The sequence below is a fragment of the Zea mays genome, chromosome 2 (genome assembly GCF_902167145.1).
Source record: "Zea mays cultivar B73 chromosome 2, Zm-B73-REFERENCE-NAM-5.0, whole genome shotgun sequence".
NCBI lineage: Eukaryota > Viridiplantae > Streptophyta > Magnoliopsida > Poales > Poaceae > Zea > Zea mays.
Genome location: NC_050097.1, coordinates 184,975,380 through 185,047,122, shown reverse-complemented (window position 1 = coordinate 185,047,122; position 71,743 = coordinate 184,975,380). Strand labels below are relative to the sequence as shown.

The window sequence follows — 71,743 nt, the reverse complement described above, 5'->3', positions numbered from 1 at the left end:
TGCATGTATTCTCACTCGAGCTCGCAGCTGGCTTAGTATGACACACGTTCTCACGAAACTGTCATCTGCTCTATATGTTCCTATAGTCAAAACATCAAGGATAGGGAAACTGTCATCTGCTCATTATTATGGGTTCTTCTAAACATTGTGTAAAACATGGACAATTATATGATATCATCTTGATAACAAGGCTACCAGACTTCTACAACCAACTGAGCTATAACTCCTATCAGTTTCTGCTAACCGAACAAAACAACTATCACACCACATAGGCACCTGCGCACTGGTCAGCACGTCCAACATCAAGGTTCATTGGTTCACAACCCACTTCACTCATGAGAGATTTTGGAATACCCAATACATAGTACACGTTCAAATATCCTAGAGTACACACGAGGGTGCTAACAAAAATAATCTGAAACATATATGGTTCAGCATAACAGCGACAAGATAGTCACACAGAGCCCTACGAGGAGACCTGCTAACAATGGGGCTTGCACTCCTTGATCTGTTGACAACTGGGGAACGCGACAAAGATCTCTCCCGAGGTCGAGGAGCTGGGGACCTGTCAAGATGGTATGTGAGCCAATCAATTGGATTGGGACACTGCGAGCGCATGGAGTTTTCATCAGCATATAAGAGGATGGCAGCAACTCGTACCTTGAATAGTGCTTTCGCATAAGTGCTGGCGAGTAGCTTCGGCTTTGGGCCTAGGAGAATCGTTCAACCCAGGTGACCTTGAGCGCAACCTCCCATCATAAGAACGACCTCTGCCACTACATAAGTAAAAAATTGCACGAGTAAATTAGCTTTTGCCTCTTAAAATGCTATGGCAGAATGATAGTGTACACGGTTATAGAATGGGTATCACAAAGGGAAAACAACTGTTACCTTATTTTTTTCCCTGGCCCTTATGTCAGCAGGCTTCTTCCTGTTTTCCTCTGCAAAAACAACAGCAATTTCCCTTCCAAGCAGCATCTTCCCATCCATATGGTACTTTGCATCAGAAGCATCCTCAGGATCAAAGTATTGGATGAACCCAAATCCTCTAGGTTCCCTGAAACATAAAGCAAATTAGTATTTCAATAAAAGCAACAATGCTTCAGAACCATTAAGGAGAAGACCCCTGCAGAGACAATCAAATCAAGATGTTGCGAACTCTTCCTTCCAAGAATGGTGATACAACCAAATCAATTTCAGTCGATACACCAATCAATCTCAAAGGTAAAGCAGGCACTAAGTTGCTGACCTTGCAGTCATCAGTGTTTAGAGATACACTTGAAACTCTTCATAACTTGCATATCTCTTTAAACCTCTATTTCTGATATGATACATCCAGTCTGTGTGTTTATATACAGGCAACTCCACACTGAATCAGCAACAAAGCACATCACTTTAAACAAACTTGTATGACTAAGCGCAATGAATTAATTGAATCAGAGATCAGATATTTAGAGATCAGACCAACAGAATCCAAAGTGCACATCCAGTTACCTTATGTTCCCAAAAATGGGCATAAAGGAGTGCAATGCAGGTGAAGTACTTGCACAGTAGAACTATGTTCAATACTAATGGCAAACGTCAAACTTAAAATAAGATCAAATCCATCGGATTCTGATATGATACAGTCAACTAATTCATCTTGTGTACTACAACCTACCACATAAACACCACTTAGTAGACACCGTTTTTTCTTTAATCTAGGGAACTGAACAACCAACTTATAAGCAAAAGATCAAAGCAATGCCATTTCATGGTATTAAAAATGGGGTTAAGATGAAAAAACATGTTATACGGTGATGTAATAAATGGGTAGAGTTTATTAGGTGTAACAATTTTCAGAACATCAAGTAGGATGGATGCAATCTGATTGTTGACAGGTGGGGAACGCGACAAAGATCTCTCCTGAGGTCGAGGAGCCAGGAACATGTCAAGATGGTATGTGAGCCAATCAATTGGATTGGGACACTACGAGCGCTGGAGTTTTCATCAGCATATAAGAGGATGGCAGCAACTCGTACCTTGAATAGTGCTTTCGCTTAAGTGCTGGTGAGTAGCTTCGGCTTTGGGACCATGATCTACCCCAGGAGAATCGTTCAACCCAAGTGACCTTGAGCACAACCTCCCATCATAAGAACGGCATCTAACACTACATAAGTAAAAAATTGCACGAGTAAATTAGCTTTTGCCTCTTAAAATGCTATGGCAGAATGATAGTGTACACGGTTATAGAATGGGTATCACAAAGGGAAAACAACTGATACCTTATTTTTTCCCTGGCCCTCATGTCAGCAGGCTTCTTCCTGTTTTCCTATGCAAAAACAACAACAATTTCCCTTCCAAGCAGCATCTTCCCATCCATATGGTACTTTGCATCAGAAGCATCCTCAGGATCAAAGTATTGGATGAACCCAAATCCTCTAGGTTCCCTGAAACAGAAAGCAAATTAGTATTTCACTAAAAGCAACAATGCTTTATAACCATTAAGGAGAAGACCCCTGCATAGACAATCAAATCAAGATGTTGCGAACTCTTCCTTCCAAGAATGGTGATACAAACAAATCAATTTCAGTCGATACACAAATCAATCTCAAAGGTAAAGCAGGCACTAAGCTGCTGACCTTGCAGTCATCAGTGTTTAGAGATACACTTGAAACTCTTCATAACTTGCATATCTCTTTAAACCTCTATTTCTGATATGATACATCCAGTCTGTGTGTTTATATACAGGCAGCTCCACACTAAATCAGCAACAAAGCACATCACTTTAAACAAACTTGTATGACTAAGCGCATTGAATTAATTGAATCAGATATCAGATATTTAGAGATCAGACCAACAGAATCCAAAGTGCACATCCAGTTACCTTATGTTCCCGAAAATGGACATAAAGGAGTGCAATGCAGGTGAAGTACTTGCACAGTAGAACTATGTTCAATACTAATGGAAAACGTCAAACCTAAAATAAGATCAAATCCATCGGATTCTAATATGATACAGTCAACTAATTCATCTTGTGTACTACAACCTACCACATAAACACCACTTAGTAGACACCCTTTTTTCTTTAATCTAGGGAACTGAACAACCAACTTATAAGCAAAAGATCAAAGCAATGCCATTTCATGGTATTAAAAATGGGGTTAAGATGAAAAAACATGTTATACGGTGATGTAATAAATGGGTAGAGTTTATCAGGTGTAACAATTTTCAGAACATCAAGTAGGACAGATGCAATCTGGAAGTGTCTACCCATTTCCTCCCTTCATCACTCAACAAAAAGTAAGTCAATGTAGTATAGTATGATAATTTGTAAGATTGCTAATACAGCTAAACAATAACCATTCTTACAGTTTCCTTTTTCATCATCTTTGTGTAGATATTTTCTATAGTATTGGTAATAGAAATTTTGTATCTCCATTGCATTAGTTCTAGCAAGCTTGCTCTTTGTCTCTTGTTCATCCTACCAGACAAAAGGGGGCAAACATCAATAAACCAACTATAGTTTATTTTTGGTTGGATGGCATAAAGAGTATTTGACAATTGACATAACAATGCAGTTAAGTTTTTAGTAATGGACGGTGAACATTGATTGTCAAACATATCCTGTAAAATCACTTATTTGGTGCAAGCGTGCAACCAAACTATTAAGAGCATCCAATCTAGATCCAACCATTAAGCATACCTTTTCCAATATATGCAATAGGTATGTTTTGAATTGTCGAACACCACGTCCACTTGAGTTTGTGTCCATAGCATGAACGTTCTCCAGGGAGTAGCGACCAACAAATAAAAACAACATAAGGTGTCGGCGTTTTGGACCCGCGAGGACCCTCAACCGACTAGTGAATTTGTCGCTGCGTGTCCCTGCCCAGATGGGTTGATGCAAGATGAAACACAAGAGGGAGGATCAGGCTTATATTATCTTGCACCGGGGTGCTCGTAGTAGGGGTTACAAGCGTCGCGAGAGAGAGAGAGAGAGGGTCTGGCCCTGAGGTGAGCTGTCTGAGTTAGCCTCCTCTGCGTTTCTCCCACTCTGCCTGCCTCTGCTCGCCCCTCTCCTTTCGCCCCCTTAGGAAGGCCCTGAACATCCCCTTTTATAGATATAAGGAGATGGTCTAGATGTACAATGGGGGTGTAGCTATGTGCTAACGTGGCCGGCGGAGAAGCGCTTGAGCCCTGTGTATGTGCTAACGTGGCCGTCGGAGAAGTGCTTGAGCCTTGTAGAAGCGCAGCTGGCGGTGCGGCATGGATCCTGCTGACGTTTCCTTGCTTCCGTAGGGAGCTAAGAACCATCGACGTCATGGGCGCACGTGGGGAACCATCATTACCTGTTACCGGAGTGATCTAGATGGGACACCGGTCTTGTTCCTTCGTAGCCTGAGGCAGCTAGCTAGGGGTAGGGTAATGATGTATCCCCTGTGGCGTAGTCGATCCGAGCCCGAGGTCGGGCGAGGCAGAGACTTCTCCTGAGGCCGAGGCCGAGGTCGGGCGAGGATGTGACTCCTCCCAAGGTCGAGGCTGAGGCCGAGGCCCAAGGTCGGGCGAGGCGGAGACCTTCTCCCGAGGCCGAGGCCTGAGGTCGGGCAAGGCAGAGACCTTCTCCTGAAGCCGAGGCCTGAGGTCGGGCGAGGCGGAGCTCCCTGTTGCGCCCGAGGCTGAACTCGGGGGAGGTCATGACTTACTGTCGTTAGTTTTACCCTGGTGGTTGGCACAGTAGTCGGAACGGGGTGAATAGTGCTGTTTTCCTGTCAGAATGATCAGTAAAGGGGCGAAGTGACTGCGGTCACTTCGACCTTGCCGATTGAGGCGCGTGTGTCAGGATAAGGTGTCAGGCAATCCCCGCATTAAATGCGCATGCGATACGGTCAATTGGTAAGGCGATTTGGGCGAGGTCGCTGCACGACAAAGCTTGCCTAAGCTGGACTTCGGGCGAGCCGAGGGTGCACCCACTGCCTGAGGAGGCCCTCGGGCGAGGCGTGAATCCATCCGGGACTACTGTTCTCGCCCGAAGCCGGTCTCGGGCGAGGCGAGATCGCGTCCCTTGGTAGTCGAGGCCTTGACTTGAACCGTGCTTATTAGTCTTTACGATTTGTTCTGAAGATGTTTTCCAGCCAGGTTAAGGAGCATTGGGGGTACCCCTAATTACAGTCCCCGACAGTAGTCCCCGAGCCTCGAAGGGAGTGTAGGTACTCGCTTGGAGGTTATGCCGGATTTTTTGCAAGGGGACCAGCCCTTCTCGGTCATATTTTGTTCCAATGGGTGCGCGTGAGCGCACCCGTCGGGTGTAGCCCCTGAGGCCTTGGAGGAGTGGTTTGACTCCTCTGAGGTCTTAATTCTTTTTGTGATGCCTCGGTCGACCTTGTTGTTCACTCATGCGGCCTGGTCGTAGCCCGGGTGCACGGTCAGGCTCCGAGTTTTTAAGCTGGTTTGTTGACGTGGTCAACAGTTTGGCCGTAGCCTGGTGCGAGAGCAGCCCCCGAACCTCTGCACGGAGCGAGAGGACGATCAAGGACCATATCGACTTTTATTATACGCCCCTTCGTCGCCTTTCCGCAAGGAGGAAGGGGGGAAAGCGCCATGTTACCCTTGGGGGGCACCAAACACGGTGTTTCCAGTGAGTTGCTATCGGGTGATACGAGTGGACGCCTGAGCCCCGTTCGATAAGGGCCGGCTAGTGGCCCAGAGGCACATTCCAAAAGTACCTGCAGGTGATTTGCTGGACCTGGACCCATTTGATAGGGTCTGAGGGCTCGGTGCCTCCCTCCGGTGGGATTCCATTACAAATTGTTCCCGCTGGTCTCGGAAATGTCCTAGGGTACCTCGGGAGCGTAGCCCGAGCCTCGGCCATGTAACGGATGTACCCAGGGTCATCCCTGACTCTGCATGCTCTGGGGCGGCTGTCGAACCCTTCCGAGGGGCCAGCCTTCGATCCCCTGATCAGTAAAGGGCTCGGAGCCCAAGTGCTCTGGGGCGGTTGCCGAACCCCGCAGGGCGCAACCTTCGAACCCCTGATCAGTAGGAGGGCTCGGGGCCCGTTTCCTTCGCTGAGAAGGATCCTTTTCGAAATATCCCCTTTCCCAGTCCCTGTGGCAAGAGAGAGAGAGAGAGAGGAAAAGGATATAAATTTAAATAATGTGGCGCACCTTTTTTGACGCGGTCATCATGACAGAGGTGAAACGGCGCCCGCTTCGCCTGCCAGAGGTGTCGCTTGCCCTGCCAAGGAGTTAATCTGACAGGACAGGCGATTCACGGGGCATCTGTTGCGCGTGCGCGAGTCGTTCGAGGAACAAAAAAACCATTTCACCTTCGAGTTTGAATTTCGCGACGGGTTCGGGCGAAGTTTTGGGTGGATCTCGCCCGGGCCTTTATATACCTGGAAGAGGGGCCGGTGGTGGTTCTTTACCCTGCCATTTGCGCTTGCCTTCTACTTTTGTTTCTGCAACCTAAGAGAGTAGATAGAGAAAACCACGCACCTCATCCCCTCCGCCTCCACCACCTCCGTTCGGTGATGGCTGACAAGGTGACCATCGTTCCACCGCGCGACCCGTGGCCTTTCTCCACCGTTACTATGGAGGATCTGGAGGCCCTTGTTACCGATGGTTTGCTCCATCCTCTCTCCGGCGGGCCGCAGCCGGAGTGGATGGCCCCGGGAGCGAGGCCGACCCGACTCCGCCGCTGGGGTACGTGGTCAGTTTCATCCCATTCCATGAGCGGGGGTTTGGAGTGCCAGCGAGCCGCTTCATGCGGGCGCTCCTGCACTACTACGGGGTGGAGCTGCATAACTTCAACCCCAACTATATTGTGCAAGCGGCCATATTCACGGCGGTTTGCGAGGGTTTTTGGGGATTGACCCTCACTGAGACCTTTGGACCCATCTCTTCTCCGCGGAGTTCTTTGCCTCGTCGACGGACGTGAAGAAGGTCCGTATGGCGGTGCGGGCCGGTGGCTGCACCCTCCAGCTGAGGTCGGGGCGCACGCAGCAGTACATCCCTGCCTCCCTTGTGTCTTCAAACAAGGGGTGGCAGAACCGGTGGTTTTATCTCCAGAACGACAACGGGATGCTTCCGCCGTTTTCTCAACGAGTGGTGACTGTCGCCGGCAATAACTGGCGCTGGGGGCCCACGCGCGAGAACTAGGAGAAGCTCCAACCTATTCTGCATGCCTTGCAGAAGTTACGAGATGAGGGCCTTACCGCTGCGGGGGTCGTCACAGCTATCCATCGTCAGAGGGTGCTCCCTTTGGCAGAGCGGCGGTTGCGACTCTCGGAGATGAAGCCAGGGGTCGATTTGGAGGGCTCGCGGATGTCCTCGACCTCCCTCTCCGCTGACAACCTCGTCAGGTGGGTAGCGGGTACGGTAGGGAGGCTGGATGCTGGCGTCCTTAGCCAACCCTCGATGCGCCCCGACCATGGGTACGTGTCCCTGGTAAGTGTCCGATCCTCCTTCTGTTTTGCGCTGAGTTTTTTTACGTCTTTGATTCCTATCGCCGGGATTTTTGTTCGTCCCCAGGGGCTGAGGGGTTTTAAACTCTCCCGGCCACTGGTCCCGGAGGACGCGGTGGACCAGGCCGCGCGGAGGCTCACCGCGGAGAAGGAAAAAGGGAAGAAGGACGCGGAAAAGGCCTGAGCTCGCGAGAGGATGCGAGCTCGGGAAGCCTTGGAGAAGCGTCGTCGGAGGCAGGTAAGGGATGGGCTCCCGTTGGAGCCGTCGCCGGAGACGCCTGACGACGACGATGATGATGATGATGATGATGACAAAGACGACGACATGGCGGCCTGACTTGGCCTTAGTCTGGACCCGAGGCTGGGCCAGGGGTCGCCGAGCCAGCCTCCAGGTGGGTTGGTACCATTAGTGCCTGGGGCCGGGACACCAAGGTCCCGGTCCGAGGAGCGGAGGCAGGCCGAGGGGGTACTTGACCCCTTGGCCGAGGTAATTGGGGTGACTCCGGGGAGTCAGGCCGATCCGTCTGTCCCCCAAGAGCAAGCGCCCGTGCCGGCTGTACAAGAGGTTGGTCCCCCTGCCGTCGTGATGACGCCTGGGCGGGCCGCCCCTTCAGCGCCTCGGGCGCCCGAGGTGGAAGCGACGCCGAAGCCGGCAGCGGGGCAACCCTCGGCAGCGCCTGTGGAGACCGGGGCCCGAGGGGCCTCCCCGCAAGCACGATTGGCCTTGCCCCGGAGCGGGTAAGTATCTGAGGATACCTCTGTTTTGGTTTTTTCACTGTGTGTCTTGAACTTGCTCTCTCTCTTTCTTTCAGCAAGCGGAGGTAGGGCTTGGCTGGTCTGGCCCCCATGAAGGCCCTTAAGACGGGGCCGGCCTCTGCAGCCGGTGCTGCGGCGCGCCATGCCGGTTGGTTGGCCTCCGCACAAGGCACCCTCCGGCGGGGGGCCCAGGCGGCACGAGCTGCCATGGGGCAAGCCTCCTAGGCTGACCCCCCTGTTGGAGCGGCCATCATGCCGGGGGAGGCCGCTGACGCGGCCACGGCCTCGAGCCCGTCTGACTTGTTGCCGGCGTCGGCATCAACTTCTGTCGGGGTCGTCGCTGATTCGCCCGTGGAGCTGCCCGTCGCCGCCGACGTCGGGATGGTTGAGGCGCCGCCGCCCGTGGTCATCCCTGACCTCCCCGTTCTTGGCCATGAGGAGAGGGCGACCGTCGTTGCCAAGGTCGGTGATCGGAGGCCCGCCACCTTAGCCGAGGGGAGGCCCAGTACGTCGACTGCGGCGGTACCCGATGCGTCGGCTGCAGGGGGACCCGATGCCTTGGTCGAGGGGCGCGTAGAACCGTGGCCCGTCTTGGGGAGCAGTGGCCTTATCCCTGCGCAGCTCAACCCCAATGAGTGCTGTGGGAAGCCGCTCCTGTTCTGGAGCCGCGATTCCTCGGACTCGGAGCCCCTCCTCTCCCTCAACGATGAGCTGGAGGAGAGGTCTCGGGATAATTTCCGTGAGTATACCGAGGCGACGATGAGGTCGCTTTGGTCGACCATGGAGATCCTTTCCAGGGACGTTCCCAGGGTCTTCCAGGTAAGGATTTAGACGTACACCTTGCGTGACCAGCGCATTCTTTGTAATATCATGTTTTCCTTCCTCAGGAACTTGCGGACGTGAGCACCGCCAAGTCGCTGTTCATCCGCCACGAGAACGACGTTTGGGATTCGCTGCGGTCCCAGTGGGCCACGATTACCAAGGCCAATGAGCGCCTCGCCCAACGGAGCACCGAGGTGGCGGACCTTCGGCTGCTCTGTGATGCGTTGAAGTCGGAGGCAGCGGCGGCGCGGGCAGAGGCGGCGTCAGCACGGACGGAGGCTTCATCGGCCCGGGAGCAGGTGGCTTTCCAGGCCGAGGAGATGCAGTAGCGGGATCTGGAGCTTGGCCAGGTCATCGGCGAGCGGGACCAATCTCGGAGCCAAGTCGCCGAGGCCGTGAGTCGGGCTGAGGCCCTTAGGGGTCAACTGGCTGAGGCTACTGAGCGGCTAGCCGAGGCGTCCGCTCGGGCCGGGACCCTTGCGGAGGGCCTAGTTGTGGCCGTCGGGTCTGCCCAGTCCGCCCAAGCCGTGGCCTCGCAGCAGCGTGCCCGGGCCGAAGGTATGTTTTGCCCGCTTTGTGACTTTGATTTAGCTTCATTCTTCACCTTGTGTCTGAAGAATTTTGTTCGGCTATCTGCAGGGTTCGAGACGGCTCTTAACGAGTCCGTCAAGAACTGCAAGGCACTTGCCCAGGCGGATGAGCAGAAGGAGGCCGACCGAGTGGCCATGTCCGAGGCTATCTCGGCTTTCTGTCGGGCCTTTGGTCTCGACGACGTCCCCTTAGGTAGCTCCCCCTAGAGTCATCTACGGGCCTTGGGCGGCCACGTGCGCAACAGACTCCGCGGGGCGCTGCACCTCGGCGTTAGGCGGGCCTTCGCCGTTCTCGCTTCCCACTACGACGTGGATCTGGAGCGGATCAGCGAGGGGTACTGCTTACCCGACGAAGAGGAGGCCACCTTAGTCGAGGTCTAGAGGCTTGACTCGGCTGTCGAGGGCCCAAGCACGGCGTTGGCTTCCTCCTTTGAGGTGGAGATCCTTCCGCTTGTGTCGCCGTCTAAGGTCGGGCCAGATTCTGCCGAGGGTGGAAACGACGCCGAGGTTGCTGCTCCTCCCCCTGCTGATGTCTGAGCCTGCAGGAACAATTTGTTTTAAGTATGCGTATGTTTTTTGTGGCCGCTGAGGCCTAAACATTTTTAGTGTTGGATTATAAAGCTGCGTTTTCTTTCCTCTTGTTTCGTGCGTTAGGACTTGTTCGGTAGCAGAATCGCTTATCCGAGCGCGAGTTACTTTTCGCGGAAGGTGATGAGTGAGGTATTCGTATCCCGGAGGCGTAGGAGTCCCTCGGCTCGGTCGGCCTTGCCGTTTAAGTGTTCCTTTCGTCATTTTTAGGATTCCGTTATCGATATAGTCGAAAAGCACGAAAGTCGTTTTGGTAGAAAACTTTTTCGAGGAAAATTTTGACGCAGAGGGGGTTCCCCCCTTCTAGCCCCCAAGGGAGGGTCGGGCTTTGCTGAGGCAAGGCTGATCCTTCCTTGATGGTTAGACTTTATTTATGCATGTAAATAAAGCGAGATACATGAACGACTTGAAACATTTTAAGGATAGAAGCGACGTAGCTGTTGGATGTTCCAAGCGTTGTTGTAGACTTCGCCTCGATCGTTGGCCAGCTTGTATGTCCCGGGCTTCAAAATCTTGGCAATGATGAACGGCCCTTCCCAGGGAGGAGTAAGCTTGTGGCACCCTCGGGCGTCTTGTCGCAACCGAAGTACCAAGGCTCCCACTTGGAAGCCTCGGGGCCAAACCCTTCGGGCGTGGTAGCATCGCAGAGACTGCTGATACCGCCCCGAGTGTAGTAAGGCTACGTCCCGAGCCTCTTCCAGCTGGTCCAATGAATCTTCTCGGCTAGTCTGGTTGCTTCGGTCTTCGTATGCCTTTGTCCTCGGGGACCGTATTCTAAGTCCGTGGGTAGGACGGCCTTGGCCCCATAGACTAGAAAGAACGACGAGAAACCCGTGGCCTGGCTCGGCGTCGTCCTCAGACTCCAAACCACCGAGGGTAGTTCTTTTATCCATTGTTTGCCAAACTTGTTGAGGTCTTTGTAGATCCTCGGTTTTAGTCCCTGCAAAATCATGCCATTGGCGCGCTCCACCTACCCATTTGTCATTGGGTGAGCTACGGCGGCCCAGCCCACACGGATGTGGTGGCCTTCGCAAAAGTCCAGGAACTTTTCCCAGTGAACTGTGTGCCATTGTCAGTGATGATGGAGTTTGGGACCCCAAAGCGATGGATGATATTTGTGAAGAACGCCACTGCCTGCTCGGACCTGATGCTGGTTAAGGGTCGGACTTCGATCCACTTGGAGAATTTGTCGATGGCGACCAGCAGGTGCATGAGGCCCCCGGGTGCCTTCTACAAGGGACCGACGAGGTCCAGACCCCACACGGTGAATGACCAAGTGATAGGTATCATCTTGAGGGCCTGAGCGGGCAGGTGCGTCTGTCTTGCGTAGAATTGACACCCTCGACAGGAGCGTACAATCCTAGTGGCGTCGGCCACTGCGGTCGGCCAGTAGAAACCTTGTCGGAAAGCATTTCCCACGAGGGCCCGAGGCACTGCATGGTGACCGCAAGCCCCCGAGTGTATTTCTTGTAATAGCTCTTGTCCTTGGGCGATGGATATGCATCGTTGGAGAATGCCCGAGGAGCTGCGGTGATACAACTCCTTTTCATCACCCAGTAAAACAAACGACTTGGCGCGCCGAGCCAGTCGCCGAGCTTCGGTCTTGTCGAGGGGCAGTTCTCCTCGGAGGAGATATTCCAGGTACGGGGGTCTGCCAGTTCAGGTTTGGTGTAACCCCATTCTGCTCTCCCTCGACGCGCAGGGCCTCACCCTCGGCGGCCGAGGGTACCTCGGGCTGGGCCGAGGTTACCTCGGGTTCGGGCGCGTCGTCGAGTTTGACAGATGGTTGATATATGTCCTTGGAGAAGACGTCCGAGGGAACCGTCGTTCGTCCCGAGGCTATTTTAGCCAGCTCATCCGTGGTCTCGTTGTACCGTCGAGCAACATGGTTGAGCTCTAGCCCATATAACTTATCTTCCTAGCACCGAACTTCGTCGCAGTAGGCCTCCATTTTCCGATCGTGGCAGTGAGAGTTCTTCATGACTTGGTCAATAACGAGCTGCGAGTCGCCACGAGCGTCGAGGCGCCGAACCCCTAGCTCGACGGTGATGCGCAGTCCATTAACCAAGGCCTCGTACTCGGCCACGTTGTTTGACGCCGGAAAATGGAGGCGCAGTATGTAGCGCACATGTTTCCCGAGGGGTGAGATGAAGAGCAGGCCAGCACCTGCTCCTGTTTTCATAAGCGACCCATCAAAGTACATGGTCCAAAGTTCGGGCTGTATTGGAGCTGTCGGCAATTGGGTGTCGACCCATTCAGCCAGGAAGTCTGCCAAGACTTGGGATTTTATGGCCTTCCGAGGAGCGAATGAAAGTGTTTCGCCCATGAGTTCCACTGCCCATTTTGCTATCCTACCCGAGGCCTCTCGGCACTGGATGATCTCTCCCAGGGGGAAGGATGACACCACAGTCACCGGATGAGACTCGAAGCAGTGTCGCAACTTTCGCCGTGTTACAATTACTGCGTACAGTAGCTTCTGGATTTGTGGGTAGCGGATCTTGGTCTCGGATAGCACCTCGCTGATGAAGTAGACCGGCCTCTGGATGAGCAGTGCATGCCCTTCTTCTCATCTCTCGACTACGACTGCGCCGCTGACCACCTAAGTGGTTGCGGCTACGTAAATCAAGAGGGCTTCTCCCGCAGCGGGGGCACCAAGATGGGCGCATTAGTAAGGAGTGCTTTAAGGTTTCCGAGGGCTTTTTCGGCCTCGGGAGTCCAAGTGAAGCGCTCGGCCTTCCTTAAGAGGCGGTACAAGGGCAATCCTTTCTCGCCAAGGCGCGAGATGAAGCGGCTTAGAGCCGCAAGGCATCCCACGACCCATTGTACTCCTTTTAAATCTTTGATGGGTCCCATGTTGGTGATGGCCGCGATTTTCTCCGGGTTGGCCTTGATGCCTCGTTCGGCGACGATGAACCCTAGGAGCATGCCTCGGGGGACTCCGAAGACACATTTCTCGGGATTGAGTTTTACGCCCTTCGCTCTTAGACACCTGAATGTTATCTCAAGGTCAGAGAGGAGGTCGGAGGCTTTCCTTGTTTTGACAATGATGTCATCGACATAAGCCTCGACCGTTCGACCGATGTGTTCCCCGAACACATGGTTCATGCACCTTTTGTATGTTGCACCTGCATTCCTCAAGCCAAATGGCATAGTAGTATAACAATACATGCCAAAAGGTGTGATAAAAGAAGTCGCGAGCTGGTCGGACTCTTTCATCTTGATTTGGTGATAGCCTGAATAGGCATCGAGGAATGATAGGGTTTCGCACCCAACAGTGGAGTCCACAATTTGATCGATGCGAGGCAGAGGGTAGGGAACCTTTGGACATGCTTTGTTTAACCCAGTGTAGTCTACGCACATCCTCCATTTCCCACCTTTTTTTGTTGCTGGGGTCGAGGGAGACAGACTTAACCGCCTCAGCTGGTTTGAAGTTGCCGCCGTGCCGCTTCGCTTCGGGCGCCTCTTTGGAGAGGCAATCTAGGTCGGCGATGAGGGCCTCGGACTCGGCGATGGCCTCAGCGTACTCCACGCATTCCACGTCGCACTCGTAAGCGTGGCGGTACGTGGATCCGACGGTGATGGTTCCGTTGGGGCCCGACATCTTGAGCTTGAGGTACGTGTAGTTGGAGTCAGCCATGAACTTGGTGTAGCACTGTAACGCCCTGAATTTGGGGGTAGAATTTTTTCTTCTTTTCTCTCACCAAATTCGGGCGTTACTCTCTTTTCTCTTTCCCCGTTTGCTCCTTCTTCCCAATTTCAAACCAGTATAGCGGCAGATGTCCGTGTCATGTATAAACCAAAACCTAAGTGTCATGGGTGTTGCATCATGCCGAAGCGCATTTCTTTGTCTGATGATGAGTGTTCGTCTTGTTCCGTTCCGGATTTCGGTTCGCGATTTAATTCCATTTAGTGGTCCGCGCTCGTCGTGGGTTTTCGATCCGCGAAGTGGCCCGGCCCAGCCCAACCTAGTCCAGCCCAGCCCAACCGGCCCGGCCCGCCCCGGCCTGCGCGCCCCTGGCGCCCAAACCCCCCATGCGCCCCCTCCCCTCTCTCTCTCTCATTTGGATCTCCCGCGCAAACAACCTCTCCTCTCCCTCTTCCACCTCTCTCTCCCCGTGGTGCCCTAGCATTTGGAGACGGCGATCACCGGATTTTGGACCCCGAGGTGAGCTCCCCTCCCCTCCCCTTCTCCTCTCTCTCTCCCTCTCCCTCCTCTTCTTCCCCCCGCGCGCGCCCTCCCTCTCCCCCTGCCCGCGCGCGACCCCGCCTGTCCCCGCCCCTGCCCGGCGCGGCGGCGCCCGTCCCCGCCCCTGCCCGGCGCGGCGGCGCCCGACCCCGTCCCCGCCCCCGGCCCCGGCGGCGCTCGGCCCCGCCCGGCTGCCCTCCCCGGCGGCGCTCGCCCGCCCGGCCTCCCTCCCCGGTGGCGCTCGGCCCCCGCTCGCCCCCCCCCCCCCCCCCCCCCGCTTGGCCCCCTGCCCGCCCCTCCCCGGCCCCGCGCGGCGCTCCCCGCCCGTCCCGGCAACGTGGCGGCGCCCGCCCGCCCCCGCTCCTCCCCTGCTCGCGCGCAGCGCGGCCCCGGCGCGGCCCCGGTGGCCCCTGCTCCCCGGCGCGGCCTCCGGCCCCCGGCGTGTCCCCGGCGCGGCCCCGGCCGACTCGGCCGCCCCTGGCCGGTTCAACCGCCCCCCTGGCCGGTTCAACCGCCCCGGCCCCGGCTCGGCCGCCCGTTCCCCCGTCCCGGCCTCGCCCGACCGTATCTTCGCTCGCCCGCGCTCGCGGTGATTATTCGTTAATTAGCGTGTTGCGTCGCGCGCTTCGCCGCGCGACGGATTTGTCTAAATTCAGATTCTATCTTGTGTTGCGTCGTGCGCTTCGTCGCGCGACGATCCATTTTTGTTTCAGGTTGTTTAAGGTGTAACGCCGCGTGTGTATTCACGCGACGTTCCACTTTGGACTCAGTTTAGTCGACGTATGCCGTCGTGCACTTCGTCGCGCGACGCTTAACGTCTCCTCGTAACTAAGGCGAAGTGTCTCGTTGCGTGCTCGGTCGCGCGACGAGTCGTTAACTTCTTAATTTGTTTTAGAGAGCTTTGTCGCGCGTCTCGCCGCGCGACCATCTTTTTATTTATCTCCACCTGCTGATAATAATTAGACATGAAACATGACTTTACTTTACGCTAAACATAGTGTCTACATTAAATTTCCTTCCATTAAGCGAGTGGTTAATTTATAATCATGTAACGTGATCGTTTCTCGACTGTCTTTTCCTCTTTCTCTCTTAACCGTACTCGCGAACCCGCGTGGAACGTCTGTTTACTTATTGCATTCTATTGTATGGTGTACTGTTCTTTTGTATTAAATGTGTGGATGTATGTATGTTTGCGCTCGCATAGAGAACGATCCGGTTGAAGAGCCCGAGGAACTCGCAGGAGAAGCCCCTGAGCAGCAGTCGGTTGGTGGAGGCAAGTGTCCCTTGACCTATCTCTGTCCTATTCATTCTTTAATTCACCTCCCGCTTTACACACTTATGCCTAAGGATTGACTAGCTTTTTGTTATCCATGTCCTTGTTTACCTATTTGGGTTGGATTATTATTATTTAGCTTTATGCTATTGCTCAACTCTAACTAATGAACATGATGAGATTATCTATGATACACTGTTTTCCCCTTTCTTATGTTGATGTTATACTTGTGGTCTTTAAGGGGGCTCGAGTGGTTTCTCGAGTGCCTCTCCGTAAGGACCTGTTCTATGGATGACCGCCCGGGAAAACAGTGCAACCATGAAGGTGGAATGGGGTGCCCTTAGCTGAATAATTAGAGGATCCGGGGTGTAGTTCGCTTCGCCGTCGTGCCGTCAATGGGGCTCGGTGTATGCGGCTCGCTCTGCCAAGGTTGATTCGTCCCTTGGGGAGGAGTGCGGTACATTTAGGAAACCTAACGGGCGGCTACAGCCCCGGGGAATCTTTGTAAAGGCTACGTAGTGAAACCCTGCCTATTCACCTTGGTAGTGTTTAAGGGTTTGATCGGCCTGAGGCAAGAGGGAATCACGGCTTATGGGTAAAGTGCACAACCTCTGCAGAGTGTTTGAAAACTGATATATCAGTCGTGCTCACGGTTATGAGCGGCCAAGGGAGCTCTAGTGATTAGTGGTACTTGATCAGAGACATTGTGGTACAGGTGGCTATGAGATCGATGGTTTTGGTTATGACTATGATGCTGGTAAGTGGTACTCTTTCCGTTTGGAAAGGAGTACGTTTGGGTTAATAACTTGGGTTAATGCTAAAACTTGGCTTTCTATTAGTAAATAATAATCTGACCAACTAAAAGCAACTGCTTGACTTATCCCCACATAAAGCTAGTCCACTACAGCCAAACAGGATACTTGCTGAGTATGTTGATGTGTACTCACCCTTGCTCTACACACCAAACCCCCCCCCATCCCCAGGTTGTCAGCATTGCAACCACTGCTCAGGCGAAGATGAAGCTGTGGAAGGAGACTTCCAGGAGTTCCAAGACTACGACGAGTTCTAGGTGTGGGTTAGCGGCAACCCCCAGTTGGCTGCCTGTGAAGGCCGCAGTTATCTACGTTTCTTTTCTGCACTTTGATTTATTGTAAGAACTATATGGACGTCTCAGACGTATGATGCAATCTACTATTATTCCCTTTTAATACTATTTTGAGCACTGTGTGATGATGTCCATGTTATGTAACTGCTGTGTACGTGAATAACTGATCCTGGCACGTACATGGTTCGCATTCGGTTTGCCTTCTAAAACCGGGTGTGACATAAGTGGTATCAAAGCCAGGCTGACTGTAGGACCGCTAACCTAGAATAGAATGGTCGTTCTAAGGACTATAGACCTCTGTCTCTGCCTTGACTTTGATATCTCTTCAAAAGTTGGTCATACCGATCAAACCTATGTTCTACTATATACTATACCTTGCTGAAAATCATGTTTTATCCTAATCCTTCATTCATTTATGGTTCATTACTTGCTGGTCATATTGATTCTGTTCTAACCCTTTTGCTTGCGATGTCTTTTGTAGATGGCTCGTCTTAGACACACTGCACGAAAGTCCGTCATCCCCTTCTTACCCTCCCGCCTTGCTGAGCGTCCGCTTTGCCGTCCTGTGGCCGGACAGTCCAGCCACTTGGAGAGACTGCACCACCGCCTGCATGAGGAGCAGGAACGTCGACGACAGGAGCAGGAGCAGCAGGGCTCTTCCTTCTCGCTCCAGCAGGAGATAGAGTCTGTGAGGAGCTGCTCCCCTGTGCTTCCCCTGGAGGCGCCCCCTGCACCACCACTGGGCGCCCCAGCTTCTGGAGTAGCTGCTGGAGGAGACCCAGACGACGGAGATGGCGACGACAGCTCGAGCCACGACACCGACTTCTCTGCTAACCATGAGCTGGAAGGATGGTTTGCTCGATCCATCACTCGCGACGCTGCTCGCGGGTGTCACTTCCACGATGCGCTCGATACCCTGCTACGTCGGGCACTTAACCGGCATACTTGGTCCATCGAGTATCGCTGTGTGGTCTACCAGCACTGTCGCGGGGTCTACCCGGACCGCTGGGAGGCAACCTGCTTGGTGCGCCGTCCGGAGAACAGTCTCCAGGGTGCAGAGGCCTGCTCAGAGCACTATTCTATCTCTGAGCGGGACTCAGCTGAGGCAGCCATGCAAGATGCTGCACGGCGTGCGCTTTCGCACTACTGCTCGGTTTTCGGTGGGGTAGCTGACGGTCTTGACCTGAAGTATTACCCCCGCCGTCCATCTGGCAGCACAGGAGGCGTGATTGTCTCACCTGTCGATGAGAGCAATCCTAGGTTGAGCAGCACAGTCAACCTAGCCGCCGTGCTAAACACGGAGCTGGACCATGCATTAGACGAGCTGAGTAGGGCTCGTGCTGAGATCGCCCTGCTGCGGGCTGAGCGCGCGGAACGTCGTCACCTGGAGGATGGTTCCCCCGCTCCCGTCGGGACTCAGCACCTGTACCGCTCACCTCGGCGTGGACACCAGTCTTATGGCAACCCCGACTGCAAGACCAAGATAACTCTAGAACCATAGATCGTTAGAGTTGGATCTTGTAATTAATACAAAATATATATACATAGAAGCTTCAGTCTTAGCGTTAGTCTCACTCTTAGTTAAGTCTTAGTTAGACAGGGTAGTTTGCTATATCCTGTGCATTTATGTTTGTCATGATGAACTATGTTTGGTTTGGATCTTTGTAATGATTGTCACCAGAGTGTGGGTATCCCCTGCATTTTGGTTTACCTATTATGTTAATAAAGTTAGTTATATAGTTGGGAAACCTTTTATTCCACTTTCCTCTTTATCTGAGAAGCTGTGTGGTCTGTGTTGGAGATCAGTGAAGATGCTCATCTGTTCAGTGCTGTTGAAGAATTATATCCTCTTTTCTTATGCTGCAAGATTTGCCAGATCAGTTCTGATGTGTGGTTGCATTCTGCAGATGTCAGAGAATAGGCGCAGAGGAGGAAGGCGTGCTCAGCAGGAGCGAGCCGCTCAACAGGATGAGGTGCCCCAGCAGCAGCACCTGCCGCCCCCGCCCCCAATGTCCATCGAGCAGATGTTTCTGATGCAGACTCAGGCAGTTCAAGCCATCGGTCAGACTTTGGCCGCCATTCAGCAGTAGCAGCAGCAGCAACACCAGCAGGCCCCACCTCAGCCTCAGCCTCAGATGCCCAGAGACAAGCGTGCTGAATTCATGAGAGGTCATCCACCAACGTTTGCTCATTCTTCTGACCCCATGGATGCTGAAGACTGGCTGCGCACTGTGGAGCGGGAGTTGCATACCGCTCAGTGCGATGATAGGGAGAAGGTTCTGTATGGTCCCCGTCTGTTGAGAGGAGCAGCCCAATCATGGTGGGAGTCTTACCTCGCCACCCATGCCCACCCTGACGCCATCACCTGGGAAGAGTTCAGAGGTAGTTTTTGTCAGTACCATGTTCCAGCAGGTCTGATGACAGTGAAGAAAGAGGAGTTCCTGGCTCTCAAGCAAGGGCCATTGTCTGTCAGTGAGTACCGAGACAGGTTCCTGCAATTGTCTCGCTATGCTCCTGAAGATGTCAACACTGACGCCAAGCGACAGTACCGTTTCCTGAGAGGCTTGGTTGACCCTCTGCAGTACCAACTGATGAATCACACCTTTCCGACATTCCAGCACCTGATTGACAGAGCAATCATGACAGAGAGGAAGCGTAAGGAGATGGAGGATCGTAAGCGCAAGATCAGTGGACCCCAGCCTGGAAGCAGCAATCGTCCTCGTTTCTCAGGCAATCAACCTCAGCAGTTCAGGTAGAACCAGCGTCCACCTCAGCATCAGCAGTTTCAAAGGCAGTATCCTCAGCATCAGTACCAGAACCGTCAGAGCAATCAGTCAGGAGGTCAGTTTCAGAGGCAGAATCAGCAGGCACCTCGTCTTCCTGCCCCAGCAACCCAGCAGAACAATCAGGCAGCACCAGCTTAGGTTGGAAACAGGGCATGTTTCCACTGTGGAGAGCAAGGCCACTGGGTGATGCAATGTCCGAAGAAGGCAGCCCAGCAGCAGTCAGGCCCCAATGCCCCAGCAAAGCAGAATGTGCCTCAGCCTGGAGCAGGCAATCGCTCTCAGCCGCGCTATAATCATGGAAGGCTGAATCATTTGGAGGCCGAAGCAGTTCAGGAGACCCCCGGCATGATAGTAGGTATGTTCCCAGTCAACTCCCATATTGCAGAAGTGTTATTTGATACTGGAGCAACGCATTCTTTCATTACTGCATCATGGGTAGAAGCACATAATCTTCCAATTACTACCATGTCAACCCCCATTCAAATTGACTCAGCCGGTGGTAGAATTCGAGCCGATAGCATTTGTTTGAATATAAGTGTGGAAATAAGGGGGATAGCGTTTCCCGCCAACCTTATAGTAATGGGTACTCAGGGAATAGATGTCATCCTAGGGATGAATTGGCTAGATAAGTATCAGGCAGTTATCAGTTGTGATAAGAGGACAATCAAGTTGGTGTCCCCACTAGGAGAGGAAGTGGTGACCGAGTTAGTCCCGCCTGAGCCAAAGAAAGGAAGTTGTTATCAGATGACCGTCGATAGCAGTGAAGCAGACCCAATTGAGAGTATCAAGGTTGTGTCTGAGTTCCCGGATGTGTTTCCAAAGGACTTACCGGGTATGCCACCAGAGCGCAAAGTTGAGTTTGCCATAGAGCTTCTTCCTGGAACCACCCCTATCTTTAAGAGAGCTTACAGAATATCTGGACCAGAGTTGGATGAACTTAAGAAGCAAATTGATGAGCTGTCAGAGAAAGATTACATTCGGCCAAGCACCTCGCCCTGGGCCGCCCCTGTCCTATTTGTGGAGAAGAAAGATGGCACCAAGAGGATGTGCATCGATTACCGAGCTTTGAATGAAGTCACGATCAAGAACAAGTATCCCTTGCCCAGAATAGAAGATTTGTTCGACCAGTTGAGAGGAGCCAGTGTGTTCTCCAAGATTGATCTGAGGTCAGGTTATCATCAGCTCAGGATCCGACCTTCGGACATTCCGAAGATGGCATTCATTTCCAAGTATGGGTTGTATGAGTTCACCGTGATGTCTTTTGGTTTGACCAATGCGCCAGCGTTCTTTATGAACTTGATGAATAGTGTATTCATGGATTATCTTGATAAGTTTGTGGTGGTATTCATTGATGATATTCTGGTTTATTCTCAAAGCGAAGAAGAGCACGCAGAACATTTGAGGATGGTATTGCAGAGATTGCGAGAGCACCAGTTGTATGCAAAGTTGAGCAAGTGTGAGTTCTGGATCAGTGAAGTCCTGTTCTTGGGTCATATAATCAACAAAGAAGGATTGGCTGTGGATCCGAAGAAAGTGGCAGACATTCTGAACTGGAAAGCGCCAATGGATGCTCGAGGAATCAAGAGTTTCATTGGAATGGCCGGATATTATCGGTGATTCATTGAAGGGTTTTCGAAGATTGCGAAACCGATGACAGCGTTGCTAGGCAACAAAGTTGAGTTCAAGTGGACCCAGAAATGCCAAGAGGCCTTTGAAGCGCTGAAAGAGAAGTTGACTACAGCGCCTGTCCTAGTCTTGCCTGATGTGCACAAGCCCTTCTCGGTGTATTGTGATGCTTGTTACACAGGTTTGGGATGCGTGTTGATGCAAGAGGGAAGAGTGGTGGCTTACTCGTCCCGACAGTTGAAGGTTCATGAGCAGAACTACCCAATCCATGATCTAGAGTTGGCAGCAGTGGTTCACGCACTGAAGACATGGAGGCACTATCTGTATGGACAGAGATGTGATGTTTACACAGACCACAAGAGTCTGAAGTACATATTCACTCAGTCAGAGTTGAACATGAGGCAATGAAGATGGTTAGAGTTGATCAAAGATTATGAGTTGGAGATTCATTACCATCCAGGCAAAGCAAACGTAGTGGCAGATGCTTTGAGCAGAAAGAGTCAAGTCAATCTGATGGTCGCTCGTCCAATGCCTTATGAGTTGGCCAAGGAGTTTGACAGGTTGAGTCTCGGATTTCTGAACAATTCGCGAGGAGTCACAGTCGAGTTGGAACCTACCTTAGAGCGCGAAATCAAAGAAGCGCAGAAGAATGATGAGAAGATCGGTGAGATCCGGCGACTGATTCTAGAAGGCAAAGGCAAAGATTTTCGAGAAGATGCAGAAGGAGTGATATGGTTCAAAGACCGCTTGTGTGTTCCCAATGTCCAGTCCATTCGGGAGTTGATTCTCAAGGAAGCTCATGAGACAGCCTATTCGATTCACCCTGGCAGTGAGAAGATGTATCAGGATCTGAAGAAGAAATTCTGGTGGTACGGAATGAAGAGGGAAATCGCAGAGCATGTGGCTATGTGCGATAGTTGCCGAAGAATTAAGGCAGAGCACCAGAGACCAGCTGGATTGTTACAACCGTTGCAGATCCCTCAGTGGAAATGGGATGAAACCGGTATGGATTTCATAGTCGGATTGCCTTGCACTCGAGCCGGCTACGATTCCATTTGGGTAGTAGTGGACCGCTTGACCAAGTCAGCCCACTTCATACCTGTCAAGACCAACTATAGCAGTGCCGTATTGGCAGAATTGTATATGTCTCGGATCGTTTGTCTTCATGGTGTGCCAAAGAAGATAGTGTCAGACAGAGGAACACAGTTCACCTCTCATTTCTGGCAGCAGTTGCATGAGGCCTTGGGCACGCATCTGAATTTCAGTTCAGCTTATCATCCGCAGACAGATGGCCAGACCGAAAGGACCAATCAAATTCTTGAAGACATGTTGAGAGCCTGTGCGTTGCAAGATCAGTCCGGATGGGACAAGAGATTGCCTTATGCGGAGTTTTCCTATAACAACAGTTACCAGGCCAGTTTGAAGATGTCACCATTTCAGGCGCTCTATGGAAGGAGTTGTAGAACTCCGTTGCAATGGGATCAGCCCGGAGAAAAGCAAGTGTTTGGGCCAGACATTTTGCTTGAAGCCGAAGAGAACATCAAGATGGTCCGAGAGAATCTGAAGATAGCGCAATCAAGACAGCGAAGCTATGCAGACACAAGAAGAAGAGAGCTGAGTTTTGAAGTCGGAGACTTTGTTTACCTGAAAGTGTCACCGATTAGAGGAGTCAGAAGGTTCGGAGTGAAAGGCAAACTAGCACCCCGCTACGTTGGTCCGTATCAGATTCTTGCAAGACGTGGAGAAGTGGCCTATCAGCTCAGTTTGCCCGAGAATTTGTCTGCTGTGCATGATGTCTTTCATGTGTCTCAGTTGAAGAAGTGCTTGCGTGTGCCAGAAGAGCAGTTGCTAGTGGAAGGTCTTGAAGTCCAGGAGGACTTGAACTACGTTGAGAAGCCAGTGCAAATCCTTGAGGTTGCAGACAGAGTCACCCGAAGGAAGACCATCAGAATGTGCAAAGTCAAATGGAATCATCACTCTGAGGAAGAAGCAACCTGGGAGCGTGAAGATGATCTGATGGCTAAATACCCTGAGCTTTTTGCTAGCCGACCCTGAATCTCGAGGGCGAGATTCTTTTAAGGGGGATAGGTTTGTAACGCCCTGAATTTGGGGGTAGAATTTTTTCTTCTTTTCTCTCACCAAATTCGGGCGTTACTCTCTTTTCTCTTTCCCTGTTTGCTCCTTCTTCCCAATTTCAAACCAGTATAGCGGCAGGTGTCCGTGTCATGTATAAACCAAAACCTAAGTGTCATGGGTGTTGCATCATGCCGAAGCGCATTTCTTTGTCTGATGATGAGTGTTCATCTTGTTCCGTTCCGGATTTCGGTTCGCGATTTAATTCCATTTAGTGGTCCGCGCTCGTCGTGGGTTTTCGATCCGCGAAGTGGCCCGGCCCAGCCCAACCTAGTCCAGCCCAGCCCAACCGGCCCGGCCCGCCCCGGCCTGCGCGCCCCTGGCGCCCAAACCCCCCATGCGCCCCCCTCCCCTCTCTCTCTCTCATTTGGATCTCCCGCGCAAACAACCTCTCCTCTCCCTCTTCCACCTCTCTCTCCCCGTGGTGCCCTAGGATTTGGAGACGGCGATCACCGGATTTTGGACCCCGAGGTGAGCTCCCCTCCCCTCCCCTTCTCCTCTCTCTCTCCCTCTCCCTCCTCTTCTTCCCCCCGCGCGCGCCCTCCCTCTCCCCCTGCCCGCGCGCGACCCCGCCCGTCCCCGCCCCTGCCCGGCGCGGCGGCGCCCGTCCCCGCCCCTGCCCGGCGCGGCCCCGGCCAAAAGGTACACGTTGCTACTTGCTACCTGAGATGAGATGAGATGAGATCAGAGAGCCTGGACCTTGGAGGTGGGAGAGCACAGGAGCAAGAAACCAATCGGGGACGCACTCGGCACTTCCATATTACGGGAGCGGAGCCCAGCCCAACGAAGCGGTCCTCATGGGCTTTCGCTCTCGCGTTACGGGCATGTTGATTGCACGAGGCCCACAGCGCTCGAGCATGGGCCCTCCAAACCACCAGCCAGCTCTCCCAGTGACCTGAATTCGATTGACGCCGACCATCGCCATCCTTCCCAGGTACGTACTCGTACACCGCCACATCCATCGCTGTTCTCCCCCGTCGTCCCACGGCATCCGCAGCGACGCGTGGCCTCCGTCCAGATCACAAGACCCATTCAGATCCTTCAGGTGAGGTGAGAGGTTAGACAGACAGGTAGCGTGTCCGGTACGGTACGGTACTGTACGTACACGGTATACAATGACAACAACAAACGCCAATAATGACCTTCCTGTTCCTTACTGGCGGCGAACAAGACGACGGTGCGGTGACACGATGGTTGCCGGAGTTCCGGTTTGTCCCAAACTCCAGATGTCCATGCCACGACAATTGACTGACAAGTCAGCAACCTCCGGACGCCCTGAGTCTATAATTTGTCCCGCCCCCGCTCCTCCCCTGCTCGCGCGCAGCGCGGCCCCGGCGCGCCCCCGGCGTGGCCCCGGTGGCCCCTGCTCCCCGGCGCGGCCCCGGCGCGGCCTCCGGCCCCCGGCGTGTCCCCGGCCGACTCGGCCGCCCCTGGCCGGTTCAACCGCCCCCCTGGCCGGTTCAACCGCCCCGGCCCCGGCTCGGCCGCCCGTTCCCCTGTCCCGGCCTCGCCCGACCGTATCTTCGCTCGCCCGCGCTCGCGGTGATTATTCATTAATTAGCGTGTTGCGTCGCGCGCTTCGCCGCGCGACGGATTTGTCTAAATTCAGATTCTATCTTGTGTTGCGTCATGCGCTTCGTCGCGCGACGATCCATTTTTGTTTCAGGTTGTTTAAGGTGTAACACCGCGTGTGTATTCACGCGACGTTCCACTTTGGACTCAGTTTAGTCGACGTATGCCGTCGTGCACTTCGTCGCGCGACGCTTAACGTCTCCTCGTAACTAAGGCGAAGTGTCTCGTTGCGTGCTCGGTCGCGCGATGAGTCGTTAACTTCTTAATTTGTTTTAGAGAGCTTTGTCGCGCGTCTCGCCGCGCGACCATCTTTTTATTTATCTCCACCTGCTGATAATAATTAGACATGAAACATGACTTTACTTTACGCTAAACATAGTGTCTACATTAAATTTCCTTCCATTAAGCGAGTGGTTAATTTATAATCATGTAACGTGATCGTTTCTCGACTGTCTTTTCCTCTTTCTCTCTTAACCGTACTCGCGAACCCGCGTGGAACGTCTGTTTACTTATTGCATTCTATTGTATGGTGTACTGTTCTTTTGTATTAAATGTGTGGATGTATGTATGTTTGCGCTCGCATAGAGAACGATCCGGTTGAAGAGCCCGAGGAACTCGCAGGAGAAGCCCCTGAGCAGCAGTCGGTTGGTGGAGGCAAGTGTCCCTTGACCTATCTCTGTCCTATTCATTCTTTAATTCACCTCCCGCTTTACACACTTATGCCTAAGGATTGACTAGCTTTTTGTTATCCATGTCCTTGTTTACCTATTTGGGTTGGATTATTATTATTTAGCTTTATGCTATTGCTCAACTCTAAGTAATGAACATGATGAGATTATCTATGATACGCTGTTTTCCCCTTTCTTATGTTGATGTTATACTTGCGGTCTTTAAGGGGGCTCGAGCGGTTTCTCGAGTGCCTCTCCGTAAGGACCTGTTCTATGGATGACCGCCCGGGAAAACAGTGCAACCATGAGGGTGGAATGGGGTGCCCTTAGCTGAATAATTAGAGGATCCGGGGTGTAGTTCGCTTCGCCGTCGTGCCGTCAATGGGGCTCGGTGTATGCGGCTCGCTCTGCCAAGGTTGATTCGTCCCTTGGGGAGGAGTGCGGTACATTTAGGAAACCTAACGGGCGGCTACAGCCCCGGGGAATCTTTGTTAAGGCTACGTAGTGAAACCCTGCCTATTCACCTTGGTAGTGTTTAAGGGTTTGATCGGCCTGAGGCAAGAGGGAATCACGGCTTATGGGTAAAGTGCACAACCTCTGTAGAGTGTTTGAAAACTGATATATCAGCCATGCTCACGGTTATGAGCGGCCAAGGGAGCTCCAGTGATTAGTGGTACTTGATCAGAGACATTATGGTACAGGTGGCTATGAGATCGATGGTTTTGGTTATGACTATGATGCTGGTAAGTGGTACTCTTTCCGTTTGGAAAGGAGTACGTTTGGGTTAATAACTTGGGTTAATGCTAAAACTTGGCTTTCTATTAGTAAATAATAATCTGACCAACTAAAAGCAACTGCTTGACTTATCCCCACATAAAGCTAGTCCACTACAGCCAAACAGGATACTTGCTGAGTATGTTGATGTGTACTCACCCTTGCTCTACACACCAAACCCCCCCCCCATCCCCAGGTTGTCAGCATTGCAACCACTGCTCAGGCGAAGATGAAGCTGTGGAAGGAGACTTCCAGGAGTTCCAAGACTACGACGAGTTCTAGGTGTGGGTTAGCGGCAACCCCCAGTTGGCTGCCTGTGAAGGCCGCAGTTATCTACGTTTCTTTTCCGCACTTTGATTTATTGTAAGAACTATATGGACGTCTCAGACGTATGATGCAATCTACTATTATTCCCTTTTAATACTATTTTGAGCACTATGTGATGATGTCCATGTTATGTAACTGCTGTGTACGTGAATAACTGATCCTGGCACGTACATGGTTCGCATTCGGTTTGCCTTCTAAAACCGGGTGTGACAAGCACGGTCTTCCCAGCACCGCATGATAGGTCCCTTGGAACCTAACCACCTCGAAAGTGAGGGTTTCCTTTCGGAAGTTGGAGGGAGTTCCGAAGCAGACGGGCAAATCAAGTTGCCCAAGGGGCAGGACGCGCTTACCAAGGACGATCCCGTGAAAAGGTGCTGCACCGCCCCGGATCGTGGACAGATCGACCCCCAAGAGCCCTAGGGTCTCGGCGTAGATGATGTTGAGGTTGCTGCCTCCGTCCATGAGGACCTTGGTGAGCCTAGCATTGCCGATGACAGGGTCGACGACGAGCGGGTCCCTTCCTGGGCTCAGTACGCTGTCGGGGTGGTCGCCTTGGTCGAAGGTGATGGGCTTGTCGGACCAGTCTAGGTAGACCGGCGCCGCTACCTTCACCGAGCAGACCTCCCGGCGCTCCTGCTTGCGGTGCCGAGCCGAGGCATTCGCCACTTGCCCACCGTAGATCATGAAGCAGTTGTGGACCTCCGGGAACTCCTCTTCCTTGTCGCCCCCCTTCTTGTTGTTGCCTTGGTCTTTGCCACCTTCTGTCGAGGGTCCGGCCTTGTTGAAGTAACGCCGGAGCATGTCGCACTCTTCAAGGGTGTGCTTGACGGGACCCCTGTGATAGGGGCACGACTCCTTGAGCATCTTGTCGAACATGTTGGCCCCTCCAGGAGGCTTCTGAGGATTCCTGTGCTCGGCAGCAGCGACGAGATCCGCGTCAACAACGTCGTGTTTTGCCTGCGCCTTCTTCCTGGTCTTCTTCTTCGTGCCACGCTGGACGGATGCCTCGGGGGCGTCTTCCTTCTGTCTTCCCTGTGGCTGCTTGTCCTTTCGGAAGATGGCTTCGATCGCCTCCTGACCAGAGGCGAACTTGGTGGCTATGTCCATCAATTCGCTCGCCTTGGTGGGAGTCTTGCGCCCCAGTTTGCTCACTAGGTCCCGGCAAGTGGTGCCGGCGAGGAATGCCCCGATGACGTCCGAGTCGGTGATGTTGGGCAACTCGGTACGCTGCTTCGAAAACCGTCGGATGTACTCTCGTAGGGATTCCCCTAGCTTCTGGCGACAGCTCCTGAGATCCCACGAGTTCCCAGGGCGCACATACGTACCTTGGAAGTTTCCAGCGAAGGCCTTGACTAGGTCGTCCCAGTCGGAGATCTGCGCAGGAGGCAGATGCTCCAGCCAGGCCCGGGCAGCGTCAGAGAGGAAAAGGGTAAGGTTGCGGATGATGAAGTTGTCGTCGTCCGTTCCTCCCAACTGGCATGTTAGCCGGTAATCCGCGAGCCATAACTCCGGCCTCGTCTCCCCTGAGTACTTGGTGATGGTAGTCGGGGCTCAGAACCGGGCCGGGAACGGCTCCCGTCGTATGGCCCGGCTGAAGACTCGCGGACCTGGTGGTTCGGGCGAGGGGCTCTGATCCTCCTCACTGTCGTAGCGTCCTCCACGCCTGGGGTGGTAGCCTCGATGCACCCTTTCCTCGAGGCGGGCTCGACGGTCGCGGCGGTGCTGTTCGCTACCGAGGCGGTCCGGGGCTGCAGGCGTTCCGTCTCGTGTGCGCTCGGTGCGGACCGAGGCCTCGCACATGCGTCGGGAGGATGCTGCGTGATGCTCCGAGGGGTCTCCTCACCTCCGGGAGGCAGAGCTCTCGGCTCGTCGGACAGCGGCGTCTTCTAGGAGGCCCTTGAGCTCGCCCTGGATACGTCGCCCCTCAGTGGTGGATGGCTCCGGCATTGTCCGAAGTAACATCGCCGCTGCAGCTAGGTTCTGGCTGGCTCCGCTGAAGGCCGGGGGCAGCCCTACCCTGGCATCGCCGATGATACGGCGCTGGACATCTCGGGCCCGATGACGCGCTCCTCCGGTGAGTGCTCGGCCTGCCCACTCCTGCTCGATGTTTTGTCGGAGCTGCACAAGCCGCCCCGCTTCTTCGTCGAGCTTGGCCTGCATCTCGCGGAGTTGCTCGAGCTGTGTGTCCTGACCCCCCGCAGGGACTTGGACCACATCTAGCTCCCGCGGGATCTCAACGCGAGACGCAGGCACAGGGGCGTCGTCATCTTCTGGCATGCCGAGGTGGTTGTCTTCATCATGATCCCCCTGACCGATGTGGAAACACTCGCGACTTGGTCCATAACCCTCATCGTCAAGGCTGTGGTCATCGTCGGAGCAGCCGGAGAGGCAGTGGTCACATGCAAGCATGAAGTCTCGCATGGCACTAGGATCATGGAGTCCGAAGAAATCTCAACCGAAGTCGGGGTCGTCCTCTTCCTTGGAACCCGCGGGTCCGGAGGTTGAGACGGTCGTCAGTCGGTCCCAAGTTGACCACATATGATACCCTGGAAGGTCAGGATATGCCCTTGGGAAAGCGCTCACCGAAGCGGGGTCGCTTGGTGGATCGAAGCTGAATCTAAAGGGGACATGGTGGAAAACGGATGGTACCTCTTGGTTGATGGATGGTGGTGAAGTCGCATCGGGGACGGAATGCACCGTTATCTCAGGTACGAGGCTAACGCCCAACAAGTCCTTCACGAGGGTGTTGGCGTCATCAGTCCGCTTGGGGTTGGCACGTTGCTGGGAAGCGACACCCGTCGTTGTCTCAGGTGCGAGGACAACACCCGACATGTCCCCCGCAGGGGTGCCGGCATCATCGACTCGCTCTGGTCCGACAGCCGACGAGGTGCCGCCTCCTGCCTGGCCACGGTTGCCCCGTCTCCTCCTCCTCCGGCGAGGAGGGTGGCGGGGCAAACCCGAGTGTTCCTCTTCCGCCACGGGGGAAGTCGTCGTCAAGTTCACCTCCGCCGGGCGAGCCGACGACCGTCGTTATTGTCATGCTGCGAGGGGAGGAGTACCATGTCGTAGCCACTATCGTGGGACATGAACTCGAGACTCCCGAAGCGGAGCACCGTCCCGGGCTGAAGAGGCTGCTGAAGACTACCCAACTGGAACTCAACGGGAAAGTATTTGTTAACACGCAGCAGGCCCCTACCTGGCGCTCCAACTGTCAGTGTTTTGGACCCGCGAGGACCCTCAACCGACTAGTGAATTTGTCGCTGCGTGTCCCTGCCCAGATGGGTTGATTCAAGATGAAACACAAGAGGGAGGATCAGGCTTATATTATCTTGCACCGAGGTGCTCGTAGTAGGGGTTACAAGCGTCGCGCACACGAGAGAGGGAGAGAGAGAGAGAGGGTCTAGCCCTGAGGTGAGCTGTCTGAGTTAGCCTCCTCTGCATTTCTCCCACTCTGCCTGCCTCTGCTCGCCCCTCTCCTTTTGCCCACTTAGGAAGGCCCTGAACATCCCCTTTTATAGATACAAGGAGATGGTCCAGATGTACAATGGGGGTGTAGCTATGTGCTAACGTGGCCGGCGGAGAAGTGCTTGAGCCCTGTGTACGTGCTAATGTGGCCGTTGTAGAAGTGCTTGAGCCTTGTAGAAGCGCAGCTGGTGGTGCGGCATAGATCCTGCTGATGTTTCCTTGCTTCCGTAGGGAGCTGAGAACCATCGACGTCATGGGCGCACGGAGGGAACCATCATTACCTGTTACCGGAGTGATCTAGATGGGACACCGGTCTTGTTCCTTCGTAGCCTGAGGCAGCTAGCTAGGGGTAGGGTAATGATGTATCCCCTGTGGCATAGTTGGTCCAAGCCCGAGGTCGGGCGAGGCAAAGACTTCTCCTGAGGCCGAGGCCAAGGTCGGGTGAGGATGTGACTCCTCCCGAGGCCGAGGCTGAGGCCGAGGCCTGAGGTTGGGCGAGGCAGAGACCTTCTCCCGAGGCCGAGGCCTGAGGTCGGGCGAGGTGGAGACCTTCTCCTGAGGCCGAGGCCTGAGGTCGGGCGAGGCAGAGCTCCTTGTTGCGCCCGAGGCTAAACTCGGGGGAGGTGGTGACTTACTATCGTTAGTTTTACCCTGGTGGTTGGCACAGTAGTCGAAACGGGGTGAATAGTGTTGTTTTCCTGTCAGAACGAACAGTAAAGGGGCAAAGTGACTGCGGTCACTTCGACCTTGCCGACTGAGGTGCGTGTGTCAGGATAAGGTGTCAAGCGATCCCCACATTAAATGCGCATGCGATACGGTCAGTTGGTAAGGCGATTTGGGCGAGGTCGCTGCACGACAAAGCTTGCCTGAGCTGGACTTCGAGCGAGCCGAGGGTGCGCCCACTGCCTGAGGAGGCCCTCGGGCAAGGCGTGAATCTGTCCGGGACTACTGTTCCCGCCCGAGGCCGGGCTCGGGCGAGGCGAGATCGCGTCCCTTGGTAATCGAGGCCTTGACTTGAACCGTGCTTATCAGTCTTTACGGTTTGTTCTGAAGATGTTTTCTAGCCAGGTTAAGGAGCATTGGGGGTACCCCTAACTACGGTCCCCAACATAAGGTAACTGGATGTGGTGATGATTTTTGGGACAAGAAAATAGATTAAGTTACGGAATAATATATAAAGAAGCTCGATGAGACAACTTAAATATCAATGGTATTGAAGAAATTGAAGGCGATAACTAGACAATCCTCACCCTCACCTACCCCTACTCTGATCCAAGCATATCCCTTGACACCGAGGAGGGCACCATGATCCATGTAGTAGCCTCCTAGCCAGCCTTGACGATGGCGCAGCTACATCTCCCACCGGTTCCGCAGCAGCTTTATTCCCGGGATCGACAGCTTCAACATCGCCTTGCAATAGTGGGGGAAAGTATAAGGATGACCAACAACAACAAACAAGATTAGAGTACAGAAGAATACATATGGGACATTTTGTAGAGCAACAAGGCATTAGGTAGAGTTCATATTACACACCTCTCATTGTCTCCCTTATTCTTTTGGAGAAAATTCATCAAGCACGAACAACACATAAATTCCAATGCGAACCATAAACCACAATGATCATACGTTAATTCAATACTAAAGCAACAAATTAAAAAGAACCCAAATTCGCTGCAAGCTGTGAAATTCTAACTTTGAAACGCTTGGGGTTTCCTACACAAATAAATAGTAATATAAGATAAATAAAGGCACTATATCGGATCATACGACACAACTTAATTTATTAGTTCAGTTTTTTCAGAGGTGCTGCTTTATGGAGAAGCTTAAAGATGATCTTATTAAACCCAAGGATCATCGACAACATATTCAGCACTCTAGTGGCAGTCGACATTAGGGGAAATGGGAAAAGTGCGTACAGAAGATAGTCAAAATAGCAGCTAATAACAGTAAAAAAATGGAACTCTAGACACTATTGGCAAAAATGTGCATGGTGCCTCGTTGATGCCTGGCATGGGGACTGCCGGCCAGGCAGCTTGAATGCTTGAACAACTCCAGGCGTTGGAAATTGTACTCCAAAGAATCTGCAAACTCAAATTTGGCAAGAGTTTTTGACCCGAGGGAGTATATCTAAAATGTGTATAAAATTATGGTACAAATTCACACTTCACCTAATTATACCAGTTCCTGTAAAGAAAAATTCTATACATTTAATTACATTTCTGTTTTATTCCTAATGCATACAGAAGATTAAGAATTTCAGCTACAAACTCTGGTGCAATCCATGTTTTTATAAGGCAACAATACATTCTGTATGCAAATATAATGGAGCACAAATATATTCTATAGGCACTCACCTAGTAAGGAAACAACATGGTCGATGCAATGGGCACAGACGCAGTACTACCGCGAGCGGGTGGTGCGTACCACGAGCGCGAGCAGGAGGAGACCGTAGAGGCACCAGTGCGGCTAACGGACCCGCAGAGCGTGAGGAGGCCTGTCTCCCGCGGCGAGACGCCTACTTTGACATCTGCCGAGGTGAAACGCGTAGCGGATCAGGAGGTGGAAGTGGAGACGCCGAACATAGACTCTGACGTGGACAATGTCGGGCGGCGGAGTAGCCAATGGAGTGAGGACGATGGAGATCGGAGTTGGAGCAATTCCCCCACGATGAAGCAGCCATTTGACCACCGCGGAGCACGGGTCCTCCGCTCTGCGTACCCGTGCGAGAGAAGTATTTCCCTCGTCAAGAATCAAACCATGGAAATAGTATGCAGCAGCCTGAGATAAACATGTAAAATAGATGTCATACAGTAGAAATGCTTAAAAGATTAAACATTAGAGAATTACATCATCTGGAGAAAATTTAGCCTGTTTTATTTACACAAGAATTTACAGCTTAAAAAGAATGATAACTTAAGATCAGGGCACTACCATCCAATCCAAGAGGTTAAGAACAAACACCTGCCGCGCCGAACTAAAATAAACAGCTAGATATCTTCTAGGACCACTTAACATTTCAAACATGGGCCCAATAGAGTTCAAAGAGAAACAATTGAATTGCATCATTATGACAACATCCAACAGGTTGGAAGTTAGCTGATATTTTTCTATGAAATATAAAACCCAATTCTAACATAAAAACATACTGCAAGGTGGGTGAGATTTGCATGAAGTAGAGATGATGTTGCCAAACGCCAAAACTGTCCTCTATCAATCAGACTGTTGATCTTTCATTGCAAATGATGGTCATAACTGTATTAGATTAACGAAATTAACAGCGCATAACTGAAATAGAAATTCCAACCAAGACACAAACCTTGGCTCCCCACATAAGAAGCTTTACTTGTGATGCTACCTGAGCGACATAAGCGCTTCATTGAGAGCAAAAGGAAGGGTGTTAAACAATAAATGTACCATAGGATTGGAGCTACTATCACATAAACTCAAATTGTCCACTGACTTACAGGACATTAAGAGCAAGAAGGACATTAGTCTAGAGCCTCTTCATGGAATTGATTCCACGAGGCTTTTTGTACAACAACTTCTCGTTACTGATGTATCTACCCCCTGACCCATTCCCACTGAACAGAGCAGATCTGCAAACATAAGGTGCAGAGAACACATTCCCTATCGTAGCAAGAATGTGGAATGTTGCAAACGATTCTGATCCTTCAAACCAAAAGCTACCCATTTTCGTCAAGGCATCAAGATGTTGCACCTCCTAGAGTAGCAAGGTTCACTTGACATTAAGTATTTGATCGAGCACATACACACACAAAATTCTCCATCCAATCAACAATGAGTGTGAGAGCTCAGTCAACAACAGTCTGAAGCCTGTTTGGTTGGGAACAGACTAAGTAAACGCTATCATGGTACGCATCCCAAGTTACAACCAAATGGAAGGTGAGGCGAGGCATGGTACCGGTGAGCGGAAGGAGGTCGGCGAAGCGGCGACGGAGAGCGTGGCCGACTTGCGCGCCCGCGAAGGCTGCGACGACTGTCGGCCTCCAATAGTCGTTGTCTCTGCCACCATCGCTACCGCTGCTGTGGCAAGAGGAGTAGCCGGATGGGGGCGGGGCAGGCCACGAGAAGAAGGAGAAGGGGAGCAACAACCACGAAGCCATGGGCACCACCGCCGTCTGCGTGCGTGCGTCTAGGGAGCCGGGTGGGGGTGTGGGCTGGGGACGGGTATCGCGCGACATGCTGGGGATCCATGCGCACGCTCCTCCTCCTCGCCACCGCTGCACGAGCGACGCAGATCGGTCAGGCCAGTCACCCGCGGGTTGGCACGGTGCGGCGGAGGCGACAGGGTAAGGAGATTAGCTTGCGGGGGGAAGTACAGGTACCGGGGGCGACGGATCTGGGCATGGCAGATGCGACGACGCCAATGACGTGCAGAGCGGAGGACGCAGCAGCCGCCATTGGTCTTGTCGAGGAGCGGAGATGGGTTGGGCAGCACACAACCGCGGGGGGAGGTGGGATGGACTGAAGTGAGTGAGGACGGCGAGGTGTGTGCAGCACGGGTGGGAGGCGGAATCGCTGGAGGGGAAGGGACAGGAGAGTGGATGCGGGATGTGTGCGACACGGGGGGTGGCGGGATGACCGGAGGGGATGGGCGAGGGAGGGGCGGGGATGATGCGGCGCCCGTGGCGGCGGACGAGAGCGGGGGCAGAGGCACCGCGAGCGAAGGTGTGGTTCGGCGGTGGCACGGTGAAGGCTGTGGACCCCCCTGGCCGCGGGCATCGCAGGGACAGGGACGGGGCGGGGGCACGCATCGACGCACAGGGTGGTTGCGCGGGCCGATGATGGCGGGCGGCGATTGATAGTGCGATGATGGTGGGGCGGCGATGGAGGGTACCTGGAATTGCGCGGCCAAGAGCGGGGCAAGGGGAGGATGTCGGAGGCAGGGGCAGGCAGAACCATGCGCCACGCCACTGTGGACGCCTACGGTATCTTCTTAAGAGTAGTATATATATACTATATTTATATATTACACATGGGTGCATTCAATATAGAGAATGCACCCGGGCCGAACCTATGCGCCAGGAGCACCTGGTCCGAGCCAACCGTCCCACCTAGGCCGAACCGACGCGCAGGCCCTGACAACTTCAATTTGCACCAAGACCAGCAATTGCGATCATTGTTTTGTTTAACAGATTTTTGGACATAGTTATATAGAAGTTATAATCACACCAGACAGCAGTTGCAATTACACAAGACAGCAATTGCAATTACACCAGACAGCAGTTGCAATCATTGTTTGTTTAACAGATTTTTGGACATAGTTATATAGAAGTTGCAATCACACCAGACTAGCAGTTGCAATTACACCAGACAGCAGTTGCCATCATTGTTTGTTTAATAGATTTTTGGACATAGTTATATAGAAGTTGCAATCACACCAGACCAACAGTTGCAATTACACCAGACCAGCAGTTGCAATCATATTTTAACAAAATTTCCCAGAGTTATTCAATACTTGCAATCACATCAGAGCAACTCAGCAGTTGCATCCACACCACACCAGCAGTTGCTATTAATTATTTGCAGACTGAAGTTTAAAAAACTCTGGTCGGACAGGGAGTCTTGGGGTCTGTGCATCCACAAACTAAAATACACATGGGTGCATTTTAGTGCATATATATATATAGCCCTGGGCTTCCAATAGTTAAAGGAAGCCCAGGTCGATTCATCCCTGCAACCTGGTTCAACCCAGCACACCGGCTGGACCAGGCTATCGGTTGCACCACCCGCGCCCACGTCTGTGCGCGCAAAAAAGGAATGCATGCATGAGTCAAACACGTCCCCTTGCATGCGCATAAATTTAGGAAAGATATGTGTGGCGGTTTCTATTTTTAAATGCCTTATTTCCTCCATAAATTTAGGATCGCTGCAACAGCCATGCAACTAGACTCGTAAGGACCATTTTATTATATATACTGCTACTAAATATGCTACCCTGTATAGATAATTATGTAATTCGGTATACTACGTAGAAATCTGTTACCAGCTGCATGCACACGAATTTATGATGAAAATAATGTGCAATGAAAGGAAATGAATTGCACGCATAGAAACAAAAAATCGTATTTAATGTTTTATTTCCTTCATAAATATAGGATCCCTCCAACAACCATGCAGCTAAACAAATTAGATCTAGTTTATGATATATATTGGTACAAATTATACTACATGGTGTAGCTATTTATGCAATTCGTTACACTGCGTAAAAAATTTGGTATGTTGTTCACTGGTGGACGCATCTCCGGGTTGGAGCGTAATAACCTTAAGCTTTGAGCATAAAATCCTTCAATTATAAGCGTAAATACCGAGCCAATGTGAGAGGTTGACAACTCTAGTAGGTTGTTATTACGATCCTATTTTTATGGCAGATCCGAAAAACATGGCAGCCACATGCACGCGGTTATACAGATCCAAAAATTTAGGAAATTTAGGAAAACATGGCAGCCGCATGCACATGGCAACTCTAGTAGTCAAACATGTTCCCTTGTATGCGCGTAAATTTAGGAAAGATGTGTGTGGCGGTTTCTGTTTTAAATGCTTTATTTCCTCCATAAATTTAGGATCGCTGCAACAGCCATGCAGCTAGACTCGTAATGACCATTTTATGATATATACTGTCGGGGACCATAATTAGGGGTACCCCCAAGACTCCTAATCTCAGCTGGTAACCCCCATCAGCACAAAGCTGCAAAGGCCTGATGGATGCGATTAAGTCAAGGCTCGGTCCACTCAAGGGACACGATCTCGCCTCGCCCGAGCCCAGCCTCGGGCAAGGGCAACCGACCCCGGAGGATTCACGTCTCGCCCGAGGGCCTCCTCAAGCAACGGACACACCTTCGGCTCGCCCGAGGCCCAGTCTTCGCCGAGAAGCAACCTTGACCAGATCGCCACGCCAACCGACCGTATCGCAGGAGCATTTAATGCAAAGGTGGCCTGACACCTTATCCTGACGCACGCCCTTCAGTCGACTGAGCCGAAGTGACCGCAGTCACTTCGCCGCTCCACTGACCAGCCTGACAAGAAGACAGCGCCGCCCGCGTCGCTCCGACTGCTGTGCCACTCGACAGAGTGAGGCTGACAGCGGCCAAGTCCGGCCTCGGGCGCCATAGGAAGCTATGCCTCGCCCGACCCTAGGGCTCGGACTCGGGCTCGGCCCCGGAAGACGACGAACTCCGCCTCGCCCGATCCAGGGCTCGGACTCGGCCTCGGCCCTGAAAGACGACGGTCTCCGCCTCGCCCGACCCGGGGCTCAGACTTGACCTCGACCACGGAAGACAGACTCGACCTCGACCTCGGAGGAGCCTCCGCCTCGCCCGACCCAGGGCTCGGACCGACCACGTCACAGGGGGAGCCATCATTACCCTACCCCTAGCTAGCTCAGGCTACGGGGAACAAGACCGGTGTCCCATCTAGCTCGCCCCGGTAAACAAGTAATGATGGCGCCCCGCGTGCTCCATGACGACGGCGGCTCTCGGCCCCTTACGGAAGCAAGGAGACGTCAGCAAGGACTCGACAGCCCCGACAGCTGTCCTTCCGCCAGGCTCCAGCGCTCCTCCGACGGCCACGACATCTCATGAACAGGGTGCCAAAACCTCTCCGGCTGCCACGACGACATGTACTTAGGGCGCTAGCTCCTCTCTGCTAGACACGTTAGCACACTGCTACACCTCCCATTGTACACCTGGGCCCTCTCCTTACGCCTATAAAAGGAAGGCCCAGGGCACTCGTACGAGAGGGTTGGCCGCGCTGGGGAACGGGACGGCGCGCATAAGCCTCTCGCTCTCTCCCACGCGGACGCTTGTAACCCCCTACTGCAAGCGCACCCGACCTGGGCGCGGGACAAACACGAAGGCCGCGGGTTTCCCCTTTACGCCTGTCTCCCTCTGGTTTTCCCCCCTTCGCGCTCCGTCTCGCGCCGACCCATCTGGGCTGGAGCACGCGGCGATAATTTACTCGTCGGTCCAGCGACCCCCCGGGGTCGAAACGCCGACAGTTGGCGCGCCAGGTAGGGGCCTGCTGCGTGTTGACGAACAGCTTCTTGTCAAGCTCCAGATGGGTAGTCTCCAGCAACCTTTTCATCCCGGGACGGTGCTCCGTTTTGGGAGTCTTGAGTTCATGTCCCTCGACGGCAGCTACGACATGATACTCCTTCCCCCGCCGCGCGACAGCGACAATGGCGGCCGACAACCCGCCCGCCGGCGGCGGAATCGAAGACGTCTTCCCCACGTGGCGGAAGAACAACATTCGGGTTTATCTCGTCGCCTCCCCCGCCGACGGAGGAGGAGGCGGGGCAACCAAGGCCAAGCAGGAGGCGGCATCTCGTCGGCTGTCGAGCGAGTCGATGGCGCTGGTGCCCCAACAGGGGACACGTCGGGCATCGACCTCGCGTCTGAGACGAAGACGAGCGCCGTTTCCCTGCAACACGCCTACTCCATGCGGACGGACGACGCCAGCACGCTCGCAAAGGACTTGCTGGGCGTCACCCTTGTACCTGAGACAACGGTGCAGTCTGCCCCTGACGAGACTTCGTCACCGCCCGTCGACCAAGAGGTACCGACCGATTCCCTTCTCGTGCCTTTTGGATTCAGCCTCGACCCACCAAGCGACTTCGCTTCGGTCGACGCTTTCATAGAGGCGTGTCCAAACCCTCCGGGGTACGGTATGCGGTCACCCTGGGACCGGCTGACAGCCGTCTCGACCAATGGGCCCTCGGGTTCCGAGGAAGATGACGAGCTCGACTTTTGTTGGGATTTCTCCGGACTTGGTAACCCCAGTGCCATGCGGGACTTCATGACCGCATGCGACTACTGCCTTTCCGACTGTTCCGACGGTAGCCGCAGCCTCGGCGACGAGGACTGCGACCCAAGTCGTGAATGTTTCCACGTCGATCTAGGGGGTTCCGGCGAAGGCAACCATCTTGGTATACCGGAAAACGGCGATCCCCCTAGGCCTGCGCCTCGCGTTGACATCCTTCGGGAGCTAGCTGTGGTCCCAGTCCCTGCGGGGGGTCAGGACACACAGCTCGAGCAAATCCACGAGATGCAGGCCAGGCTCGACGAGGGAGCAGGAACACTTGAGCCGTACCGTCGGGACATCGGGCAGGAATGGGCAGGCCAAGCTCCGGCCGGAGAAGCGCGTCATCTACCCCAGGGCATCCAGCACCGCATCGCCGACGATGTCAGGGCAAGGCCGCCACCGGCTTTCCAGTGGGGTCGGCCAGAACCTGGCTGCAGCGGCAATACTTCTCCGCGCGATGCTGGAGCCATCAACCACCGAAGGGCGGCGTATCCAGGGAGAGCTCAAGAATCTCCTGGAGGATGCCGCGGTCCGACGGGCCGAAAGCTCTGCCTCCCGAAGGCAGGGGTACCCCTCGGAGCATCGCGCCACGACTTCCCGATTCATGCGGGAAGCCTCGGTCCACACCGGGCGCACGCACAACACAGCGCCTACGGCCCTGGGTCGCCTCGGCAACGAGCACCCTCACCGCAACCGCCGAACCCACCTCGATGAGAGGGTGCGCCGAGGCTACCACCCCAGGCGTGGGGGACGCTACGACAGCGGGGAGGATCGGAGTCCCTCGCGCGAACCACCTGGTCCGCAGGCTTTCAGCCGGGCCATACGACGGGCGCCGTTCCCGACCCGGTTCCGAACCCTGACTACTATCACAAAGTACTCGGGGGAGACAAGGTCGGAACTGTGGCTCGCGGACTACCGGCTGGCCTGCCACCTGGGTGGAACGGACGATGACAACCTCATCATCCGCAACCTCCCCCTGTTCCTCTCCGACACCGCTCGAGCCTGGTTGGAGCACCTGCCTCCGAGGCAGATCTCCAATTGGGACGACCTGGTCCAAGCCTTCGCCGGCAACTTCCAGGGCACGTACGTGCGCCCTGGGAACTCCTGGGATCTCCGAAGCTGCCGCCAGCAGCCGGGAGAGTCTCTCCAGGACTACATCCGGCGATTCTCGAAGCAGCACACCGAGCTGCCCAACGTCACCGACTCGGATGTCATCGGCGCGTTCCTCGCCGGCACCACCTGCCGCGACCTGGTGAGCAAGCTGGGTCGCAAGACCCCCACCAGGGCGAGCGAGCTGATGGACATCGCCACCAAGTTCGCCTCTGGCCAGGAGGCAGTTGAGGCCATCTTCCGGAAGGACAAGCAGCCCCAGGGCCGCCAGCCAGAAGATGTCCCCGAGGCGTCCACTCAGCGCGGCACCAAGAAGAAGGGCAAGAAGAAGTCGCGAGCGAAACGCGACGCCGCCGACGCGGACCTTGTCGCCGCCGCTGAGTACAAGAACCCTCGGAAACCTCCCGGAGGCGCCAATCTCTTCGACAAGATGCTCAAGGAGACGTGCCCCTATCATCAGGGGCCCGTCAAGCACACCCTTGAAGAGTGCGCCATGCTTCGGCGCCACTTTCACAAGGCCGGGCCACCTGCGAAAGGTGGCAGGGCCCACAACAACGACAAGAGGGAGGATCACAAGGCAGAGGAGTTCCCCGAGGTCCACGACTGCTTCATGATCTACGGTGGGCAAGTGGCGAACGCCTCGGCTCGGCACCGCAAGCAAGAGCGTTGGGAGGTCTGCTCGGTAAAGGTGGCGGCGCCAGTCTACCTAGACTGGTCCGACAAGCCCATCACCTTCGACCAGGGCGACCACCCCGACCGCGTGCCGAGCCCGGGGAAATATCCGCTCGTTGTCGACCCCGTCATCGGCAACGTCAGGCTCACCAAGGTCCTCATGGACGGAGGCAGCAGCCTCAACATCATCTACGCTGAGACCCTTGGGCTCCTGCGGATCGATCTGTCCTCGGTCCGGGCAGGCGCGACGCCTTTTCATGGGATCATTCCCGGGAAGCGCATCCAGCCCCTCGGACAACTCGATCTGCCTGTCTGCTTCGGGAATCCCTCCAACTTCCGAAGGGAAACCCTCACGTTCGAGGTGGTCGGGTTCCGAGGAACCTACCACGCAGTGCTGGGGAGGCCATGCTACGCCAAGTTCATGGCCGTCCCCAACTACACCTACCCCAAGCTCAAGATGTCGGGCACCAACGGTGTCATCATCGTCGGCCCCACGTACCGACACGCGTACGAATGCGACGTGGAGTGCGTGGAGTACGTCGAGGCCCTCGCCGAATCCGAGGCCCTCATCGTCGACCTAGAGAGCCTCTCCAAGGAGGCGCCAGACGTGAAACGCCATGCCGGCAACTTTGAGCCAGCGGAGACAGTTAAGTCCGTCCCTCTCAACCCCAGCAACGACACCTCCAAGCAGATCCGGATCGGCTCCGAGCTCGACCCCAAATAGGAAGCAGTGCTCGTCGACTTTCTTCGCGCAAACACCGATGTTTTCGCGTGGAGTCCCTCGGACATGCCCGACATACCGAGGGATGTCGCCGAGCACTCGCTGGATATCCGAGCTAGAGCCCGACCCGTGAAGCAGCCTCTGCGCCGATTCGATGAAAAAAGGCACAAAGCCATAGGCGAGGAGATCCACAAGCTGATGGCTGCAGGGTTCATCAAAGAGGTATTCCATCCCGAATGGCTTGCCAACCCTGTGCTTGTGAGAAAGAAAGGAGGGAAATGGAGGATGTGTGTAGACTACACTGGTCTGAACAAACCATGTCCGAAAGTTCCCTACCCTCTGCCTCGCATCGATCAAATCGTGGATTCCACTGCTGGGTGCGAAACCCTGTCTTTCCTCGATGCCTACTCAGGGTATCACCAAATCAGGATGAAAGAGTCCGACCAGCTCGCGTCTTCTTTCATCACACCTTTTGGCATGTACTGCTATGTTACCATGCCGTTTGGTTTGAGGATGCGGGTGCGACATACCAAAGGTGCATGAACCACGTGTTCGGCGAACACATCGGTCGAATGGTCAAGGCTTACATCGATGACATCATAGTCAAGACGAGGAAAGCCTCCGACCTCCTTTTCGACCTTGAAACGACATTCCGGTGTCTCAAGGCGAAAGGCGTAAAACTCAATCCCGAGAAGTGCGTCTTTGGAGTCCCCCGAGGCATGCTCTTGGGGTTCATCATCTCCGAGCGGGGCATCGAGGCCAACCCGGAGAAAATCGCGGCCGTCACCAACATGGGGCCCATCAAGGACTTGAAAGGCGTACAGAGGGTCATGGGATGCCTTGCGTCTCTGAGCCGCTTCATCTCGCGCCTCGGCGAAAGAGGCCTACCCCTGTACGTCTTGAGGAAGGCCGAGTGCTTCACTTGGACCCCCGAGGCCGAGGAAGCCCTCGGGAACCTGAAGGCGCTCCTCACGAACGTGCCCATCTTGGTGCCCCCCGCTGCCGGAGAAGCCCTCTTGATCTACGTCGCCGCTACCACTCAGGTGGTCAGCGCCGCGATCGTGGTTGAGAGACGAGAAGAGGGGCATGCATTGCCCGTCCAGGGGCCGGTCTACTTCATCAGTGAGGTACTATCCGAGACCAAGATCCGCTACCCACAAATTCAGAAGCTGTTGTACGTGGTGATCCTGACGCGGCGGAAGTTGTGACACTACTTCGAGTCTCATCCGGTGACTGTGGTGTCATCCTTCCCCCTGGGGGAGATCATCCAGTGCCGAGAGGCCTCGGGTAGGATTGCAAAGTGGGCGGTGGAAAGCATGGGCGAGACAATCTCGTTCGCCCCTCGGAAGGCCATCAAGTCCCAAGTCTTGGCGGACTTTGTGGCTGAATGGGTCGACACCCAGCTCCCAACGGCTCTGATCCAACCGGAACTCTGGACCATGTTTTTCGACGGGTCGTTGATGAAGACAGGGGCAGGCGCGGGCCTGCTCTTCATCTCGCCCCTCGGGAAGCACCTACGCTACGTGCTACGCCTCCACTTCCCGGCGTCCAACAATGTGGCCGAGTACGAGGCTCTGGTCAACAGGTTACGCATCGCCATCGAGCTAGGGGTCCGATGCCTCGACGCTCGCGGTGACTCGCAGCTCGTCATTGACCAAGTCATGAAGAACTCCCACTGCCGCGACCCGAAGATGGAGGCCTACTATGATGAGGTTCGACTCCTGGAGGACAAGTTCTACGGGCTCGAGCTCAACCACATCGCCCGATGATACAACGAGACTGCGGACGAGCTAGCTAAGATAGCCTCGGGGCGAACAACGGTTCCCCCGGACGTCTCCTCCCGACGACACGCCCGAGCCCGAGAAGGCCTCGGCCCAGCCCGAGGCACCCTCGGCCCCCGAGGGTGAGGCACTGCGCGTCAAGGCAGAGCGGAGCGGGGTCGCGCCTAATCGAAACTGGTAGACCCTGTACCTGCAATATCTCCACCGAGGAGAGCTACCCCTTGACCGAGCCAAAGCTCGGCGGTTGGCGCGGCGCGCCAAGTCGTTCGTCTTGCTGGGCGACGGGAAGAAGCTCTACCACCGCAGCCCCTCAGGCATCCTCCAGCGATGCATATCCATCGCCGAAGGCCAGGAGCTCTTACAAGAAATACACTCGGGGGCTTGCGGTCATCACGCAGCGCCCCGAGCCCTTGTCGGAAACGCCTTCCGACAAGGTTTCTACTGGCCGACCGCGGTGGGCGACTTAGTGCTTCGGCTGCGACAAGACGCCCGAGGGCGGCACAAGCTCACGCCACCCTGGGAAGGGCCGTTCGTCATCGCCAAGGTTCTGAAGCCCGGGACATACAAGCTGGCAAACAGTCAAAGCGAAGTCTACAGCAACGCTTGGAACACCCGACAACTACGTCGCTTCTACCCTTAAGATGCTTTTAAGTTGTTCATACACCTCGTTCACGTACGAAATCTAACCATCAAGGAAGGGTCAGCCTTGCCTCGGCAAAGCCCGACCCTCCCTCGGGGGCTAGAAGGGGGGAACCCCCTCTCGTCAAAATTTTCCTCGAAAAAAGTCTTCCATCAAAAAGGCTTTCGCGTCTCCCGGCTATATCAGTAACAGGACCCCAAGAAACGAATAAGGGCGCATGTAAGTGGCAAGGCCGACCGAGCCGAGGGACTCCTACGCCTCTGGGATACAGATACCTCACTCGTCACCTACCACGAAAAATGACTCTTACTTGGGCAAGCTACCCAGCTACTGACGAACGAGTCCGGATACGCAAAACGGAAGGAAAAGAAGCACAACCTTATATTACGATAATAAAGTGTTCGGGCCTCGGCGGCCGCAAAAGACACATATGCATTCAAAGAAAACTGCTCCGGCAGAGTCAAGCGTCGCCCGGAGAAGGAGCCGCGCCCTCGGCTTCGTCCCCACCTTCGGCAAGATCCGCCCCGGCCTTGGACGATGGCGCAAGCGGGAGGATCTCTGCCTCGAAGGTGGTTGCCAGCACCGCGCTTGGGCCCGCGGCGGCCGCGTCGAGCCTCTGGACTTCGGCCAGGGTGGCTTCATCTTCGTCGGGGAGGCAATACCCCTCGCTGACCCGCTCCAGATCCACGACATAGTGGGAAGCAAGCACGGCGAAGGCCCGCCTGACGACGTGATGCAGCGCCTCGCGGAGTCTGCCACGCGCATGGTCACCCAAGGCCTGCAGGCGACTTTGAGCGGAGCTTCCCGAGGGGACGTCGTCAAAGCCAAAGACCCGGCAGAAGGCCGAGATGGCCTCGGACATGGCCGCGTGGTCGGCCTCCCTCTGCTCGGCCGCCTGAGCAAGCGCCTTGGTGGACTTATCAAGGGCAGACTCGAGCTCTGCGAACAGCCAAAGCGGAAGACCTCAAACACAAGTTGAGGAACCGAGCTGAAACAAAAACTTAAAACAGCCAAGACATACCTCCGGCTCGGGCACGCTGCTCCGAGGATGCGGCTTGGGCCACGGCTAGGTCTGCTGCAAGGGCTCCGGCCCGAGCAGACGCCTCGGCTAACTGGACTCCAAGAGCCTCAGCCCGGCTTTCGGCCTCGGCGGCTCGGCCCCGAGATTGGTCCCGCTCGCCGGTGACCTGGTCAAGCTCCGACTGCCGCCGTTGCGCCTCTGCGCGTGCCGCTGCTGCCTCTGCTCCCAGATCGACACAGAGCAACCGAAGGTCCGCCAACTCGACGCTCTGTTGGGAGAGGCGCGCGGTAGCCCTAGCAAGCGTGGTCCTCAGGGACCGCAGCGAACCCCAGACATCGACCTCGCGGCGGATGAACGACGACTTGGCGGCGCTCAGATCCGTCAGATCCTGAGGAAAGGAAGCGGGGCGTCACAAAGAACGCCTTGGTCACGAGAAAGGTATGCCTGAAATCATTACCTGGAGGATCTTGGGAACGTCCCTGCAAAGGACCTCCAAGGTCAACCGGAGCGACCCCACCGTTGCCTCGGCACACTCACGAAGCCCGTCCCAAGACTGCTCCTCCCGCTCATCATCAAGAACGAAGAGGGGATCCGAGGCCCCACGGGTCCGGAACCAAAGCAACTGGCGCCGCCCCTCGGAACTGCGTCGCGCGGGGACAAGGCTGCCGCTCGACGAGATGGGTCGCCGTCCCGCGCCCCCCTCCTCCGAGGCACCAAGTAGCGATGCCTCGGCCATCTCAGCATCGGCGGTGACGGGTGGCTCCACGGCCAAAACGGCAACGGCCTCCGCAGCAGCCGACAGCATGTCTGGTGGGCCCGAGGCCACGGCCGCGCCAGCAGCCTCCCCCAGCGCGACGGCCGCCTCGACAGAAGAGTCAGCCTCGGGAGCTCGCCCCACGGCAACTGGTGCCGCCTGAGCCCCCCGCTGTGGGGCATCTTGCAAGGAGGTCAGCTGGCCGGCGAGGCCTGGCGCAGCACTAGCTGCGGAAGCCGACGCCGTCTTGAGGACCTTCCGGTGAGCCAGATCGGTCGAACCGTGACTCCGCTTGCTAAGGAGAAAAGGAAAATCAGGGTCGGGACATACGAAAGAGGAGCCTGGACGAAGATGTCCTAAGATACTTACCCACTCCGAGCCACGATCAATCGTGCCTGTGGGGAGGTCTCTCGAACCTCGATCCCCGAGGGTACCGCCGAGGTCTGCCCCGCTGCCAGCTTCGGTACCGTCCTCGCCTTGGGTGCCCGAGGCACCCGAGGAACGGACTGCCCAGAAGCAGCCACGACGACCCGAGGATCGCCCTCCTGCGCAGCCGGCACGGGCGAAGGTTCTCGGAGAACAGGCAGCTCGACCTGACTCCCCAGGGTCACCTCAACTTCTCCGGCCGAGGGGTCAAGTACCCCCTCCGTCTGCCCCCGCTCTCGGACCGTGACCCCGACGTCCCGGCCCCAGATACCGACGGCACCAGCCCGCTCGGGGGCTGGCTTGACGACCCCTGACCCAGCCTCAGATCCGGGGTGAGGCCAAGGCGGGCAGCCATATCATCGTCTTCATCGTCGTCTTCATCGTCGTCGTCGTCGTCGTCAGGCGTCTCCGGCGACGGCTCCCTCGGGAGCCCATCCCTCTTCTGCCGACTGAAAGGGAAATGTGCCCTTGGGCTATTTCTAAGTATTTTGGTGATTTAGTGTCCAACACAAGTGTCTAAGTGTAAAATGGTGGACAAAGTACAAATCAAGGATAAAGGTATGTTTCTCAGACTTTGTACATTGTTTTAGAGACTAATGTATTGTGTCTAAGTACTGGAAACAGGAAAAATCAAATTGGAATTGTCTTGGCTCGAGCAGCAAGCACCGGACTGTCCGGTGGTGCACTGGACAGTGTCCGGTGCGCCAGGCTGGCTCGAGCGAACTGGCCGCTCTCGGGAATTCACCGGCGACGTACGGCTATAATTCACCGGACTGTCCGGTGTGCACCGGAATGTCCGGTGAGCCAACGGTCGGCCGGGCCAATGGTCGGCCGCGCGATCAGCGCGGGACACGTGGCCGAGCCAATAGCTAGAAGGAGGCACCGGACTGTCCGGTGTGCACCGGACATGTCCGGTGCGCCAATGGCTCCAAGGCTGCCAACGGTCGGCTTCGCCATAGAAGGAAAGAAATCGGGCACCGGACTGTCTGGTGCGCCAGGTGACAGAAGGCAAGAATTGCCTTCCTGGATTGCTCTCAACGGCTCCTTGCTGCCTTGGGCCTATAAAAGGGACCCCTAGGCTCATGGAGGAGAACACCAAGCATTCCTAAGCATTCTTGATCACTCACACTCCATTCTTGCGCACTTGTTCGACATTCTAGTGATTTGAGCTCCGTTCTAGTGTGCTAGTCTCTTGAGCTCAAGTCTGGGTTTTGTGTGTGCGTATTTGCTGTGATCTTTGTGTCTTGTGTGAATTACTAATCCCTCCCTTGCTCTATGCTTCTTTGTGAACTACAAGTGTAAGGGCGAGAGGCTCCAAGTTGTGGAGATTCCTCGCAAACGGGATTAAGAAAAGCAAAGCAAAATACCGTGGTATTCAAGTGGGTCTTTGGACCGCTTGGGAGGGGTTGATTGCAATCCTTGTCCGTTGGGACGCCATAACATGGAGTAGGCAAGCTTGGTCTTGGCCGAACCACGGGATAACCACCGTGCCATCTCTGTGATTGATATCTTTGTGGTTATTGTGTTTTGTTGAAGACTCGTCTCTAGCCACTTGGTGATTATTGTGCTAACACTTAATCAAGTTTTGTGGCTTAAGTTTTAAGTTTTACAGGATCACCTATTCACCCCCCTCTAGGTGCTCTCAATTGGTATCAGAGTCGTTCTCTTCAAGAAGGGACTAATCGCCCGAAGAGATGGATCCTAAGGGAAAGGGGATGGTGGTCAACAACAACGAGAAGGAGTCTATCTTTAATGAGCCGAAAGATGACAAGCCTACGGACTCGGGCTCGAGCCACAAAAGAAGAGACGAGAAGAAGAAGAAGACAAGGCGCATCAAGGAGATCATCTACTACGACAGCGACGAATCTTCCTCTTCCCAAAAGGACGACGACGACTACGAGAAAAAGAAAACGGTCAATTCAAACTTTTCTTTTGATTACTCTCGTATTCCTCAAAGTACAAATGCTCATTTATTATCTATTCCACTTGGTAAACCTCCTCATTTTGATGGAGAGGACTACGGATTTTGGAGTCACAAAATGCGTAGTCACTTGTTCTCTCTCCATCCTAGTATATGGGAGATTGTAGAGAGTGGAATGCACTTTGATAGTACGGATAGTCCCAAGTTCATTAATGAGCAAATTCATAAGAATGCACAAGCTACTACTGTTCTTCTAGCTTCATTGTGCAGGGATGAATATCACAAAGTGAGCGGCTTGGATAACGCCAAGCAAATTTGGGACACCCTCAAAATCTCTCATGAGGGGAACGACGTCACAATGCTCACCAAGATGGAGTTGGTGGAGGGCGAACTCGGGAGATTCGCGATGATAAGGGGAGAAGAGCCAACCCAAACGTACAACCGTCTCAAGACCCTTGTCAACAAGATAAGAAGCTATGGAAGCACGCGATGGACGGACCACGACGTCGTCCGCCTAATGTTAAGGTCTTTTATTGTCCTTGATCCTCATCTTGTGAACAATATTCGTGAGAATCCTAGGTACACCAAGATGACGCCCGAGGAGATACTTGGAAAGTTTGTGAGCGGGCGAATGATGATCAAGGAAGCAAGATACGTGGACGACGCATTGAATGGCCCAATCAATGAGCCTCAACCCCTTGCTCTCAAGGCAACAAGATGCAAGGAGACGCTACCTAGCAAGGTGGCACAAATTGAGGCGGCCGGACTTAATGATGAAGAGATGGCCCTCATCATCAAGAGATTCAAGACGGCGCTAAAAGGTCGCAAGGAGCACCCCAACAAGAACAAGATGAAGGGAAAGCGCTCCTGCTTCAAATGTGGTAAAATTGGTCATTATATAGCTAATTGTCCCGACAATGATAGTGACCAGGAAAAGAAGAGTGGAAAGTGGGAAAAGAAGAAAAACTACAAGAAGGCAAAGGGCGAGGCACATCTAGGAAAGGAGTGGGATTCGGATTGCTCTTCGTCCGACTCCGACAATGAAGGACTCGCCGCCACCGCCTTCAACAAGTCATCCCTCTTTCCCAACAAGCGTCACGCATGCCTTATGGCAAGGGAGAAGAAGGTATGTACTCGAAACTCTACTTATGCTTCTTCAAGTGAGGACGAATCTAGTGATGAGGATGAAATAGATTATTCATGTTTATTTAAGGGCCTAGATAGAACCAAGGTAGATAAATTTAATGAATTGATTGATGCCTTGAATGATAAGAATAGGCTTTTAGAAAAGCAAGAGGATTTGTTGTATGAAGAACATGACAAATTTGTAGAAGCACAAAAATCTCATGCTTTAGAAGTTAAAAGAAATGAAATGCTTTCTTGTGAATTATCTTCTTGCCATGAGACAATTTCTAGCTTAAGGAGCAGTAATGATGATTTGAATGCTAAGTTAGAAATAGCCAGTAAATCAACATCTTGTGTAGAAATTGTTGCAACGTGTAATAGGTGTAAAGATTTTGACATTGATGCTTGTAATGAACACCTAGTTTCAATTTTCAAATTAAATGATGAAGTGGCTAGTCTTAATGCCCAACTTAAGGCTAGCAAAAGTGAATTTGATAAGCTAAAATTTGCAAGGGATGCCTACACGATTGGTAGACACCCCTCAATTAAGGATGGACTTGGTTTCAAGAGGGAAGCCAAGAACTTAACAAGCCATACGCCTCCCATCCCCGCCAAGGAGAAAGGGAAGATCCCTATGGCTAGTAGTGCTAAAAAGAACCATGCTTTTATGTATCATGATAGAAGACAGTCTCATAGGAGTTGTAATGCTTATAATGCTTTTGATTCACATGCCTATGATTCTTATGCTATGTTTGCTTCTAGTTCTTCCTATATGCATGGTAGAGATATGCCTAGGAAAAATATTCATCATGTGCCTAGAAAGAACATTATTCATGTTCCTAGGAAAGTTATGAATGGACCCTCTACAATTTATCATGCTTTAAATGCTTCCTTTGCTATTTGTAGAAAGGATAGGAAGATAGTTGCTAGGAAAATAGGGGCAAAATGCAAGGGTGATAAAACTTGCATTTGGGTCCCTAAGACAATTGTGACTAACCTTGTAGGACCCAACAAGAGTTGGGTACCTAAGTCCCAAGCCTAAATTTGCCTTGCAGGTTTATGCATCCGGAGGTTCAAGCTGGATTATCGACAGCGGATGCACAAACCATATGACGGGGGAGAAGAAGATGTTCACCTCCTACGTCAAAAACAAGGATTCCCAAGATTCAATCATATTTGGTGATGGGAACCAAGGCAAGGTGAAAGGCTTAGGCAAGATTGCAATTTCAAATGAGCACTCTATCTCTAATGTGTTTTTAGTTGAGTCCCTTGGATATAATTTGCTATCTGTTAGTCAATTATGTAATATGGGTTATAATTGTCTATTTACAAATATAGATGTGTCTGTCTTTAGAAGAAGTGATGGTTCATTAGCTTTTAAGGGTGTATTAGACGGCAAACTTTATTTAGTTGATTTTGCAAAAGAGGAGGCCGGTCTAGATGCATGCTTAATAGCTAAGACTAGCATGGGCTGGCTGTGGCATCGCCGCTTAGCACATGTAGGGATGAAGAACCTTCACAAGCTTCTAAAGGGAGAACATGTGATAGGTTTGACTAACGTGCAATTCGAAAAAGATAGACCTTGTGCAGCTTGTCAAGCAGGTAAACAAGTGGGAGGAGTGCATCACAGCAAGAATGTGATGACCACATCAAGACCCCTGGAGCTGCTACATATGGACCTCTTCGGACCCGTCGCCTATCTAAGCATAGGAGGAAGTAAGTATGGTCTAGTTATTGTTGATGACTTTTCCCGCTTCACTTGGGTGTTCTTTTTGCAGGATAAGTCTGAAACCCAAGGGACCCTCAAGCGCTTCCTAAGGAGAGCTCAAAATGAGTTTGAGCTCAAGGTGAAGAAGATAAGGAGCGACAACGGGTCCGAGTTCAAGAATCTTCAAGTGGAGGAGTTCCTTGAGGAGGAAGGGATCAAGCACGAGTTCTCCACTCCCTACACACCACAACAAAATGGTGTGGTAGAGAGGAAGAACAGGACATTCATCGATATGGTGAGGACGATGCTTGGAGAGTTCAAGACCCCCGAGTGCTTTTGGTCGGAAGCCATGAACACGGCTTGCCACGCCATCAACAGGGTCTACCTTCATCACCTCCTCAAGAAGACGTCGTATGAGCTGCTAACCGGTAACAAACCCAATGTATCGTACTTTCGTGTATTTGGGAGTAAATGCTACATTCTAGTGAAGAAGGGTAGGAATTCCAAATTTGCTCCCAAAGCCGTAGAAGGGTTTTTGTTAGGTTATGACTCAAATACAAAGGCGTATAGAGTCTTCAACAAATCATCGGGTTTGGTTGAAATCTCTAGCGATGTTGTATTTGATGAGACTAATGGCTCTCCAAGAGAGCAAGTTGTTGATTTTGACTATGTAGATGAAGAAGACGTTCCAACGGCTGCAATACGCACCATGGCGATTGGAGAAGTGCGGCCACAGGAACAAAATGAGCGAGATCAACCTTCTTCCTCAACTATGGTGCATCCCCCAACTCAAGGCGATGAACAGGTTCATCAACAGGAGGCGTGTGATCAAGGGGGAGCACAAGATGATCATGTGATGGAGGAAGAAGCGCAACCGGCACCTCCAACCCAAGTTCGAGCAATGATTCAAAGGGATCATCCCGTCGACCAAATTCTGGGTGATATTAGCAAGGGAGTAACTACTCGATCTCGATTAGTTAATTTTTGTGAGCATTACTCCTTTGTTTCTTCTATTGAGCCTTTCAGGGTAGAAGAGGCCTTGCTAGATCTGGACTGGGTGTTGGCCATGCAAGAGGAGCTCAACAACTTCAAGAGGAATGAAGTTTGGACGCTGGTGCCTCGTCCTAAGCAAAATGTTGTGGGAACCAAGTGGGTGTTCCGCAACAAACAAGACGAGCACGGGGTGGTGACAAGGAACAAGGCTCGACTTGTGGCAAAAGGTTATGCCCAAGTTGGAGGTTTGGACTTTGAGGAGACTTTTGCTCCTGTGGCTAGGCTAGAGTCCATTCGTATTTTGCTAGCATATGCCGCTCACCATTCTTTCAGGTTGTTCCAAATGGATGTGAAGAGCGCTTTCCTCAACGGGCCAATCAAGGAGGAGGTGTACGTGGAGCAACCCCCTAGCTTCGAGGATGAACGGTACCCCGACCACGTGTGTAAGCTCTCTAAGGCACTCTATGGACTTAAGCAAGCTCCAAGAGCATGGTATGAGTGCCTTAGAGATTTCTTAATTGCTAATGCTTTCAAGGTTGGGAAAGCCGATCCAACTCTTTTCACTAAGACATGTGATGGTGATTTGTTTGTGTGCCAAATTTATGTCGATGACATAATATTTGGTTCTACTAACCAAAAGTCTTGTGAAGAGTTTAGCAGGGTGATGACGCAGAAATTCGAGATGTCGATGATGGGCGAGTTGAACTACTTCTTTGGGTTCCAAGTGAAGCAACTCAAGGACGGCACCTTCATCTCCCAAACGAAGTACACGCAAGACTTGCTAAAGCGGTTTGGGATGAAGGACGCCAAGCCCGCAAAGACTCCTATGGGGACCGACGGACACACCGACCTCAACAAAGGAGGTAAGTCCGTTGATCAAAAGGCATACCGATCAATGATAGGGTCTTTACTTTATTTATGTGCTAGTAGACCGGATATTATGCTTAGCGTATGCATGTGTGCTAGAATTCAATCCGATCCTAAGGAGTGTCACTTAGTGGCGGTGAAGCGAATTCTTAGATATTTAGTTGCTACGCCTTGCTTCGGGATCTGGTATCCAAAGGGGTCTACCTTTGACTTAATTGGATATTCAGATTCCGACTATGCTGGATGTAAGGTCGATAAGAAGAGTACATCGGGGACGTGCCAATTCTTAGGAAGGTCCCTGGTGTCATGGAACTCTAAGAAACAAACTTCCGTTGCCCTATCCACCGCTGAAGCCGAGTATGTTGCCGCAGGACAGTGTTGCGCGCAACTACTTTGGATGAGGCAAACCCTCAGGGACTTTGGCTACAATCTGAGCAAAGTCCCACTCCTATGTGATAATGAGAGTGCTATCCGCATGGCGGAAAATCCTGTTGAACACAGCCGCACAAAGCATATTGACATCCGGCATCACTTTTTGAGAGACCACCAGCAAAAGGGGGATATCGAAGTGTTCCATGTTAGCTCCGAGAACCAGCTAGCCGATATCTTTACCAAGCCTCTAGATGAGCAGACCTTTTGCAGGTTGCGTAGTGAGCTAAATGTCTTAGATTCGCGGAACCTGGATTGATTTATAGCATACATGTGTTTATGCCCTTAATCATGTTCTTTATGCATTTTGTTGTTTATGTATGGTGCTCAAGTTGTAAAAGCACTCCCCGGACCTCACAAGTCCTTGTGCAAGTGATGCATGTATTTAGGGGGAGATGTGTTACAACTGGACCCTTTGAGACTAACCATGTGCTTTGAGTTTGTTTGATTTAGTCTCAAAGGAGAATTGAAAGGGAAAATGTGAACTTGGACCATGCAAGACTTCCACTGCACTCCGATGAGAGGGCAACTTATTCCAAGTTCATCTCTATGATCTTATTGCCTTTGTACTCTTATTTGAAGATTTTGGTGAGGCAATGGGGTTAAAAGGGCCAAGATTAATCCCGTTTTGGTGCTTGATGCCAAAGGGGGAGAAAATAAAGGCCAAAGCGATAAATGGATCAGCTACCACTTGAGAGATTTTGAAAACAGTAGAATAGAGCTTTTGGTTTGTCAAAACTCTTTTATTGTCTCTCTTGTCAAAAGTTGGCTTCTTGTGGGGAGAAGTGTTGATTATGGGAAAAAGCTTTTGGTTTGTCAAAACTCTTTTATTGTCTCTCTTGTCAAAAGTTGGCTTCTTGTGCGGAGAAGTGTTGATTATGGGAAAAAGAGGGAGTTTTTGAAATCTTGAATCAATTTCTCTTGGAATGACTCTCTTTATGTCTTAACATGTGTGTTTGACTTAGAGATAGAAATTTGAGTTTGATTTGCAAAAACAAACCAAGTGGTGGCAAAGAGTGATCCATATATGTCAAATTTGAATCAAAACAATTTGAGTTCTTATTTGAATTGATTTTGTATTTGTTCTACTTGCTTTATATTGTGTTGGCATAAATCACCAAAAAGGGGGAGATTGAAAGGGAAATGTGCCCTTGGGCTATTTCTAAGTATTTTGGTGATTTAGTGTCCAACACAAGTGTCTAAGTGTAAAATGGTGGACAAAGTACAAATCAAGGATAAAGGTATGTTTCTCAGACTTAGTACATTGTTTTAGAGACTAATGTATTGTGTCTAAGTACTGGAAACAGGAAAAATCGAATTGGAATTGTCTTGGCTCGAGCAGCAAGCACCGGACTGTCCGGTGGTGCACCGGACAGTGTCCGGTGCGCCAGGCTGGCTCGAGCGAACTGGCCGCTCTCGGGAATTCATCGGCGACGTACGGCTATAATTCACCGGACTGTCCGGTGTGCACCGGACTGTCCGGTGTGCCAACGGTCGGCCGGGCCAACGGTCGGCCGCGCGATCTGCGCGGGACACGTGGCCGAGCCAACAGCTAGAAGGAGCCATCGGACTGTTTGGTGTGCACCGGACATGTCCGGTGCGCCAACGGCTCCAAGGCTGCCAACGGTCGGCTTCGCCATAGAAGGAAAGAAATCGGGCACCGGACAGTGTCCGGTGTGCATCGGACTGTCCGGTGCGCCAGGTGACAGAAGGCAAGAATTGCCTTCCTGGATTGCTCTCAACGGCTCCTAGCTGCCTTGGGCCTATAAAAGGGACCCCTAGGCGCATGGAGGAGAACACCAAGCATTCCTAAGCATTCTTGATCACTCACACTCCATTCTTGCGCACTTGTTCGACATTCTAGTGATTTGAGCTCCGTTCTAGTGTGCTAGTCTCTTGAGCTCAAGTCTGGGTTTTGTGTGTGCGTATTTGCTGTGATCTTTGTGTCTTGTGTGAATTACTAATCCCTCCCTTGCTTCGTGCTTCTTTGTGAACTACAAGTGTAAGGGCGAGAGGCTCCAAGTTGTGGAGATTCCTCGCAAACAGGATTAAGAAAAGCAAAGCAAAATACCGTGGTATTCAAGTGGGTCTTTGGACCGCTTGAGAGGGGTTGATTGCAATCCTCGTCCGTTGGGACGCCATAACGTGGAGTAGGCAAGCGTTGGTCTTGGCCGAACCACGGGATAACCACCGTGCCATCTCTGTGATTGATATCTTTGTGGTTATTGTGTTTTGTTGAAGACTCGTCTCTAGCCACTTGGTGATTATTGTGCTAACACTTAATCAAGTTTTGTGGCTTAAGTTTTAAGTTTTACAGGATCACCTATTTACCCCCCCCCCCTCTAGGTGCTCTCACCGACGACGGAGCCTTTCCAAGGCGTCCCGAGCCCGCGTCCGTTCGCGGGCCCGAGCCTTCTTCGCATCCTTTTTCTTCTTCCTCTTCTCCGCGGCAACCCTCCGCGCAGCTCGGTCCACCGCGTCCTCCGGGACCGGTGGCAGGGAAGGCTTGTGATGCTCTACCTCCTGGAGACAGACGAAAAGTCTCGGCTGTGAGAACCAAGGGCAATCCGACGCAAGGAAAAAGAAGGAGCGGACACTCACCAGGGACACACACCCGCGGTCAGGACGCATCAAGGGCTGGGAAAGGGCGTCGGCGTCCGGCTTCCCCAACGTGATGGCTACCCGCCTATGGAGGTCGTCGACGGGACGGGGATCCGAGGACATCCGAAAACCCTCCAAGTCGGCCCCCGGTGTCATCTCCCAAAGTGGCAGTCGCCGCTCCGTCAAGGGAAGCACCCTCCAACGATGAATGGCGGCAACCACTCCCGCAGCGGTGAGCCCTCCTTTCCGCAACTCCTCCAGGGCCTTCAGAAGGGGCTGGAGATTCTTCTGTCTGTCGTGCGGGGTCCTGTAGCGCCAGTTATCGGCGGCGGCGGTCACCACTCGCTGAGAAAACGATGGGAGCCTCCCGTCGTCATTTCAGAGATAGAACCACCGGCGCTGCCACCCTTTGTTCGAGGACGCAAGGATGGCGGGGATATACTGCGGCGCCCGCGCCTGCCTCAGCTGGAGGATGCAGCCACCAGCCCAACCTGCCGTGCGGACCCTTCTCTCCCCCGTCGGCGAGGCAAAAAGCTCCGCGGAGAAGAGATGAGTCCACAGGTCCCAGTGAGGGTCAATCCCCAAGTATCCTTCACAAATCGCCGCGAAGATGGCGGCTTGCGAGATGGAGTTAGGACTGAGGTTGTGCAGCTCCACCCTGTAGACATGCAGAATCGCCCGCATAAAACGGCTTGCCGGCACTCCGAACCCCCGCTCGTGAAAGGAGACGAAGCTCACGACATACCCCGGCGGCGGGGACGGGGCGGCTCCGCTCGGAGGGGCCATCCACTCCGGCTGCGAGTCACCTGAGAGAGGGCGAAGCAAACCCTCAGCAACAATGGCCTCCAGGTCATCCGTCGTGACGGTGGAGAAAGGCCACGGGTCACGCGGCGGAACAATGGCCACCCGGCCGGCCATCACCAAGCAGAAGAGGTGGCGGCGGAAAGGACTGGGTGAGCGGTTTCCTTTCTCTGGATATTCCCTCGGGTTGCGAAAACCTAAGAAGGAGGCAAGTAGCAGAGTAAAAAACCGTCACCGGTCCCTCTCCTGAATATATAAAGGCCCAGGCGAGACCCATTCAACACTTCGCCCGAACCCGCCGCGGGATTCAAAACTCAAAGCGAAACGCCCGTTCCTCGAACGACTCGCGCACACGCAACGGCCGCCCCGTGAACCACTGGTCCCGTCGCATTAACTCTGCGGTAGGACGAGCGGCACATTTGGCAGGCGAAGCAGGCGACGCTTCACCTCCGCCATAATGACCGCGTCAAAAAAAGGTGTGCCACGTCGTTCGATTTCGTATCCTTTTCCTTTTTCCTCTTTCTCTCTCTTACAACAGGGACCGGGAAAGGGGATACCCCGAAAGGGATCCCTCTCCGCGAAGGAAACGGGCCCCGAGCCCCCCTACTGATGAGAGGTTCAAAGGCTGGCCCCTCGGAAGGGTTCAACAGCCGCCTCAGAGCACTCGGGCTCCGCGCCCACTACTGGTCAGAGGTTCGAAGGCCGGCCCCTCGGAAGGGTTCAACGGCCGCCTCAGGCCACTCGGGCTCCGCGCCCACTACTGATCAGGGGTTCGTAGGCTGGCCCTCGAAGGGTTCGACAGCCGCCTTAGACGCAGAGCGAGGGATGACCCTAGGTATGTTCGATACATAACCAAGGCTCGGGCTACGCTCCCGAGGTACCCTGGGACATTTCCGAGACCGACGGGAATGATTTTGTAACGGAATCCCATCAGAGGGAGGCATCGAGCCCTCGGACCCCGTCAAAAGGGGACCGGGTCCGGCAAATAACCCGCAGGTACTTTTGGAGCGCCCCTCTGGGCCACTAGCCGACCCCTAACAAATGGGGCATGGGCGTCCACTCGGATTACCCGTTAGCAACTCACTGGAGACACCATGTTCGGCACCCTCCAACGGCAACATGGCGCTTTTCCCCCCTCCTCCTTGCGGAAAGGCGACGCAGGGGCGTATGTAAAAAAGTCGAGTCTGTCCTTGACCGTCCTCTCGCTCTGTGCGGAGGCTCGGGGGCTGCTCTCGCAAACCCGGCTCCGGCCAAACCGTTGACAGCGACAACATACCAGCCCGAGAACTTGGGACTCGATTGTGCACCCGGGCTACGGCCAGTTCGCATGAGGGAACAACCAGGTCGGCCGAAGCATCACGAAACGCATTAAGACCTCGAAGGAGTCAAACCATTCCTTCGAGGCCTTGGGGGCTACACCCGGCGGGTGCGCTCGCGTGCACCCACCGGAACGAAACGCAACCGAGAAAGGCCGGTCCCCTAGCAAAAAAGTGCGACAAAAGCCTCCAAGCAAGTATTAACACTCCCTTTGAGGCTCGGGGCTACTGTCGGGGACCATAATTAGGGGTACCCCCAAGACTCCTAATCTCAGCTGGTAACCCCCATCAGCACAAAGCTGCAAAGGCCTGATGGGTGCGATTAAGTCAAGGCTCGGTCCACTCAAGGGACACGATCTCGCCTCGCCCGAGCCCAGCCTCGGGCAAGGGCAGCCGACCCCGGAAGATTCACGTCTCGCCCGAGGGCCTCCTCAAGCAACGGACACACCTTCGGCTCGCCCGAGGCCCAGTCTTCGCCGAGAAGCAACCTTGACCAGATCGCCACGCCAACCAACCGTATCGCAGGAGCATTTAATGCCAAGGTGGCCTGACACCTTATCCTGACGCACGCCCTTCAGTCGACTGAGCCAAAGTGATCGCAGTCACTTCGCCGCTCCACTGACCAGCCTGACAAGAAGACAACGCCGCTCGCGTCGCTCCGACTGTTGTGCCACTCGACAGAGTGAGGCTGACAGCGGCCAAGTCCGGCCTAGGGCGCCATAGGAAGCTCTGCCTCGCCCGACCCTAGGGCTCGGACTCGGGCTCGGCCCCGCAAGACGACGAACTCCGCCTCGTCCGACCCAGGGCTCGGACTCGGCCTCGGCCCCGGAAGACGACGGTCTCCGCCTCGCCCGACCCGGGGCTCGGACTCGACCTCGACCACGGAAGACAGACTCGACCTCGACCTCGGAGGAGCCTCCGCCTCGCCCGACCCAGGGCTCGGACCGACCACGTCACAGGGGGAGCCATCATTACCCTACCCCTAGCTAGCTCAAGCTACGGGGAACAAGACCGGCGTCCCATCTGGCTCGCCCCGGTAAACAAGTAATGATGGCGCCCCGCGTGCTCCATGACGACGGCGACTCTCGGCCCCTTACGAAAGCAAGGAGACGTCAGCAAGGACTCGACAGCCCCGACAGCTGTCCTTCCGCCAGGCTCCAACGCTCCTCCGACAGCCACGACATCTCATGAACAGGGTGCCAAAACCTCTCCGGCTGCCACGACGGCATGTACTTAGGGCGCTAGCTCCTCTCTGCTAGACACGTTAGCACACTGCTACACCTCCCATTGTACACCTGAGCCCTCTCCTTACGCCTATAAAAGGAAGGCCCAGGGCACTCGTACGAGAGGGTTGGCCGCGTGGGGAACGGGACGGCGCGCATAAGCCTCTCGCTCTCTCCCACGCGGACGCTTGTAACCCCCTACTGCAAGCGCACCCGACCTGTGCGTGGGACAAACACGAAGGCCGCGGGTTTCCCCTTTACGCCTGTCTCCCTCTGGTTTTCCCCCCTTCGCGCTCCGTCTCACGCCGACCCATCTGGGCTGGGGCACGCGGCGACAATTTACTCGTCGGTCCAGGGACCCCCCGGGGTCGAAACGCCGACATATACTGATACTAAATATGCCACACTGTTTAGATAATTATGCAATTCGGTATACTGCGTAAAAATCTGTTACCAACTGCATGCACACGAATTTATGATGGAAATAATATGCAATGAAAGGAAATGAATTGCATGCATAGAAATAAAAAATCGCATTTAATGTTTTATTTTCTTCGTAAATATAGGATCCCTCCAACAGCCATGCAGCTAAACGCATTAGAACTAGTTTATGATATATACTAATACAAATTATACTACACGATGTAGGTATTTATGTAATTCGTTACACTGCATAAAAAATTTGGCATGTTGTTCACTGGTGGACGCATCTCCGGTGGAGCGTAAAAACCTTAAGTTTGAGCATAAAATCCCTCAATTATAAGCGTAAATACCGAGTCAATGTGAGAGGTTGATAGCTCTAGTAGGTTGTTATTACTATCCTATTTTTATGACAGATCCAAAAACATGGCAGCCGCATGCATGCGGTTTCTATTTTTATACAGATCCAAAAATTATGGCAAAAATCGTGGGAGTTTACATTGCATGCGCGCAAATTACGAACACCATAAATCAAGGAATTGCCTTTCCAATGTGCATGCAGTAAACTGATATACGAACTTCGTGTTTAAGCATAAAATCGTACAGTTTTTAGCGTAAATAATACATGTGGTAGGCATAAAACACAATAATCGAAAAGAAAACTGCGCTGGATCGGAGGATGTCACGCGCGATCATCACTGCGCGCATCTCGGGCCTTCCGTGACACCGCTCGCTCGAACATCGCGCCTCATGCGTCGTCGTCGCTACTCGCACGTCGACGGGCGTCTCTTGCTCGTCGGCCTTGGAAGTGTTGCCTCCTCGGGACCTCGGGGACGCCGCCGCTTGCCCGCACAAGGGCCCCGCTGTCGCTCGCCCTCTGGATCGGGGAGCTGCCGCCACCGACCTGGGAACCGCCGCCACTACTCCGGATTGAGGAACCTCCGCCACCGCGCGTCGAGGTCATGGAATTGCGGCCACCAGCTAGGGGTCCACCGCCGCGCACACTCTGGGACAACCGCCGTCGTCGCACGCGGCGTCGCTAATGAATCAGGGTGGAGCGTAAAAAACTGAACACTAGCACTACGGGTCCTGTTTTATAGGCGTCCGGATGTGGTCCGGCTTGGCCGGATTGCACCGTCCGACCTGGGCTTCCTCTAGTTATTGGAAGCCCAGGGCTCCTAATATATAAACTATATATATATACATATATATATATATATGCATATATATATATACAGAGGAATATACAATTGGCGAGGTGCGAAGGACTCATGCTATAAAAACTTGTTACCTTACATGTATATAGGTGTGTGCATGTGCGTTGCCACAGGAGTTAAAATTAGTATAAATATATATATGGAGAAACAGATTGCAAAAGTTTATATCAGGCACATCTGCAAGGAGAAGGCCTCCCATTTAGTTGCTACATGTAGAATTGAATCATAAACTGTATTATAAAACAAATAAAGAATTATACCAGTGACAACAAAAACATCGCATGCCTTGCATATCTAGAATTGCTGAATGGTAGTGGTTGAATTGCATCTAAAACATATTGGATGAATGGAGAAGGGAAAGGAAGATCGAAGTACAGAACCCAAACAAAATCAAGAACTTCTCATTTGCTTCGCCTAGACTTCCATATGCACATCAACAAGTATAACGAAACACTACACGATACAAAATGCATTGCTTTTATGTAAGAAAGACAAGCCCTCAGCTTAAGCAGAAAAAAGCACGCCTACACTTTGCTCATAACATCACAAGACTTCCTTACCAATTCAATGCCGAATATTAGGAAACCAAATCACAGGCTTCAAAGGACCAAGCAACATCACATGTACTGTCAACAACAGAATTCACAGGTACTATCAACAACAGAAGTAGACAGTAAACTAAATACTACTGTTGGAACTTGCTCTCAGCAGCAAGGAAGCCAACAAGGGTGAACGGTGGTGACAACAGGGTTACGTGCACGGGGGCAATAGCTCTGTTGATCTAGCCTCTCACGGGCACTGTGCGGGGGTATTTATAGGTAGCTGAGTGCCCAGCGCCTTGTGTTAAGGACACATGTGCCCTCAGACACCTAGTTTATCCCCAGAATATTCCCATAAAGCAGGGTTACAAGCTGTAATTACAAGAATGCCTTTACAAACTAGGCCCATAACACAAAGGCGGCCACGCGGGGCCCGTTACAATGGGCCAGATCACACGTGGGCCTTAGAGCAGGACGAGGCCGTGCTGCGGGGAGACGTCACTGCTGGCCTTCGATTGGTGCTGAATGAAGCGAAGGGTGTCCCTGCCCGTTTTGTCTTTGACAGACCAGCGACTGCAGCGAAAGGCGACGAGCGAAGGGTGGCGTCTTTGCCTTCGCCCCAACATTTGCCCTCCGAGGGACCAGTTCGACGAAGTCACCTGGTTCCGAAGACGTCGCTAGATGGCGGAGACGCTGCCCTCGCTCGAAGTGGTTCCGCGGGGGTTTTCGATGTGACCGTTGATGGACGGCGTACTGTTGGATTGCGGGTTTCCCAAAGCGCCACATCCTGTCGGATTGCGGGTTTCCCGAAGAGCCGCGCCCTGTCTATAAAAGGGGGGCGGGGGTCGGTGCCTTTTGAACTTTTCCTTCCGCGCTCCGCGAAAACCCTAGCCGCCCGCCGTCTTGCTGCTCGCCTGCCCGCCGTCTTGCTGCTCGCCGGAGATCTGGCTCGAGTGAAGCAGACCGCCCGCCGCCGCCGACGGTACGTAGCAATGCCGTCCTCTTCTTCTTCCGCCGACACCACGCCGCCGGCGGCCGCCTCGTCTGAGGAGACGTTGAGTAGCTTGATGGTGGAGGAGTTGCGCGCCGGCGACTCTGTTGATTTTGGTGTGTCACGGATGACGTCAGCCCGCGTTGAAGATATGCAGCGGTTGGGCTACTTTGGCGGCGGAGTTGCTCGTGCTCCGGGGACAGAGGAAGTCCCCGAGCCGGAGGGTGAGTTGGTCGTTTTCGAGGCGTTCTTCGCCGCCGGTCTCCGCTTGCCTGCGCACCGGTTTGTTGGCGAAGTCCTGCGTAGATTCAACGTTCAAATACATCAGCTGACACCGAATGCCATGGTGGCGCTGGCGAAGTATGTCTGGGCGACGACTTCGTACGGCGGACAGCCGTCGGTTGAGGTTTTTGCGAAAAATTATTGTTTGCATTGGCAGAAGAGGATGGTTGGGGACGGAGTCGCCCAGTTTGGGTCATGCACATTCACGCCGAAGACCGGCAAGACCACAATGCCAGTAGTGGAGTTGGTTCCGTGCGCCCGCAACAAGTGGGGCAATTGGAATGAATTTTGGTTTTACGTTGCTGAGGGTGCTGTCGAAGGCCATGAGGGACTCCCCGTGTCTGAGATGTGCTCTCATTATTACTCTGCGTATCCGCCCTTTGAAGTGGCAGAAGAGGATGCAGACGAAGGGGCCCTTCGGTGCGCCGCCGGTCAGAGCAGTGGGCGTGATTTAGTTGAAGAGTTCGTGGCGTACGGGGTCTGGCCCTTGGCGCACGACTGGGCGTTGGGCGAAGTGTGCCCTCGCCAGATGCCTTTTCACGGAGGAAGGGTGGTGCGAAGTCCAGCCTTCGCACTGAATTTGCGAAACCGCGACCCGGCCGCCTTTGTGCGTGATGCGGAGGACCTGGCGGTGCGGCTCTTGGGACGTTACGTGCCGAGGACGGAAGGCCAGCGCAGCTTTGATATCCGCGGGTCAAATGACCGTTTGAACAGGGTCTTCGAATTAAATCAATTGCCGTATGATGGCTATCCCGGTCAAGACGAAGCGGACCGCCGTGGGAAGAAACCGGCGGTGGAGACTGGAGACGACCCTGCGCCGGCGGCCGCCCCTTCCTCGAAAAAGAGAAAATTAGGTACTGCGATGGGAGGACTTGGGGTGTCTGACAGTTTTGCTAGAGAATTGATGAGGACGTGTGCGGCCCCGGGGGAAAGGATGTCTTCGCCCGAGCTCCGGGAGTCTTCAGCTCGGATGCTGAGGGTTACCGGGGGCTGCTGGCCTAGAAATGTTCCTATCCCCTGCGCGGCTGAGGAGGACTGTTTTACATCTCGTATGGTTCATCGGTGGAGAGTTTTTCCTTACGGGCGAAATATCGGTGATGTTGTGTGGGCAGTGATGGACAAGGATCGCCAAGGTGCGGCACAAAAACGCCAGGCGACTGTCCGGCTGCATGAAGCTAGGCCGAAGAGGCCGCGGGGGGCTCCGAAGGCTGCGGCCTCCGGCGGAGGCAAGCCGCCGCTGGCGGCGAAGGCGGGCGCCGCTGCACCTAGCAAGGCGCCGGAGGCGACGGCGGGCGCCGGAGTCTCCAAGTCAACGAGGGTGGTGCCGCCGGCCAGCGGAGTGGCGGAGGCTTCGAAGGCGGCCCAAGCGTTGCCGTTGTCGGGCAAACGCGTTGCCGACTTCGGCACCGATATTACTGTGGACGACTATCTTGGTGGTAAGTCGCTGGCCTATTATTGTTATTTATATATTTTTTTAATTTGTTGACGCGTTGCAGGGCCGGGCGAGGGCCAGCTTGCTATAGCTGCGCCTAGCGCGGCGATCGCGACGGCCGTCGTGGTGCCGAAGGCGAGGGGCGAGGCGCTTGGCGCCGAAGGCGAGGTGTCGGCCCTCGCGTTGGTCAGGGACGAGGCGGGCATGGCGACCCGCCGGCTGAAGGGAGTGACGGAGGCGCTGAGTCAGGCGACGGAGGCGCTGAGCCAGGTCCGCTGAGCTATGGTCTCTCCCCCCTTTCTTTTCTTTTTTTACGTCAATGGCCTTACGTGTGCTCTGCAGGTGGCTGACTTCGCCAGCCGTACTACATCGGGGGCCCTCACGGCAGCTGTGTCTGCCGAAGTCGAGAGACTTCGGACACAACATGTTGACGCTGTCCGTGAGAAGTCGGCCTCCGACAGCAAGTGCCGTAAGCTGACGGACAGGGTGGCCGCCCTGGAGAGGGAGAAGGCCGACCTCCGGCGCCAGCTGGCGGCAGAGAGGAGGGAAGCCAACGAGGCCGTCGCCAAGGGGCAGGCTGCGCAGGCGGAGGCCAAGCTGGCGCGGGCGGAGGGCAATCTTGCCAAGGAGCTCGCCGATCATCTGCAAGAGCGGCTCACCGCCCTGGAGAGCCGCGCGAAGGAGGCCGAGGCCGCGATGCATGCGGAGGCCGAACGGACGCGCACGCAGCTTATGGATACATATCGTGAGCTGGGTGCGCGGACCGGTGACTTCGAGGTGCCGGACCGAGAGCCCGGGCTTCGCTGTCTGCAGTGGGTGCAGGAGGAGCTGCTGGAACTTCCGGCCGTTGCGGGGGGGTTGATGTCGTACGCCTCCCTGGTCACCTGCGAGGGGGCGATGAACGCTCTCTCCCGCGAAGGGTGCCGGCACTTTGAGGCCTTCGACCAGGCGGATGAAGAATTTGAGCGAGATATCTATAAGGTCGAAGACCCCATTGTGAAGGAATCCGCCGGGGCCCTTTATGACCGGATGTGGGGTCTGTACGGTCGTGAGGTGGTCAGGGAGCGGGCCGAGACTGCGAGGGCTCAGGTAACGTTGTTGTTTGTTTGGCGTTTGCTGTATGCAGGTTGTGCGTGTGTTTGCTGAATCTGTGTGTCTTGTCCTAGGCGGAGCGCGGCGAGCGGGTGGACGACTTCGGGGCTCTGAACAGCACGCTGCCGGACCCGGAGCCGACCCTCGCGGAGGCTGTGACTGGGGTCGCCCTGGAGCCAACCCCGGAGACCGCAGCGATCGCGATGGCCGCCCCCACATCCGCTGTGGCCGGCGAAGACCTGCCCCCAAAGGTGGCCGAAGGCGCCCCTGATGCCCCCGCAGCTGTTGTGCCGAGTGCTGAAGATCCCGCGGCGGTGGCGGCGGAGCCAACGGCGGAGCCAACGGCGGAGGCTCCCGCAGCGTCAGGGCCTTCGCAGGTGGCGTAGTAGGTGTTTAGGGTTGGGGACTTTTTGGATGCTGTGCTGAATTTTGGTTGCTGCGCAGGTTCAAGATTTTGGGCCTGCGCACGCAACCGCTACTACTGAGTTTTTGGCGGCTTCGACCGCGGAAGGTGTGACGGAACCTCCCAAGTAATTAGGCCCACCTACAGTTGTCCTTGTCCAACGGACATCAGACAACCCTGTAGGTGCCCCTGAACTACTTGACAAGTTCGGTATCTTTCATTACCTCACCAGGAACGTCTCACCCGTCTTGCAGACATTACAGAACATCGGAGATAAAGAAATGCGGAAGCGAATTACATAATCTTACATTTATTTCAAAAGCAAGCTTGAGTTATGTTATTACAGACCAGACTAAAAGTGAGTGCAGAGTAGTAATATTATACAAACCAGGGAGGCACAAACTCCTCCCGAGAAGTTATAAACAAAGATCCTAAGTGGAGGACCGAGTCCTCCCGCACTTCAGTCTTGATTTTCTTCTTTTGGAACCACCTTGGCACAGAAGCAGCAAAAGTCTGGTACTTCTTCACCTAAAAACAACGAAGGGATAAACCCTGAGTATGGAATACTCAGCAAGTCTTACCCGACTAAAGAAAAGACTCTCAAGGGTATGCTGGTTATATGGGAGTCAAGGTAAGGCTTTTCAATATTCAAAGACTCTGTTTTGCAGAAATGCTTACTAAAGTGGATCCTTAAAAATCCAGTTTTAATTTGTCAAGTTAAGTAAAATTACCTGCACTAGAGTTCTTTCTACCCTAGTTCAATCACTGGTCCTGCACTAGCCAATTTCTTAACAAAAGCCCATTGTCTTTAGTGGAATGCTACGTGTAGGGTAGTGACCAAGTCTTCATAACCGCGAAGGTACGGCGATCCGAATCGATTATACTCAGCTGAGGATCTCCAATCACACGACATATGTAGCACTTAACCCTTGCATATGTCAACCCGCCACCGGGGTTCTTAAGACCGGATCAGGTTCACGCAGACCGAGAGCACAGATACACCACCGTCCAGCCTCTTGCCACGGAGGGTACACGCTACTCTCGCCACCGCTCCACACCCATCTCGTGTTGTCTTATTCCGGCCTTAGTCTGCCCGAGGCAAGGCTTACCCATGACGAGGCATGTGACCAGCTAAAGGGTCCTCGATCAACAAGCCTACATCGAGACGGTCCTTAATCGACTCAGACGGAGACACTACACCGAGACTCTCTTCTCGTGCAAGTCACCCGCCCGGTCTCAGCTTAATCATTTCAAACCCAAAGTTGGTACCTGGCAGAGGTACATCTTTTCCGATGTTGAACCTATCAAGGCCTTTGATAGATCCATCATCAAGTTTTATTTTCGAAAAACATCCCACCCACTTTTGCCACATCATATTTTGTAAAAACAAAACCTTTTGTTTTTCTAAAGCAAAGCTAAGCATCAAAAAGCTTTTGTAAAACAGGTGATCAAGGAAGGTAATCAAATTCAAGGAAGGTAATGCAGGAATGGTTTTATCAAGCAACTCCTATCACCTAATGCAGCAATCAAGTGAGAAAGATTTTGAAATAGCAAGGGAGGTGGCAAATGCACCGGGGCTTGCCTTCGTTTACAGGTGATTCAGGCTCGGATCCACAAATGTCGAAGTAGAAACTATTCCCGGCCTGAGTGTCCAAAGGTGGTTGTACTTGCTCTTCAGTGACTTCTATCTCTTCTTCACGTTCTAATTATAACCATACATAAGTATAAGAATGGATGCCATGGGATGCTCATGAGGATGCAAAGATATCATAAATTTATTATTTATGTCTTGAATACAACTTTCCTTCACGGAGTTCCGGTAACTTAGGGTTTCCGGAGTCGGTAAAGGAGTTCATAAGGCAGGGGGTGTTTTGGGGTTTGGTGATCAAACAAGGTCCAAATCAAGCCAAACTCTACCCAAGGTTTCTAAATATTGTATAACACTCATATAAAAATTTTGGGCATTTTAGGACCTATCAATTATTTTCTAAAAATCTATAACCAAGACTTTTAACTACTTTAAATACCCTAAAATTTCTTACTTCCACTAAAAATCACAAACTTATTTTTACTAAATTCTAGAGAAAATAACAAACCTAGGAAAATTGGTTTCACAATTTTAGCATTTTTCTATATTTTTCTACACATTTTTGAATCTCTGCTGAAAAAGAAAAAAGAAAAGAATTAATAGAACTGGGCCGGATTCAGCCCAGCGGCCCAGGTCCAGAGGGAAAGCGCGCCCGCGCGCCCTGGCGACTTTGCACAGGGGCCCTCGCGTTTCTGTTTATCTGCGAACGGGTTCTCTTACTGTTTAACAAGGCCACTGACACTTTGCAAGAAGGTCCTCCAGTTTCTATCTCTTCGCACGGCTAGGTCCCCGACGACGGCAGCGCACGGAGAAGCTCCGGCGAGCCACTGTACCGGCCGATTGGGGCAGTGACCGGCGCTCCCGAGCGGTGGACACCAAATCGGGGCTTGCCCGAGCATTTCCCCTCACTCAATTGCGCAAATGGTGAGCTACCAAGCTCTGTCCGCGTGAACCGAATGGGTGGCGGACAGTTGATCGTGTTCCCAAAGATTGGTGGTGGTATAATTCAATTGGGTGGGCTGGTGAGCTTAAGGAGGATCCAAGAATGCTAGAACAAGTAACAGAGAGCCTTGGACTAACCTGAGTTAGGCTGGCCGCGGTGAGGATGTTCGTGCGGTGGCGCAAACCCGATTTGGGGAGAACTTGGAATTGGAGCTCACGGTGGCAGGACTGGGGGTGATACTGGACGATGGGGTACGTGATGATGTTACGCAGCTAGGGGAGGGCTCAATTTATAGGCGGAGTGAGCGGTGGCCGCAAATTTTGGACGAGCAACGCGGCGGCCGGAGGTGAGGAAGAAGCCTGGGCGCGGTGAATACGTGTCCAGAGGTGTGGCGGTTGTTCCGGTGATCGACGGGGAGTTAGAGTAAGTCGTGGCGGTGCAGGGTAAAGTGAGAGCCACGCGACGCACGGCCGGGAGGCGGCGGTCACCGGCGGGCTTATCGGTTTCCACCGCGGTGAACACGGTACGGCGACCGGAATACTTTACTGACCGGGGCTTATCCATGGCGGCGATATTTACGTGACCCCGAGCTTATCTGATGCCCACGATGCACGAATCATGGCTGTCCGTCAACAATCCCGGCGAAAAGTCACCGGCGACGAGCAGGGGGGGTGAACCTGTGATCTTCTTCAGTTTGGAACTACTGTACCATGGCAAGGGTCATCAAACAACCTGACAGCCACGGTTTAGGGCCATTGTTCTCAAAATTTTGCATTACGACTTGGTCATCTCTCTGCACCAAAGTTATAGGGCTAAAGTTAATCTTTAACTTTGCCACAAAGCTTACTATCAAATAGTCACTAAATTCCCTTTGAAATCGAGCTCAAAGTTCATCCCATCACATTGCCCCTGGAAATTCAGTTCAGGGAGGGACTGACAGCCTGACTTTGAGCTTAATTATCTCTCAAATACTCTTAACAACCATGCTTACCACCTTAAGCAAAGTTGTTCTTCTTTGATAGATCTTCAAATTTGGTGTGGTGACCTAGGGCAAAAACCCTATGCTTGGACAGTTACAAGGGCTCAAAGTTGTGCTCACAACACTGATTTCAGACTTAGGCCATATAGAGGTCAAGTGGTACTTTTTGCAAATAAACCCAAAACTTAGGGTTTGACTTGTAAATTCACATATTTGTGAACCAAATGACTTTATATGTCTAAACATAGTAGTTTTTTACACTTTAGTCCAAAGGTTCATCATTTTTGCACATAAGCCCCTAGGGTTTAGACTTAGGGTTTCCCAGGGTTTCAATTAGGGTTTCTGGTATCCCAGGGGTATAAAAGTGATTCAAGTTTATTCTTAGGGTCATTTTATGACTTTTACCCTAAAGCTTTTAGATTTTCTCAACTTGGGTTAAGTTTTACCCCTTTAACCACTATTTAGGGTTAAGTCCTTTAACCAGGGTTTCATTTGCAAAACACTTAAAACAATACAACTTGTTTGAAATTTTTGCCTAGTGAATGCACTCTAGGTGTGTCAAACATATGCAATGCCAATGCTTATGATGTCATGCTCAGGTTTTAGTAATAGTAACACTAGGGGTGTTACATCCTTCCCCCCATAAAAGAATCTCGTCCCGAGATTAAGATCCTAGGGTAGGTAATGGTAAAGAAAACACATCACATTTTTATTTCTTTATTTTTGGTACAAGACAGGGGTAATGTGGGGGTTACTTCTTTATTACAACAGCTATACAGGCTTTACAATTTACATGAGGCTAGGAAGCCTGGGAAATTCTTATTTAAAAAGTCTTGGGTTTCCCATGTAGCCTCATCTTCCGAATGCTGGTTCCACTGTATCTTGTAGAACTTGAGAGTCTTTCTTCGGGTGACCCTGTCCTTTTGATCCAGAACTCGAATAGGATGTTCCGAGTATGTTAAATCTGGTTCCAGGACAACATCAGTCACTTCAACGGTTCGATCAGGAACCCGAAGGCACTTCTTCAGTTGTGATACGTGGAACACATTATGCACAGCAGACAAGGTTTCGGGGAGTTGGAGTCGATACGCCACTGGCCCATATCTTTCCAGAATAAGAAAAGGACCAATATATCGTGGTGCAAGTTTTCCTTTAACTCCGAAACGCGATACGCCCTTCATTGGTGAGACCTTCAGGTAAACATAGTCTCCTTCCAGGAAATATAAGGGCCTTCGCCGTATGTCTGCATAACTTTTCTGACGAGCTTGTGCCTTTTTCATATTATGAATAATTCTCTGAACCTTTTCTTCGACTTCTTTCACCATATCAGGCCTAAAGAAATATCTTTCTCCAGGTTCAGACCAATTTAGCGGAGTTCGACACCGACGTCCATACAAAGCTTCAAAGGGTGCCATCTTGATACTTTCTTGGTAGCTATTATTATATGAAAACTCCGCTAAAGGTAGACATTCATCCCATTTTAGTGAGAAATCCAGGACACATGCCCGCAGCATATCTTCAAGTATTTGGTTCACTCTCTCAGTTTGTCCACTGGTTTGAGGATGATAGGCCGAACTGTGGAGCAGTTTAGTACCCAGGAATTTATGAAGTTCTTCCCAGAATTTAGATACAAATTGTGGTCCACGATCCGACACTATAGTCTTTGGGATACCATGCAAACTGAGAATACGGGCGATGTACAACTCCGCATAGATATTGACATGATATTTTACCTTGACCGGGAGAAAGTGGGCGATCTTTGTAAGTCGATCGATGATAACCCAGATGGAGTCAAAGCCTTTTGCGGTTCTGGGCAATCCCACAATGAAGTCCATGCTGATGTCTTCCCATTTCCATGTTGGGATTGGCAAAGATTGTAATGGACCAGCAGTTTTCATGTGTATGGCCTTGACACGTCTGCAGGTGTCACACTTAGCCACATAGCATGCAATTTCAATCTTCATTTTTGTCCACCAGTAATGTTGCTTTAAATCTTGGTACATCTTAGTGCTTCCGGGATGAATAGAATAGCGACTAAGATGTGCTTCATCCAGAATTTGCTGGCGGAGCTCTTCGTTCTTTGGCACAACTATGCGGTTTTTAAACCATATCACACCTTGATCGTCTTCTTTGAAACACTTGGCTGTTCCAGCCCTTATCTTTTCTCGTATGTGCTTCATACCCAGATTATCCTTTTGAGCATCAATTATTCTTTGCAAAATGATTGACTCAAGCTTTAACTGATTTAGAGTTCCTTGTTGAATGATCCCCAGGTTTAGCTTTTCCATTTCTTGACACAAAGTGTTCTCGAAGGTCTTCGCCATAAGACAGTGGCAGGAAGTCTTACGACTCAATGCATCTGCCACCACATTGGCCTTGCCTGGGTGATAATGGATCTCCAGTTCATAGTCTTTAATGAGCTCAAGCCATCGTCTTTGCCTCATATTTAACTCTGACTGGGTGAAGATGTACTTCAAACTTTTATGATCTGTATATATGTGACAGATATTACCCAGCAGATAATGACGCCAAATCTTTAGGGCATGAACCACAGCAGCTAGCTCCAGATCATGAGTTGGATAGTGCTCCTCATGCCGGCGCAAATGCCATGAAGCATACGCAATCACTCGGTTCTCTTGCATCAGTACACAGCCGAGCCCACTGCCAGATGCATCACAATATACATCAAAGGGTTTAGTGATGTCCGGTTGAGCCAAAACCGGAGCAGTGGTCAATAGTGTCTTCAGTTGCTCAAAGGCTTCATTGCACTTAGAAGACCAATTGAACTTAATGTCATTCTTCAACAAACTCGT

The 71,743-nt window shown here is 53.0% G+C and overlaps 3 pseudogenes; all 3 read right to left on the bottom strand.

Moving 5' to 3' along the window:
- Positions 1–259: 259 nt before the first annotated feature.
- LOC103649147 (serine/arginine-rich SC35-like splicing factor SCL33) lies at positions 260–2,695 on the bottom strand (annotated as a pseudogene).
- Positions 2,696–33,034: 30,339 nt separating this feature from the next.
- LOC103649145 (RHOMBOID-like protein 10, chloroplastic) lies at positions 33,035–34,239 on the bottom strand (annotated as a pseudogene).
- Position 34,240: 1 nt separating this feature from the next.
- LOC103649144 (vegetative cell wall protein gp1-like) lies at positions 34,241–34,890 on the bottom strand (annotated as a pseudogene).
- Between the last annotated feature and the right edge of the window lie 36,853 nt (positions 34,891–71,743).